Below are 72089 nucleotides of genomic sequence, written 5' to 3'. Positions count from 1 at the left end.
CAGAATTTTATCTTGATCACCCACAGGACAATCAAAATACAATTTATATGCCTTCTTAACCAAATCAAGGTTGGTTTTCTTTGGGCTTTTGGAGTCAATTTCCCACACACATAATAAAAGTTGTCGGTGTGGGTACCATTCTTCTTAGTGTAAGTTTTAAACACGAAAAGTTTGCACTATCTTTCACAGGGAACACTCACTGAGGATCTCTTTCACACTACTGGACTACCACACTAACCACATCATAGCTGCCATTACCGCTACCATCTGTAGGCGTATACTGCATCTCCGGCGCATTATCTCTCTCTTCCTCGGAAACTGAGCTTTCAATTTCGTAAGATTCTTCCACGTCACTGTTATTGCCTAGACACTCGGCAAGCCAAGTCTGAAGACGAACCACCCCTTAAAATGCTCGATGTAGCTGGTTTTTCTGCCACCATCTCTGTAATGAATAAACCTGGTGCTAAGTTTCCTTATTACACGGTATTTGAAGCTAAAGAGATAAAAATAGATTCAAATATATAGAAACCAAGTTACCTGAGAAAAGCTACGTAACTGCTATAACGCGGTCTCACAGACCTTTCCACACAACAATGCGAGAATTAACAAAGTTAGAAACACTAGCTCTACACTGCACGGCTCCACACCCCACCTGAAAGGTAGGTAGAAGGTAAAAGTTGTAGCTCGAATACTTCAACTAAGGGAAGCGATAAGAAAATGGTGCCGCCTATGTCTATAAACTGAGGATACGTTAGTGTAAGAACTGTGGCCATACAGAGATGGTGAATCATAATATCAGGGGAATCTGTAAAATGCAATTAGCCAGTTTATGGTACTGAGAAAACAAGAATCATTTTACGATAATTCTGTTATTTGAAGAGAGAGTTATTTTTGATAATTGTAGTTTTTTTTTTAAATTTGTTCATTTAATAAATTGTTCATGAGTGATTGGTCAAATGTAAAAGACACAGGGTTGCAGCTTTTAATATTAATATCTTGGCTATGATGTGTATCAGCCAGAGGACAGTACGTTCGCGGGTATTTTGCGGACTAAAGAATTGCTTTCTGCATTCCAAGGACAGTTCGGAGCTCAGCCATCATCATGTACGGGCGCTTGTATAAGGAGCTCTGAGTATATGTGAAAATTTTGCGGAATTGTAAGTTAAATTACACCGCGGAGTGCCGCAAAGTGAACCGGTACGAGTGAGAAAGACGAAATCCCGATGTTTATTCGTAACGTGTGACTTCTGAACAACCGAAATCCATGTGGTCTATTGCGCAAGTCGGGACCGAGAACTGAACGTTCAAAGCGATCTGTTTGGGTTATATTATTGCGAGCGTTCTGTCACAGACAATCCGTTTGTAGCCCTTTAGTAACTCGTTTAGTAACTTGGTTGTTTAAATACAAGCTGGGTATTATGAATGACTGTGGTTGTATGTGACTGTCGAAATTGTAACTTAAGATTAGCAGGGACTTGGCGGCATTGTTTTTCTTCCGAGCATGTCACAATATATTGAAGTTTCCACTCGCAGACTATCCGTCCTTTAATAGCACAGCTAACCTGATACTATAAAACAGTTGTTGCACCGGTTGGACTCGTATAAAGCAACTGGTTCTAGTACAGATTTTTCAATATAAAAACATTATAAGTTGTTAACGGGCAGGAATATTGACAGGACAGCAGATCACCGCAAGGTGAGTGGACATTTACTATCGACAGTGATAGCTCTCAATCTTCCACCATAACGGAGTCTATCGACATGAGGTAGCAAATATGAGGTAGCCAAGGAGGTGGATCGTGGCTTCTACTACGCCAAGACCTTAGTAGCTACAACAGGAAAACCCAATTAATTATCAGGAGTACGAAATAAGAAAGTATTTATTACTTAACTTTGTTGTAGTCCGTGATCTGTTGGTTGACAACTACGGAAGACGCGACTAGACTAAGCGTCTGTAGAATGACATAATTTACAAGTCACAAATTATGCAGTGACGAATTAATCTCTAGTAATCTTGAATGTCGAATCCAGTGAATTTGAAGACTAACTTGGCTGTCTACATGACAGAACGTAGAATTGTTTATAACTGCCAACTTAGCACTGTTGACTTTACTGTAGTACTATTACGGAATTTTACAACTGGGCTACAGAGACTTGATGGCAGCACTGACTGAGCTACAGACGATGACTGACTAACATGCGCGCTGGCTGACCACTGAGCGCGGCTACGAACTGTAGACTGGCACAACTGCACTACACTCGTGCTACACATGAAGTGGCCTAGCGGCAGACGCTGACGCTGCACAGGCGAGGCTGGTGCGCTTCGCCTTCCTCATGGCGGTGTGGCGAGTTGTGACGTGGAGGTATGGAACTGCATGCGGTGTGCATATGCTTTTTTTTTTATACCCAAAGACGACAGGAGACTGAGAGAGACACAGTAGAAGTGGAGGAAAACGAAAGGCCTCATGTGGCTGGGCCGGTGGTGGGTATTCTTTTATTTTTTTTATTTTTATTTTTTTTTTTATTTTTTTTTTTTGGAAAGAGAAAAGGATAGTAGAATGGACAGTAAGAGAAGCAGGAAAACGAAAGGCTCAATTGACAAGCCTGTCTTTGAATGAGATTGGAGAGAAGAAACAGACGAGAGAATGAGAGGAGATGAAATATCAGAAAAACGAAGGCCGACCTAGCCGGTCGCTGACACTGGCGGTGAGGCAGACACGAGCAGAATGAGGGGTGGGAGAACCGAATAAGGGGGAGGGGAGCGGTCCTGCGGGGGGGAGAGTCTATGGAGGGAGTGGAGGACTAGAACAAGGAGGGAAAGAAGGACGAGAGAACGTGGAAGAGGCGTGGAGCAGCCGTCAGGGAGGGGGGGAGAAAGAAGGGAAGGGAACATGGGGGGCGGGGAGGGGAGGGGAGAAGGGGCGAACAGGGATCAGTGGGCAAGGAGGTCAGACCATCGGGTGGTGGCCAGGCGATGGAGGCGGGTGCCAAGGGAAAGGATGAGAGGATTGGCAGATTGGCGGGAGTGGTGGTAAAAGGAAACGGCAGAGGAGCATACACGGTCGTGAAGGAGGGGGATACCAGCAAGCAAGTGAAGTTCGCGGGTGGGGAAACGGTAGGGGAGGCGGAGGGCAAGCCGGAGAGCACGGTTCTGCACCGTCTGGAGACGGTGGAGATGTGTAGGGGCGGCATTGCCCCACACAACCGAAGCATATTCGAGGATGGGGCGGATCAGGGACGTGTAGAGGAGGACGCCAAGATGCTGGGGAAGGGAGGAAGTCGGATTGATGAAAGGATAGAGCTGACCGAGGCGCCCCAAGGCCTTGCGCCGTATGTCCTCAATGTGAGGACCCAAGGTGACCGCCCTATCCAGGGTGACCCCCAGATATGGCCTAGCGGCGCCTCGCGGCGAGCCTAAGTACTGCGACTGGTTGTATACTCTTTGGGTGGCACCGCCGTTCTTCTGTTCCGTTTATCGATAGAATCGCATCCCGCGGATCGATCTCTCAGGCGGTGGTGTGGTCGTATGGCTGACGACATCACAGATAGTACAGGTTAACCATGCCGTTGCAGTGCATTTCAATGAAAATCTGTTCGTGTGAAAATATATCTTCTACTCAGACTCTGACAAATTTTGGCTCTCTGACGTAGCGGCCAGGCAGCACGCATGGGAAGGGCGGTCGGTCCGCTACATTATGCGGGTGTGGCCCGCGAGATTCAGGGTGGGCGTTCCACTGGCGTGTCAGGTTAGGCTGCGCCGTTCTCTGTGTTGGCCGGCAGCGCAGGGCGTGGCCCCGCGGGCCCGTGGCGTGCGCGGCAGTCGCCACGGCCGCAAATTACACGAGGCGAGCAGAGGCGGGACGCAGTGGGGGCGCATTTGCGCTCGCTAATGACAGCGAAGTAATGCAGAGCGAAAGCACCACACACATCCTCTTCTTCCACAAGACATCTGTCGGCTATGCTGTGTCTCCCACCCAGGGCCAGTTCAACGTCCAAGTGACGTTTGTGGCCGCAAGCTGAGAGTGGTGCAGAGGCGTCCAAGTGAAAAATCTGTTGACATCTACATGGATACTCTGCAAATCACATTAAAGTGCCTGGCAGAGGGTTCATCGAACCACCTTCACAATTTCTATTATTCCAATCTCGTATAACGCGTGGAAAGAATGAGCACCTATATCTTTCTGTACGATCTCTGATTTCCCTTATTTTATCGTGGTGATCGCTCCTCCCTATGTAAGTCGGTGTCAACAAAATATTTTCGCTTTCGGAGGATAAAGCTGGTGATTCGAATTTCGTGAGAAGATTTCGTCGCAACGAAAAACGCCTTTCTTTTAATGGTGTCCATCCCAATTCCTGTATCATTTCTGTGACACTCTCTTATATATTTCGCGAAAATACAAAACGTGCTGCCTTTCTTTGAACTTTTTCAATGTACTCCGTCAGTTGTATCCCGTAAGGATCCCACACCGCACAGCAGTATTCTAAAAGAGGACGGACAAGCGTAGTGTAGGTAGTCTCTTTAGTAGCTCTGTTACATTTTCTAAGTGTCCCGCCAATAAAACGCAGTCTATGGTTAGCCTTCCCCACAACATTTTCTATGTGTTCCTTCCAATTTAAGTTGTTTGTAATTGTAATACCTAGGTATTTAGCTGAATTTACGGCTTTTAGATTAGACTGATTTATCGTGTAACCGAAGTTTAACGAAATCCTTCTAGCACTCATGTGGATGACCTCACACTTTTCGTTATTTAGGGTCAATTGCCACTTTCCGCACTATTCAAATATTTTTTCTAAATCGTTTTGCAGTTTGTTTTGATCTTCTGATGACTTTATTAGTCGATAAAAGACAGCGTCATCTGAAAACAACCAAAGACGGCTCTTCAGATTGTCTCCAAAATCGTTTATATAGATAAGGAACAGCAAAGGGCCTATAATACTACATCAGGGAACGCCAGAAATCACTTCTGTTTTATTCGATGACTTTCTGTCAATTACTACGCACTGTGACCTCTTTGAAAGGAAATCACAAATCCAGTCACATAATTGAGGCGATATTCCATAAGCACGCAATTTCACTACGAGCCGCTTGTTTGGTACAGTGTCAAAAGCCTTCCGAAAATCAAGGAGTACGGAATCGATCTGAAATCCCTTTCCAATAGCACTCAACACTTCATGTGAATAAAGATCTAGTTGTGTTTCACAGGAACGATGCTTTCTAAATCCATGTTGACAGTGTGTCAATAGACCGTTTTCTTCGAGGTAATTCATAATGTTCGAACACAATATATGTTCTAAAATCCCGCTGCATATCGACGTTAACGATATGGGCCTGTAACTTAGTGGATTACTCCTACTGCCTTTCTTGAATATTGGTGTGACCTTGTGCAACATCCCAGTCTTTGGTTACGGTCTTTCGGCGAGCGAACGGTTGTATATGATTGTTAAATATGGGGCTACTGCATCAGCATACTCCGAAAGGAACCTAATTGGTATACAGTCTGGACCAGAAGACTTGCTTTTATTAAGTGATTTAAGTTGCTTCACTATTCCGAGGATATTTACTTCTACGTTGCTCATGTTGGCAGCTGTTCCCGATTCGAGTTCTGGATTATTAACTTCGTCTTCTTTTGTGAAGGCATTTCGGAAGGCTATGAAAGGGTGAAAAATAATTGCCTACGAAAACTGACACGATAATACTCCTTCAAGAAGAAACGTTAGAGTAAACGTGGGGCCGAAAACGAGATGTCGATGTAAGTGGCAAAGGAGTGGAAATGGAAAGGAAGTCCCATGCTGCTTGACAGAGCGTAAGGGAACGATGCGGGAGACCCGCACCGCCGTACTAGGCAAGGTACTAATGGAGGTGGTTTGCCGTTGCCTTCCTACGACCGTAATGGAGATGAATGATGATGATGATGATAGAAGACGACACAACAACACCCGGTCATCTCGGGGCAGGTGAAAATGCCTGTCCCCGCCGGGAATCGAACCCGGGACCACGTACTCGGGAAACGATAACGCTTCCTCGAGACCACGAGCGGCGGACTGCGAAGGAGTAGAAAAGCAAATGAAATCGCTCAACAGCCGAAAGGTCACTGGACTTGACGGAATACCAACTCGATTCTACACAGAGTATGCGAAAGAACTTGTCCCTCTTCTAGCAGCAGTGTACAGTAAGTTTGTTGAGGAGCGAAGAGTTCCTGCTAATTGGGAAAAAGCATAGGACATGCCCTTTTTCAAGAACGATCATGGAACGTACGCAGCTGGCCTCTGTGACCGAGCGGTTCTAGGCCCTTCAGTCCGGGACGGCGCTGCTGCTACGGTCGCAGGCTCGAATCCTGCCTCAGGCATGGAAGTGTGTGATGTCCTTAGGTTAGTTAGGTTTAAGTAGTTCTAAGTTCTAGGGGACTGATGACCTCAGATGTTAAGTCCCATAGTGCTTAGAGCCATTTGAACGTACGCACAGAACTATAAACCTGTTGTAGAATTCTGGAAGTTGTTTTATACTCGCGTATTACACTGAAATGGCAATAAGTGAAGGGATAGCGATGTGCACGTACACAGATGGTGGTGTTATCGCGTCCACAGGGTATGAAAGGGCTGTGCACTAACGGAGCTGTCATTTGTATTCAGGTGAGTCATGTAGAAAGGTTTCCGACGTGATTATGGCCGCACGACAGGAATTAACACAATATGAACGCGGAAAGGTAGTTGGAACTAGACTCATAGGACATTCCATTTCAAAAAGCCTTAGGGAATTCAGTACTGCGACATCCACAGTGTCAAAAGTGCGCCGAGAATTCCACATTTGAGGCTTTACCTCTCACCACGGACAAAGGAGTGACCGACGGCCTTCGCTTAACGACTGAGAGCAGCGGCTTCTGGGTAGAGTTGTTAGTGCTAATAGAAGAAACTGCTCAAATCAGTGTTCAGCGTACAACGAACGTATCCGTTAGGACAGTGCGGCGAAATTCAGCGTTAATAGGCTATGGCAGCAGACGACCGACGTGAGTTTCTTCACTAACAGCACAACATCTGCTGCAGCTCCTCTCCTGGGCTCGTGACCATACCGATTGGACCCTAGGCGACTGGAAAACCGTGGCTTGGTCAGATGAGTCCCACTTTCAGTTGGCTGGTGGTATGGTTCGAGTGTCGCAGACCCCACAAAGCCATGAACCTACGTTGTCAACAAGGCATTGTGAATGGTGGTAGTAGCTTCATAATGGTGAGGACTATGTTTACATTAAATGGGCTGGGTCCTCTGGTCATGTTCGTCAACATGAAGACTATCTGCAGTCATTCATAGACCTCGTGTTCCCAAACAACGATGTAATTTTTATGGATGATAATGCGCCATGTCACTGGGCCACAATTGTTCGTGACTGGTTTCAAGAACATTCAGGACAATTCGAGCTAATGATTTGACCATTCAGATCGCCGACCTAAATCGCGTCGAACATTTATGGGACATAATCGAGAGGCCTGTTCGCGCATAAAATCCTGCGTCTGTAACACTTTAGCAATTATAGGCGGCTATAGAGGCAGCGTGGCTTAGTATTTCTGCAGGAGACTTCCAACGACTTGTTGAGTCCATGCCACGTCGAGTTGCTGCGCTACGCTGGACAAAAGGATATCCGACACGATGTTAGGAGGTATCCCATGACTTTTGTCACCTCAGTGTATCACATTTCTAGAGACCGGAAATCTCCACTTTAGGAACCAACACGGTTACGAAAACAACAATCATGTGAAAGCCAGCTCGCTCTATTCGTGCAGGAGACCCAGAAAGCAGTACGTACAGGCGGCCAGGTAGAGGCCGTTTCCTTGACTTATGGAAGGCATTCGACACAGTTCCGTACTGCCCTCTAATAAACAAAATGCGGTCGTACGGAATATCAAACCAACTACGTGATAGTATTGAAGAGTTTTCAGTAAAGTGTGAAGAATATGACATTCTAAACAGAATCAAGTTGTCACACATAAAGTGACTTCGGATGTTCCCCAATGGATTGTTGTAGGACCATAATTTTTCACAAGATATACACCACTGCTCATTATAATTGTTACACCACGAAGATGACGTGCTACAGACGCGAAATTTAAGAAGATGCTGTGATATGCAAATGATTAGCTTTACAGAGCATTCACACAAGGTTGGCGCCTGTGGCGACACCTACAACGTGCTGAAATGAGGAAAATTTCCAACCGATTTCTCATACACAAACAACAGTTGACCGCCGTTGCCTGGTGAAACGTTGTTGTGATGCCTCGTGTAAGGAGGAGAAATGCGTACCATCACGTTTCCGACTTTGATAAAGGTCGGATTGTAACCTATCGCGATTGCGGTTTATCGTATCGTGACATTGCTGCTCGCGTCGGTCGAGATCCAATGACTGTTAGCAGAATATGGAATCAGTGGGTTCAGGAGGGTAATACGGAACGCCGTGCTGGATCCCAACGGCCTAGTATCACTAGTAGTCGAGATGTCAGGCATCTTATCCGCATGGCTGTAACGGATCGTGCAGCCACGTCTCGATCCCTGAGTCAACAGATGGGGACGTTTGCAAGACAACAACCATCTGCACGAACAGTTCGACAACGTTCGCAGAAGCATGGACTATCAGCTCGGAGACAATGGCTGCGGTTACCCTTGACGCTGCATCACAGACAGGAGCGCCTGCGATGGTGTACTCAACGACGAACCTGGGTGCACGAATGGCAAAACGTCATTTTTTCGGATGAATCAAGGTTCTGTTTACAGCATCATGATGGTTGCATCCGTGTTTGGCGACATCGCGGTGAACGCACATTGGAAGCGTGTATTCGTCATCGCCATACTGGCGTATCACCCGGCGTGATGGTATGGGGTGCCATTGGTTACACGTCTCGCTCACCTCTTGTTCACATTGACGGCACTTTGAACAGTGGACTTTACATTTCAGATGTGTTACGACCCGTGGCTCTACCCTTCATTCGATTCCTGCGAAACCCTACATTTCAGCAGGATATTGCACGACCGCATATTGCAAGTCCTGTACGGGCCTCTCTGGATACAGAAAATGTTTGACTGCTGCCCTGGCCACCACATTCTCCAGATCTCTCACCAATTGAAAACGTCTGGTCAATGTTGGCCGACCAACTGGCTCGTCACAATACGCCAGTCACTACTCTTGATGAACTGTGGTATCGTGTTGAAGCTGCATGGGCAGCTGTACCCGTACACGCCATCCAAGCTCTATTCGACTTAATTCACAGGCGTATCAAGTCCGTTATTACGGCCGGAGGTGGCTGTTCTGGGTACTGATTTCTCAGGATCTATGCACCCAAATTGCGTGAAAATGTAATCACATGGCAGTTCTAGTATAATATATTTGTCCAATGAATACCCGTTTATCTTCTGCATTTCTTCTTGGTGTAGCAATTTTAATGGTCAGTAGTTTATAAATGACCTGGTAGATATAGTCGGAAGTTCCATGAGGCTTTTCGCGGACTACGCCATTGTATACAGAGATGCTGCACTGCTAGAAAATTTTAGCGAAGTGCAGCAAGACCCGCAGAGGACCGATGCTTGGTGGATGGTCTGGCAATTGACCATCAAACAAATGTAACATACTGCTCATAAATAGGCAATATCATTACGCGATTGCAAAACAATCTGTAGTAACCAAACCCAACCGCGGGAACGCCTTGGGCTGCGGATCGGAGCCGCCAGGCGGGGAATCCGCCGTCGGTGGAGCACGCACCACCGGGTAAACACAAGGACGAGTCGGACGACAGACCAACGATAACTGACAACAACCGACAATGACCGGACAACAAGGAAGATATAAACAACGGAGGCTTGTAGAAACCACAACACCAAACACCAACAGTAAATACACTCGGAAGTAGAGCCAGGCAAACGTCAACAACTAGCTACGACCAGAACGCAGTATCGCCGAGATATAGACGCAATCCAGAGCAAGTACCAGACTGACTGGACTAGGGTTTTTTTTCTTTATTGTTATTTTGAACACCTTGTACAAAGGTGGGCTGTCAGCAGCATAATACGCTGCTCTTCAGCCACGAGTGATACAATATAAAACATAATGGAGGTACAGATGATACATTACAAATGGCGGGTAAAAAAATTGTAGACACGGAAAACAATATACACGAAGCCGTTCACACTGGACAAGAAAAAACACTAAAACCTGTTGACACGGCGCACAAAACACGGACGACTGCGACGGCATAGGTGACCGGTGGTGGCGTGACAGCGAAAGAACACTAAACACAAACACGAAGTCACACACACGAGACACTGATGGCGATGATCTCTGGCGCGCGAATGCCCACTGAGCGTGTACAAGTCCAGGGACCTGCCAAGAGAGGAGGAGGGGGGTGGAAGAGGGAGAGGGGAGAGCAGAGATGCCACGGGCATGGTAGATAGGGGGAAGGGAGGAAGGGGTAGGGGAAGCCCAGGAGAAGAGGGGTGGAGGAAGGGGGGATATGGGGAAAGGAGAGAGAAGGGAGGGAGGGTGCCCAAAGGAAAAAACACAGGAGTGGGAGGTGGGATCAAAGTTGGTAGGAGTGGTAGATGGAGGGTAGGAGGGCATTATCAGGGAGGGGGAGCTGGCAGAAGCCACCTTGGGAGAGGGTAAGGAGAGAGGAGAGATGGAGACCGGGTGGGATGTGGGAATACAGGTGCAGCAGTGGGCAGGGGTGGGAGAGGAGGATCGAGTTTACGGGAGGTGTAGAGGATCCATATCCATTTGAGGAAAAGGAGGAGGTGGGGGAACGGAATTAGGTCATACAGGATCCACGTGGGGGAGGGGAGACGGATGTGATATGCGAGGTGGAGAGCATGGCGTTCAAGGATCTGAAGGGGTTTATAAAAGGTGGGGGGTGGGGGGTGGAGATCCAGGCCGGATGGGCGTAACAGAGGATAGGGCGGATGAGGGATTTATAGGTGTGGAGTATGGTGGAGGGGTCCAGACCCCACGTACGGCTGGTAAGGAGCTTGAGGAGACAGAGTCGGGAGCGTGCCTTGGCTTGGATTGTCTGGAGATCGGGGATCCAGGAGAGGCGACGGTCGAGGGTGACGCCAAAGTACTTAAGGGTGGGGGTGAGAGTGATAGGACGGCCATAGATGGTTAGATAGAAATCGAGGAGGCGGAAGGAAGTGGTGGTTTCGCCTTACAATGATCGCCTGTGTTTTGGAGGGATTGACCTTGAGCAACCACTGGTTGCACCAAGCAGTGAACCAGTCAAGATGGGATTGGAGAAGGTGTTGGGAACGCTGCAGGGTGGGGGCAAGGGCAAGGAAGACGGTGTCATCGGCAAACTGGAGAAGGTGGATGGGGGGTTACGACGGCAGCATGTCCGCCGTATACAAAAGGTACAGAAGGGGGGAGAGGATGGAGCCTTGGGGCACACTGGCGGAGGGAAAAAAGGTGTAGGAATCCGTGTTATGGATGGTGACGTAGGAAGGACGGTGGAAGAGAAAGGAGCCGATGAGACGGACGTAGTTAATGGGAAGGGCGAAGGTTTGGAACTTGAAGAGGAGACCGGAATGCCATACGCGGTCACAGGCACGTTCGAGGTCCAGGGAGAGGAAGATTGCGGAGCGACGGGAATTAAGCTGTTCGGATAGAAGGTGAGTGAGGTGAAGGAGAAGGTCATCGGAAAAGAAGGACGGCCGAAAGTCACACTGGGTAACGGGAAGGAGGTGGTGCTGGCGGAGATGCTGGTGGATGCGTCGGGTGAGGATGGAACTGGACTTGGGCAGAGCGGGCCCCTATATACGAAACCGGAGGGAGCGGCTATTGGCCGCTGTCTGCACGTGGCGTAGCGGTGGCGCCCTCGCTGCGAGAGAGCCGCTGCGCGGAATAGCCGCCGCGGACGCGGAGACCTCTATGGGCTGACCACGTCCATTTGTTCTGGCACGTGTTCGACTTCTGCGGCGGGAGGTACTAGACAATCGCTGGAAACAGTTACTTTCATAAAATATCTGGGAGTATAACCACTTAAAATTAATCGTCTGCAAGGCAGATGCCAGACTGAAATTTATTGGAAGATTCGTCAGAGGTATAGTCCATCAGCAAAGGAAGTAGTTTACAAAACACTCGGTCGGCCCATAGATGAATATTGCTCGTCAGTCTGGGATCCGTACCAGATGGGATAGATGGAAGAGACACAGAAAATCCTAATAGGAGCAACGTGTTTCGTTACAGGTTCATCTAGTAAACTCGAAAGCGTCATGGAGATGCTCAGCCAACCTCAGTGACACACGCAGCAAGAGATGCGTTCTGGGTCACTGTGTGGTCTACTGTTAAAGCTCTGAGAGCGCGCATTCCTAGAAGAGTCAACCAACATATTTGCTTCACCCTACGCCCATCTCACGAAAAGTTCATGAAGGTAAAATTAGAGAGATTCGAATCCACACGGAGGCTCTCCCCGGGAATCATTTATTGCTGAAATTGGAAAGGGGGGGGGGTTAGTGACAGCCGTACACGCTGTAATATCCACGTCTGTATTATATTTAGCCAACGGCCTTGCCGCAGTGGTAACACCGGTTCCCGTCAAATCACAGAAGTAAAGCACTGTCGGGCTGGGCTGACACTAGTATGGGTGACCATCCGGTCTGCCGAGCGCTGTTGGCAAGCGGGGTGCACTCAGCCCTTGTGAGGCAAACTGAGGAGCTACTTGATTGAGAAGTAGCGGCTCCGGTCTCGGAAACTGACATACGGCTGGGAGAGCGGTGTGCTGACCACATGTCCATCCATATCCACATCCAGTGACGCCTATGGGCTGAGGATGACACGAGGGCCGGTCGGTACCGCTGGGCCTTCGTAGCTTGTTCAGGAGGAGTTTAGTATATTTAATTGAAAATAGTATACATGGCAGCATTGTATGTTGAATGTGAATGAACTTTGATCCCATTCTCGTAATACTAATAACAAGGACTTCACTGTTAATACAATAATTATTGTCAACGACACAATTTAAAGTTTTATAAAAAATTATATCTCAGACAATACCCATGTAAAAATATACTTAAAATCTCAATCTTCTATTATTTCTGATTTTGTAGAAAAATCCTTCTACTTGTTCGAACTGTCGTATTCATAGTACGTGATTGATGTCACGTAACACAGACGTCGGTAAAAAAACTGTATTATGTTGTTACCCGATATTTGAAAATAGCGTTTATGTGTAATTGAAAAGAACCTTCTTTCTTTGGAGTTTTATTTCACTGTAGTCCTCGTCCTACATAAATGTTAAGTTTTCTGCTCAGTCACCTAAGAGCGCAGCCATTAGCGCTATCGATCTATATGGCAGTTTATTGGTAAATGGTGATTGCTGGTGAATCTTGTAACATTGAGAAATATTTTCAAATGCTAATTCATACAGTAAAGGTGCAAAAAGAGTTAATATATATTATTTATTACGAATAAAACACAGCCCGAAGCAGAATCGATAAGTGATTGTCTTATGTTAGCCGCCATCTTAGTGAAATATTACAGCGGCAGTTTTAAATTGATTTTCTATACAGAGATAAATATTGTTGGTTATAATTGCTATAATAATTGTGTATAGGTGGCCGAGGGCCCACTCTGAGGTAGTAAATTCCAGTTAGACTGTGAATACATTGAACTTTTTTGAGTGCAAACAGAATCTTACATGTAAATTCTTCTCTGCTGGTATTTGAAGCCTGGTAATTTCGTAACAACTTTTATGAAATATTTTGACAGGGAAATACATTAGTGTTGTATACGTGTGGTGTTGTGTGAAAAAACTGTTCACTTTGCTTAAAGAGAAATGTTGCCACCACGAATAACAGTAGCGCTAAATTTGATAAACGATCTGCAACTAGCGAAGAGTCTTTTAAACGACAGCACTGAAATTAGTAAAAATCATTAGTCTAATCTTGTTTAGTGCAGATTACTTATCATACATTTAACTTGATTGCTGATTATAAATGATTACTTTTGTGAATTAGCTTAGCGATATTTACACTGGAAAAAAATGGAAATGGGCGTTTGGCGTCATTGGCCGGGAGGCCCCTTACGGGACATATCCGGCCGCCTTGGTGCAGGTCTTACTACATTCGACACCACATTGGGCGACCTGCGCGCCGGATGGGGATTACATTATGATGAAGACAGCACAACACTCAGTCCCTGAGCGGAGAAAATCCCCGACCCAGCCGGGAATCGAACCCGCGGCTGTAGGACGGCAATCCATCACGCTGACTCCTTTTTTTATCTCATTTTTCTCTATACTGGTCGATGAATTTGATCGTGGTGGTCGTCCAATGACAGCCGTTCAGGTTCTTTGTTGATCCGTTCATTCAGTTTTTTATTACAGAGGGTAGCTAACCCTCTGACCGAGCACGCTGAGCTACCGTGCCGGCGTACCACTCAGCTATCTGGGTGGCATTTACACTGCTTCACAGACAACATTGCTACACGTTCCTACATAGAGATTTCTTTTTGCAAAATAGTGTTCATTAGCTGGGCAAAGCAGTGATTAAATAAAACCTCATGTTACATTAATAATGAGTAACTAATTTTACTGTAATCTTGCTGAACTTGTACAACACAACGCACGCGCAATTACAAAAGCACGTCACAAACACTCTGTAAGCTGGTTTGCGTAGTACAAATGTTGATATACATGTAGAGTGGCTTGCAAAATGATTGCAAATATGTGTTAACGAGATGCCACTGACTTCAAAATCAAATATTGTCATAGTACATCTCCATTTGAAATCTAAACTTCTCAGTGAAGTCCTATCTGACTGAAAATACATTTCATCCGAAGCCTACTTCAACAAAAAATACTCTGTTACTCTAGTACGATACATCTTGAAAATTACTGTAGTTCCTACCAGTGAAAGCAGCTGTTCTAGGTGTCTTCACCGCCCCGTGCGAAAATTTCAAGCGTCACCCTACACCCTTTCCCGCCCCTAAAAGCATTTTCAGACGTAGTCAATCTCCTTCACAATGTCATTCAAACATGACGTCTTATTTTCGTATATCACTTTTACTCATACGTCTGTCTGGCGTGACTACGTTTAAGAACAGAGCCAGGTATGGGGCACCAGTCAGTGAAACAGATATGAAACAGTAACAGTGTTTGGTTCCCAAATATGTGAGTGGCTCGAAGACTTCTTAAGTAATAGAACCAGTACGTTGTCCCCGATGGTGAGTGTTCATCGAAGGTGAGAGTATCATCTTGAGTGCCCCAGGGAAGTGTGGTAGGTCCGCAGTTGTTTTGTATCTACATAAATGATCTTTTGGATAGGGTGGATAGCAATGTGCGGCTGTTTGCTGATGATGCTGTGGTGTACGGGAAGGTGTCGTCGTTGAGTGACTGTAGGAGGATACAAGATGACTTGGACAGGATTTGTGATTGGTGTAAAGAATGGCAGCTAACTCTAAGTATAGATAAATGTAAATTAATGCAGATGAATAGGAAAAATAATTCCGTAATGTTTGAATACTCCATTAGTAGTGCAGCGCTTGACACAGTCACGTCGATTAAATATTTGGGCGTAGCATTGCAGAGCGGTATGAAGTGGGACAAGCATGTAATGGCAGTTGTGGGGAAGGCGGATAGTCGTCTTCGGTTCATTGGTAGAATTTTGGGACGATGTGGTTCATCTGTAAAGGAGACTGCTTATAAAACTCTAATACGACCTATTGTTGAGTACTGCTCTAGCGTTTGGGATCCCTATCAGGTCGGATTGAGGGAGGAGATAGAAGCAATTCAGAGGCGGGCTGCTAGATTTGTTACTGGTAGGTTTGATCATCACGCGATTGTTACGGAAATGCATCAGGAACTCGGGTGGGAGGCTCTAGAGGAAAGGAGGCGTTCTTTTCGTGAATCGCTACTGAGGAAATTTAGAGAACCCGCATTTGAGGCTGACTGCAGTACAATTTTACTGCCGCCAACTTATATTTCGCGGAAAGACCACAAAGATATGATAAGAGAGATAGGGCTCGTACGGAGGCATATAGACAGTCATTTTTCCCTCTTTCTGTTTGGGAGTGGAATAGGGAGAGAAGATGCTAGTTGTGGTACGAGGTACCCTCCGCCACGCACCGTGTGGTGGATTGCGGAGTATGTATGTAGATGTAGATGTAATGCATTTTGAGTTATAACTCCAAAATTCATTATGTCGACCAAAATAAAGTTATGTCGCTCGCAGAGGACATATTTAAAATCTGTTCAGTTTTTTTCGTTCCCTGAACAGAGAGGAACGTGGGGTGCGGAGGGAGGAGCAGTGTGACCCGCGACAACCGTGGGGCAGTGTAACAAGTGGGGAGGAGGCCAGCAGAGTTCTCGCAGTACTTCCAACGCCCACGGTTTGTGCTGCGTACCGGTTCCTTGCTGGGGTCTAAAAGACGCGCTGGGGGACAGGCTTCGTAAAAGCGCAGACCATAGACGTCTATTTTCTCATTCGTACCACACCACAACGACAAAGAATCAAATGAAGACCGGTTCACTGCACATTGGACGATTGTTCGCTGCAGTGCCGAACAGTGTTACATCGCATACGTTGGCAGAAGTTACAAAATACATGAAACATCCCAAATTATGTCAGCGAGTTACTAACAGAACTATGGGTCTCAGCGAACAAGGCAATGTAATCATGCTGTAGAATCTGAAAAGCACCTCCAGCGCTGGGTCTGCACAGACTGGTGGCATTTGGCAACCTACTTCGCCGTTAGACAAAACAAATGTAGACCTGCCCTACAACAAATCTGTATTAAGTAAATGAATGAAACTGTAAGATATATAAATAAATAAATTAAAATTAAATTGATGATAAGCATATGTTTTCACACTTGCCTTGTTGTTGTTGTCTTCAATCCGAAGAATGGTTTGATGCAGCTCTACACGCTACTCTATCCTGTGCAAGCCTCTACATCTCCACATAACTATTGCAACTTACTGCCTTCTGAATCTGCTTAGTATATTCATCTCTTGGTCTCTCTCTACGATTTTTACCCCCCACGCTTGCCTTCAGTACTAAATTGGTGATCCCTTGATGCTTCAGTACGTGTCCTACCAACCGATTCATTCTTCTAGTCAAGTTGTGACGTAAATTCCTCTTCTCCCCAATTTACCCACCTAATCATCAGCTTACTTCTGTAGCACCACGTTCCAAAACCTTCTATTGGCTGAATCTGAATTAATTGCAAGTGCCCAAAGCTAATGCACAGCTACGAGCTCATTTCATGTTCGCTGCATAATAAATTCGATGGAAGGGCATATGATCGCTTGCTGTTATTTTGTTAGTCATTGTACATAGAAAATTAATTGAAAAGCATCAAGACTGAAGTGAAACCGACGTTATCAAGGTTTCAGAATTTATGAACGTGCACTTTATGATCTTCTTGCCTAAGCTGTTTATCGTCCATGTTTCACTTCCACACATGGCTACACTCCATACAAATACTGTCAGGAAAGATTTCGGAACACTTTAGTCTATATCTGATGTTCACAAATTTCTTTTCTTCAGAAACGCTTTTGTTGCCCTTGGAAGTCTAAATTTCGTATCCTTTCTGCTTTGGCCATCATCAGTTATTTTTATACCCAAATAACAAAATTCATCTATTACTTTTAGTGTCTCGTTTCCTAATTCCTTCAGTATCACTTGATTTAATTCGACTACATTCCATTATCCTTGTTTTGCTTTTTTTGATGTTCTTCTTATATTCTCCTTTCAAGACACAGTGCATTGCATTCAACTGGCCTTCCAAGTCCTGTGCTGTCTGTAACAGAATTAAAATGTCATCGTGAAGCCTCAAAGTTTTTATTTCTTCTCCCTGTGCTTTAATTCCTACTTCGAATTTTTCTTTTGTTTCCTTTACTGCCTGCTCAATGCACAGATTGAACAATATCAGCGATGGGCTACAGCCCTGTCTCACTTCCTTCTCAGCCACTGCTAAGTTTTCATGCCTCTCAAGTCTTATAACTGTCAGCTGATTTTTCCTGCTTTTTATGTCTTCGTAAAAATACAAACATTAAGCTAGCTCACGTTCAGTCGACACCGTTGCCAGCCCACACAACTTATTTTTCACTTCAGGTTCACTTTAATCAGTTCCAACTTGCTACTGTCATCGGTTGTGTTAGCAAAACTCATGAAGGTATCCTTACGTTGCGCGTAGAGGTGTCCTTACGTTGTATGACTTTCAAAGTTTTACTTAGCTTGCTAGCAGGATTTACCAATGTTGAGACCAACGTAAGTTCGTCTTTAAAATTGACAAGACTGATGTCCTTAACCTGTCCCTGACTGTTTGGCATTTAGAACGACTCGTGACACATCTTTAATTTTATTAATTTTTCCGGTGTAACATCAAGTGCCGGCACGTGCGCCCGAAACGTTGCAGCAGAGTAGGCTGTCAGACGACGGCAGCCAATAGAACGCTGTCTAAGACGACACCACGACAGTAGCTGCACCTATACGAAGAGAACGCAAATGCCGCTCCAGCTAGCCTCGGCCGTACAAGAAGAGCCGCACTAGAAGACGAGCCGAGATCCTAACACTATTTCCTGACTTGTGATCTATATTAATTGTTTGCATGGAAACTGTATATATCGAAGGACATTGATTTTTTTGCATTTCGCCATTTGCTTGCGACACTTCATTGTAAAAAGGAAAAGTTAAGAATTGTCGATTAAATTTACTGTAATAAAATTCATTAACAAGATTTGCTTGAATGTTGTCTAGCTATCCGAAGAAACAGCTTCCTAAGCACCCTATATTAGACGAGTGGGCAAGATCCCACACTAATGTCGCGCTAAAAATCAAAAAGGTCACTGTGACTTCTAAGCTACTGAAATCTCTCATTGACAGCGCATATAATAACACCCAGTACTTTAAAGCATAATTCTACCTGGTACTGCATTTGTAGAGTTTCAATTTTCGCATCTGCTTTCTCATACTGGAACTGTCTCTTCTTCCTTCTCTTTCACATCTGTGTTGTATTACCTCCTGTCGGATTTACTGTATCGAGATGCGTTGCCAGTTCCTTAGCTGAATTTATTATCCTCTCGGTAGTTTGTGAAATACTCTGTAGTCTTTCCGTGTAAGTCAATAGCTTTCGATACATCTGTGGTAACACGTTGTGCATTTTTACTGAGGACATTAATGTGGAGTAATATCGCATACCATATGACCACTAAACAATGGATAATGTGCGCAAGCATACAGTCTCGTGTGTAATCATACTGTCCATATTTTCGTCTTTGCTTATTTCTATCAGTGTGTTATATATTTCTCCTATGTTATACTTAAGAGCGGGGACTGCATCAGTCCTACCTTCCCATCTTATTGTACTCAATGCCTTCAACGTTAGGGCAGATACTTGACGATTCAATACTACACAGCGTCGCAAAGATGCAGAAAAGAAATCATAAACTCTTCTCATCAAACAAAAGAATGAAATTGTGTGTTCTGACGCCCCTGCAGCATCATTATACTGATTGTTTCTTCAAAACTGACAAAGAAAAGGAAAAGACAGAAAATTTAAAAGAAATTACCGACTGAAGTAGAGCAATGCAAATGGTATTAATGGCAGATACAAATGAGAGGGAATGGTGTCATGCACCTTTCCAAGTGTAAACGCCGCTTAATCACAAAGTGTGGATTAAAAATACTATGGTATATGATGCACATTGCGCAATCTAGTTATTCTTTACCTATTTATTACAAACCGTTTTTCTCAGCGATAGTCCTACAGGTGTTGAAGGTTGCTGTAGAGGAACTGTTCGGTCGTCATGTACAGATAATTAACTTTCTTTCTTTATTATAAAGTTTTTGGCTTCTGTGGGAGATTTAAAGCTAATGTAGGTACATTTCATGAAGGAGACCAGACAACGAGGTCATCGGTCTCACTGGATTATGGAAGGACGGGGAAGGAAGTCGGCCGTGCGCTTTTAAAGGAACCATCCCGGCATTTGCCTGGAGTGATTTAGGGAAATCACGGAAAACCTAAATTCCGAAATGACTCCAGACAGAAAAGTCCAGCAGTTTCAAATCAGGCGACCCTGTAGGCCAAGGGACAGGTCCTGCTCCAGTTACCGATCTCTGACCATATTAGCACGTTAGATGTTTTGCAGACATGTGCCGTTGTCCCATCTTCCATGCACCACATTCCCCAGAGTTGCTCAGTGGGAACATTCTCAAGCAATTCTCGGAGATTCTGTCGCAAAAACCGAAGATATCCTCGTCCATCACGTTTTCTTGGAAGAACGTGTGGTTCAATGGGACAATCGCCTACTACCCCTAACCACACACTAATTTGGTGGTCCGCGAACGTCATGATAGGGAGTTAACCCAAAAGACCAAACTTAAAATATGTTTGTGATAAGGAGGTCAATGTAAATACTAAAGTCCATGCTGGCTTATAACAACACATTCTTATTTCTGTTATCGTATACTTTCACAGTGTCAGTTTTCCATATCACTTGTGATCCGCTCTATATAGTGAATGTAACAGGTGTAAGTGTAGATATTTCTATTGGTGACTGAGGACCATGCACTAAACAACATTACATCAGTTTTTACGTCATTTGCAGATTAATAATTATAGCTGTTATAAGTCTATGTTTTAGGTTCGTTAGCGCCTCCAAGCATGTGTGGCAAGAGCAAGCCATTGAAGCTTATTTTTCCCATGGGCATTAGGTCAGATGCTAAAGTGGACATGGGCACGCAGAACGGTTAGTCTATAATGACAGGTGTAGCCCACGTAATGGTGCAGCTACGACAATGGAGAAAACATCATGTCATTAAGTTTGTGGTGTGTTTGAGAGAACTGTTCAATGCACAGAAAAAACAAGCAACACATTGATGCGGGGTACATATTAAGTACCACATATAAAATACCTGTACCTACAACCATTACACCCTGTATATAATAACAATTCTTTTCACGAAAATCTCTTAAAGATGTCAGGGATTACCTTAAATGGAAATATTTAGCGCTCAAATAAATTTCACAAATTTGTTTCTGCTATAGAGAACTGTCTATGTAGTACTAATTTTAGGAGGAAAAAATAAATATAGATTTATTTGTAAAAAGAGCGCAAGGAATGGTAACTCATATACGAACGAGCCGCGGGGGGATGAGGGAGGGGGACTGCCGAATAATAAGTCGCTTAAGGGGAAAAATGTTCTCGAACCGTCCGTGGTCCTCCCGCGCCCCCTCGCAGACATGTAAGAGACGACTGCAAATGTGTCTGTTGTATCACCCAACCACTTAAAAATGGTTCAAATGGCTCTGAGCACTATGGGACTTAAACATCTGAAGTCATCAGTCCCCTAGAACTTAGAACTAATTAAACCTAACTAACCTAAGGACATCACACACATCCATGCCCGAGGCAGGATTCGAACCTGCGACTGTAGCAGTCGCGCGGTTCCGGACTGAAGCGCCTAGAACCGCTCGGCCACCACGGCCAGCCCCAACCACTTAACCACACTATTATTGTGTAGTAGTGATATAAGAAATCTCCAAGACCATTTCGCCAGGTCGACAATGTTATTAACAGAACTCGGAAAATAATCACCTGGAATCGTATTCTTATGCTGCGAGGTTGACCTCACACTTACATGACGGAAATGCAATCTCAGAGCTCAAAGTTCATGAAGTATCTTGAACAGAAAGAACTCTTCAATGCCAATCAGTATGGCTTCCGAAAACATCGGTTACGTGGAACCTAATCTCACACTTTACTCACATGATATCCGAAAACAACGGATCAAGGCAGTCAGATAGCTGAAGTGTTTCTTGACTTCCGGAAAGCATTTGGCTTAGCACCAAACCAGCAGTTATTAATGAAACTGAGATCAAATGAGGTATTAGAAGAAATCTGTGACTGTTAGAGGATTTTTTGGTAGGGAAAACGCAACAAGTTTTCGTGGATGGCGAGTCAGCAAGAGATTTAAATTTAACCTCAGGCGTGCCCACGGAGTCGTGTTGGGATCTTTGCAGTTCATTTTGTATATTAATGATGTGACAGACAAAAGTAACCGCAGACTTTTCGCAGATGATGCAGTTTTCTGTAATAAAGTACTGTCTGCAAAAAGCTAAATGAATTTTCAGTCACATTTTGATAAGATTTCTAAGTGGCGCAAAGATTCGCAATTTTTTTTAAATGTTTAGAAGTGGAAGACTGGGCAGTTCACAGAACATGAAAATGTAGGATCCTATGAGCACAGTATGAATAACTTACTCAGCCAACGCATACAAATATTTGGGTGTAACAATGTGTAGGGATATGAAATGGAACCATCCTTAGTACTAGTGGCATTGTATATGTAAAGTATGATTTTCTCATATCTCTATTATATACTTCTCCACTCTGAAAGTCACGATAAGCAATTACGTCCCTACTATTAAATGCCTCAATGTCTCAAGCCCGAGAACTGTTTTTACCTTATCACCATTATACCGTACCACTGCAATAGTTAACCAACCATTACCACACTTAGCAGCATCAACTTTGGTAAAGGGAAAGCATGTAGTCATAGGTAAAGCATGCAGCGTCCTTCCATTCAGTGGTGGGATACCGGAAAAATACAATCAGTCTAGAGTAAAGAGCGCTTCCAAAATACACATGTGACCCATCCTAGAATATTACTCAGATGTCTGAGACTCATACCAAATAAGAGTATCAGGATATAAGGAACTATACAACGAAACAGAGCACTTACAACAGGTTTGTTTGATCCGTAAGAGAGTTTAACGTTGATGCTCAAAAGTCTGGAATGGCAGACGCTCGAATGCAAACGATTACTATCGAGCGAAAGCCGACAAAAACAGTTTCAAAACCCAGTACAATGGAGTAATATAGGAATATACTACAACTTTCTACTTTTCACTTCTCTAGAGGCCAGAAAGATAATCTATATTACTAAATGGCTAACTAAGTTCGTGGTTCAGGGTTAAGGGTGCACAACTTCAATTACAGTTTGCCTATCCAACGGCTTTCAAATGATGATGATGTTTGGTTTGTGGGGCGCTCAACTGCGCAGTCATCAGTGCCCAGTCGACTTATCTTTTTTCACAGCCCGTTCTAGCCATTGTCACGAATGATGAGGATTAGGATGAAATGATGAGGACAACACAGACACCCACTCTTCGGGCAGAGAAAAACCCCAATCCAGCCGGGAATCGAACCCGGGACCCCGTGATCCAGAGCAACTCTAGCCACTAGACCACAAGCTGCGGACACGGCTTTCAGAGGCAACACAAATTTGAATTTCAATATTTTATATAATTACTGACGGAATTTGAAACGCCCCCAGAAAAATTTATGAATTACTGTGCTGATAAACCTCTTACATTATTTGATTTTCAAACAGCTGAGCAGAACTGAACGTACTCAGACATTTCGCTCTTTACTTATTCTGATCAACACTAAACTGACACACAATATTTTTAGCGCAACGCAATCTGACTTTCAAAAATCCCTACAAAAGAATGGCCCTGACTATACCTTTCACAAATCACTTGCCTCACAAAAATCTTCGTTACTCGAAATACTGCAATACAGCGAGCACCACTACTGCCAGCTAAATAAAACATTCTAACTACTGAAGTCACTAACTACTGATAGGCATAGTTAGCAAATGAAAGATTTTGATAGAGAACAAACAATGATTTTATCTTAAAAGTGTTCAAAAGTCATAATATATATAGCAGTTCATGGCATCCAATCTTACAAATTTACTGTCTCTGATGGACACACGTCCAGATCATTCGCTCTCAAAACTCCGCCATTTCTCTCCCCACATCCACCACTGCTGGCGGCTCACCTCCAATTGCGCAACGCTATGCGCTGTTAACAGCCAACTACCCAACACTACAATGGCGACTATTCCAACAATGCAAACCAGCCACAGACGGCACACAGCACAGTCAGTGATTTTCATATAGAGCGCTACATGGCGTTACCAACATAAAAACCTAAACAACCTAGTTACAAATTTAAAATGCCGGTATAATACATTCATTAAAAAGTACAACCTACTTTAACGGTTTAACACAGGTAGTCAAGCATTACGGCTAGAAACTGTGTATATTTACGGCCGAGTCACATTAATGTGACCACCTGCCAAAAGCTCGAATAACCACCTTTCCAGTGCGGACCACTTCAAGACATGCAAGGAGAGAGACAATGATATTCTGCAACGTACCGAGACGGATGTGGAGCCAGGTTGACTCCAGTGCTGTGGCCAGCTTCACTATGTTTCTTGGCTGAGGATCCACGGTTCGTATAGCCCAGTCTAGGCGGTCCTACAGGTTCTCGATTGGATTTAAATGTGGGGAGTTTGGTGGCCAGATGAGTACGGTAAACTCACCCTGGTGCTCTTCGAACCACGCACATACAGCGCAAACTGTGTGACACGTTGTGTTGTCCTGCCGAGGAAAATATAAGGCTGGGCATTGTCCCCAAGAATAGATGCCTACTTGTGTTCATCCACTGTACCTTCCAGAATGACGAGATCGCCGAGAGAATGCCACGGAAGCATTCCCCAGACCATAATGTTGCGTCCGACCTGGGTCCATCCGACGACTGTTGCAGGGTGTTTGCTTCGAGACGTTTCACGCCATACGTGGCAACGAACATCTGTCTGAGGAGCATAAAACGTGATTAATCTGAGAATACAACCTGTCGCCACTCAGTGGAAGTCCAGTTGAGGTATTGGCGCGCAAATTCCAGCCTTCGTCGCTGATGGACCGCAGTCAGTCTTCCGAAGTGCAAGAGGCAAGATGCTCAATCTTGTGTGTGCGCTCCATTGAAAGAGAGGCCACCCGCCAGGCTCATGGCACGCTATGCGGTAGCCACAGAAGTGGTCACATACTTCCTCTCATATTGGAAATACCCGTGGCCTTCCTCCTTCCCAACCCCGGTGCAGGGATACCCTTTGTCGTTGAACACGAACTGCTTGAGGAGCTATTATATCTGGTGTTTAAGAAACGTGCGGAAAATTGTCGCACACATAACTTGAAGATGTCACAAGAACTAATGTACCATTGAAGAAAGAGAGACAGAGACAGAGACAGAAAAAGAGAGAGAGAGGGAGGGAGGGAGGGGGAGGGAGAGAGAGAGAGAGAGAGAGAGAGAGAGACAGACAGAGAGAGAGAGAGCTTCGTAGACGACGCAAGAATATTTAAAAAAATTGTATTGTAATCACACGTTTTATTCCAAGGAATTCCACCACCGCCACACTTGAACACAAACTCTAAGAAGATCGCTGCACACTTGTGAAACCTCTCTGAGACACTTCACATGCTTTTGTGGGAAAACAGACCCCGAAACTGATATCAGCTGCAATGTCTGATTTTACACACAAAAACAACGATGTTTTATAATTCGAAATAAATATATCTGTAACTCTAAAAACAACACTTTTCGAGTTTTAGCTGCTTGTTTGAAGGCACTGCCAGGGACAGAGGGCGAAAAAAAGTTTCTGGGCCCTGTAGGTGCTACGGGGTTCATCACTTTTCTGAAACGGTTAGTGGCCTTAGTTTATATTTTCTGCTGAAGTCATGGACGTTCTTTTCCTCACGTCTCAAAGCACGCACTGGTGTCCAAGCATAGACGGGAAAACCAGAACAAATACCATACAGACCTCGAAGCACTGCCCTAGAGACGAGAAAAAAGGCCGGAATTTTCGGTGAATTTTCGATGTCGTTCAGCTGCTGGTCTGGAGACGATCTAAAGCCGCAAAGGCGGGTGAGGGATAGCATCACGCCTGAGGGAATCAGAGGACGATAGTCTGCTTGGACCTGTCTCGGAACACTGTCCGCCGTTTTCTGAAGACATACAAATTACGAGACTTAGTGCCTAAACTATTTTGTACAGATCGAAGAAACCATTTAGCGGCAATATTGCACTGATAGTTAATCCTTGCAAAACTGGTCTACAAATCACAAAATACGGAAACTATCACCAAAGGCACTTCCTCAATTTCGCTGCTCTACTACTGTCGAGGGAAGCTTGAATTTTTCAGAGTGAAACCGATCTCCAATCGAGCTATATCACGACATACCATGTTGATGTAGTAAATACACAATTCGTATCCTGCACCACACAAATATCATCATCTTTGCATCCTGCATGTAGCTGTTGACCACCAGATACTCGTACATACCGTGAGGACAGACGGGACCCAAAAAAAGGAAGCACATGCGCCGTATATAGTCCTCGCAGCACTAGATATTTCCAGCCAGGTTGGTCGGTATCCACTATCGCCAGTGGTCACGAGTCAACTCCTACACATGCTGCCCTGACATGCGATCAGAACGGCCTCAGAGGACCATGGTCATTCTCCGAACTGGTGTACAAAGGGTGGGCTGGTTCCCCTGGTACAAAGGCGTTATTGTTTCCGGCCCCCACTTGCTTGTTTGCCGCCATGCTTTCTACAGCCATCTCTAGGCACTGGGATTACAATAAGATGTGTATTTTCACATGGCTTGTTGGGATATCATCCCATTTACGAGGTAGTGCTCGATATATAGCACATAGCGGTATACTGCTGACCGTGTGCCCCACACCCCAGGCAGAATCGTCCTAGGAAACCAGTCACATATATTTTATCACTGTACTTACAATTAAATATCACAACTGCAGCCTCAATCTGACAACATTTGACAATGAGCAAAGTATCAGAAACACCCTTCATGATGTTGGTGGCTCTGGAAATACCGAAATCTGTAGCATTCTTATAGCTGGGCGTAATTTTCGAATTGAAAAAATCTTTCATTTCCTTTACGGTTATTGCAGTTTTCCACATCAAATCCATATCTTCCTTACGATAGGACAAATCTATTTTCCTAGAATTTGTCAGAACACCGACCACAGTACACATATTTTATGAGCCCACTGATCACAGCGAATGTATCACGCTTCCCCTACTTCTAAGTATAATGCTTCGTCGATAACTGAATGCTGGCGATACCAAACAATACTGAGCCAAAATCTGCGATGGATGGATATGTCTTTTATGTTTTCCTTGCGAGGGGTGCCATACAAGCTTTATAAATCGAGATAAGGCATTGCTTCCGAATGAAGTGATTTTCCAAGCAAATACTGCGATTTTTATTAACTGTTCTAAGCTAAAGAGCATTGTATTATAAGCAGTGGGATCCCAATATACTACTACAGAATGGATCGCGTTTTTGACCCTGTGCAGGACTGATTAGGTGTTTTAAACACTAACAAACAGTATTTAAAATGTGTTTCTCTGTACTATCCACCAATCCCAAGCTTTCAGTGTCAGCTAACAAACAGTTTCTGTATGTCAACATTCTACTGCATGTCTATTAAGGTAAAAATGCCAACTGCCAACTGCAGGTGGTTACTTACGTCGGAATCAATGATGTGTGTTACTTTGGATCAGAAGAGATTCTTCTAGCAGAAGTGCTAAAGGCTGTCAGTCTTGCTTGCAAAATGAAAGCAGAGCTGACCATTTGCAGCATAGTCGACAGGACCGATTGTGGACCTCTGGTAGAGAGCTGAGTGGAGGGTCTGAATCAGAGGCTCAGACAGTTCTGCAACCGTGTAGGCTGCAGATTCCTCGAATTGCGTCAAAGGGTGGTTGGGTTTCGGGTTCCGCTGAATAGGTCAGGTGTCCACTATAAGCAGGAGGCGGCTACTCGGGTAGCAGGGGCTATGTGGCGTGGACTGGCCGGTTTTTTAGGTTAGAGGGTCTCGGGAAAACACAAGAAGGGCTTCAGTCACAAAGGGTGCAGGCCGTACACAGGAAGAACTTAGATACAGGAACCATCGGTATAACAGTTGTAAACTGTCGTAGCTGCTTTGGGAAAGTACCAGAGCTCCAAGCGCTAACAGAAAGCACTGATGCTCAAATCGTCATAGGCACTGAAAGCTGACTAAAGCCGGGGATAAGCTCAGCCGAAATTTTTGTGAAGATCCTAACGGTTTTCCGAAAACATAGGCTAAACACGGTTAGCGATGACGTGTTTCTTGCTGTCAGCAGTAGTTTATCTTGTCGCGAAATTGAAGTAGATAGTTCCGTGAGTTAGTATGGGCAGAGGTCACTGTTGACAAAATAAAATAATTGCAGCCTTTTACCGACCTCCCAATTCAGATGATATAGTTGCTGAAAGATTCAAAGAAAACTTGAATTTGATTTCAAACACGTAACCGACTCATACGATTGTAGTTGGAGGTGACTTTAATTTACCCTCGATATGTTGGCGAAAATACATGTTTAATTTCAGAGGTACGCATAAAACATCATCCGTAACGCATTCTCTGAAAATTGTTTCGAGCCGTTAGTTCATGAGCCCAACGCGAACAGTAAACGGTTGTGAAAACACACTTGACCTCTTAGAACAAATAATCCTGAGTTAATAACGAGCATCAAAACAGATACAGGGATTAGTGAGCACAGGGTTGTTGTAGCGAGAGTGAATATTGTAACCCCTAGATCCTCCAAAAATAAACGGAAAATATACCTACTCAAGGAAGCAGATAAAAATTCACTTGACGCCTTCCTGAGAGACAATTTCCAATCCTTCCAAATTAATAATATGAGTGTAGACCAGATGTGGCTTGAATTAAAAAAAATAGTATCAGCAGCAATTGGGAGATTTATACCAAATAAATTAACAAACGGCGGATCTGATCATCCTTGGCACACAAAACAGGTTAGAACACTGTTGCAGAAACAACAAAACAAACATGCCAAATTTACACAGACGCAAAATCTCCAAGACTGGCGATATTTTACAGAAGCTCGAAATTTAGCGCGGACTTCAATGCAAGATTCTTATAACAGTTTCCACAACGAAACTTTGTCTCGAAACCTGGCAGAAAATCCAAAGAGATTCTGACCGTATGAAAAGAATACTAGCGACAAGACACAATCAACGCCTTCTCTGCGCGATAGCAATGGAGATACTATCGAAGACAGTGCTTCCAAAGCAGAGTTACTAAACACAGCCTTCCGAAATGTCTTCACAAAAGAAGATGAAGTAAATATTACAGAATTCTAATCAAGAACAGCTGCCAACATGAGTAAAGTAGAAGTAAATATCCTCGGAGTAGTGAAGCAACTTAAATCACTTAATAAAAGCAAGTCCTCTGGACCAGTCTGCATACCAACTAGGTTCCTTCCAGAGTATGCTTATGCATTAGCTCCTCACTTAACAATCATATACAACCGCTCGTTCGACGAAAGAACCGTACCCAAAGACTGGAAAGTTGCCCATCTCACACCAGTATTCAAGAAAGGTAGTAGGAGAAATCCACTTAATTACAAGCCCATATCATTAACGTCGATATGCAGCAGGATTCTGGAGCATACACTATGTGATCAAAAGTATCCGGACACCCCGGAAAACATAAGTTTTTCATATTAGCTGCACTTTGCTGCCACCTAATTCCAGGTACTCCATATGAGCGACTTCAGTAGTCATTAGACATCGTGAGAGGGCAGAATGGGACGCTCCGCGGAAGTCACCGACCTCGAACGTGGACAGGTGATTGGGTGTCACTTGTGCCGTACGTCTGTACGCGAGATTTCCACACTTCTTAACATCCCTAGGTTCACTGTTCCCGATGTGATAGTGAAGTGGAATCGTGAAGGAACACGTACAGCAGAAAAGCGTACAGACCCACCTCGTCTGTTGACTGACAGAGACCGCCGACAGTTGTTGAGGGTTGTAACGTGTTATAGGCAGACATCTATCCAGACCGTCACACAGGAATTCCAAACTGCATCAGGATCCATTGCAAGTACCATGACAGCTAGACAGGAGATGAGGAAACTTGGATTTTACGGTCAAGCGGCTGCTCATAAGCCACACATCACGCCGGCAAATGCTAAACTACCTCTCGCTTGGTGTAGGTAGAGTAAACATTGGACGATTATACAGTGGAAAAACGTTGTGTGGAGTGACGAATCACGGTACACAATGTAGCGATCCGATGGCAGGGTGTGGGTATGGCGAATGCCCGGTGACCGTCATCTGCCAGCACGTGTAGTGCCAACAGTAAAATTCGGAGGCCGTGATGTTATGGTGTGGTGGTGGTTATCACGGAGAGCGTTAGCACCCCTTGTTGTTTTGCCTGGCACTATCACAGCACAGGCCTAAATTGATGTTTTAAGCACCTTCTTGCTTCCCACTGTTGAAGAGCAATTCGGGGATGGCGATTGCATCTTTCAACACGATCGAGCACCTGTTCATAATGCACGGCCTGTGGTTACACTACAATAACATTCCTGTAAAGGACTGGCTTGCACAAAGTCGTGACCGGAATCCTATAGAACACCTTTGGGATGTTTTGGAACGCCGACTTCGTTCCAGGCCTCAACGACCGACATCGATACCTCTTCTCAGTGCAGCACTCCGTGAAGAATGGGCTTCTATTCTCCAAGAAACCTTCCAGCACTTGATTGAACATATGCCTGCGACAGTGGAAGCTATCATCATGGTTAAGGGTGAGTCAACACCATATTGAATTCCAGTATTACCGATGGACGGCGCCACGAACTTGTAAGTCATTTTCAGGCAGATGTCCGGATACTTTTCATCACATAGTGTATATTGTGTTTGAACATTGTGAATTACCTCGATGAAAACAGTCTATTGACGCACGCTCAACATGGGTTTAGAAAACATCGTTCTTGTGAAACACAACTAGCTCTTTATTTGCATGAAGTGTTGAGTGCTATTTACAAGGGATTTCAGATCGATTCCCTATTTTTGGATTTCCGAAAGGCTTTTGACACTGTTCCACACAAGCGGCTTGTTGTGAAATTGCGTGCTTATGGAATATTGTCTCAGTTATGTGACTTCCTGTCAGAGAGGTCATAGTACGTAGTAATTGACGGAAAGTCATCGAATAAAGCAGAAGTGATTTCTGGCGTTCCCCAACATAGTGTTACAGACCCTTTGCTGTTACTTATCAATATAAACGATTTGAGAGACGATCTGAGCAGCCGTCTTAGGTTGTTTGTTGATGACGCTGTCGTTTATCGACTAATAAAGTCATCAGAAGATCAAAACAAATTGGAAAACGATTTAGAAAAGATATCTGAATGGTGCGAAAATTGGCAGTTGACCCTAAATAACGAAAAGTGTGAGGTCATCCACACGAGTGCTAAAAGGAATTTGTTAAACTTCGGCTACACGATAAATCAGTCCAATCTAAAGACCATAAATTCAACTAAATACCTAGTAATTACAATTACGAACAACTTAAATTGGAAGGAACACACAGAAAATGTTGTGGGGAAGACTAACCAAAGACTGCGTTTTATTGGCAGGACACTTAGAAAATGTAACAGATCTACTAAGGAGACTGCGTACACCATGCCTGTCCGTCCTCTTTTAGAATACTGCTGAGCGGTGTGGGATCCTTACCAGATAGGACTGACGGAGTACATCGAAAAAGTTCAAAGAAAGGCAGCACGTTTTGTATTATCGCGAAATATGGGAGAGAGTGACACTGAAATGATGCAGGATTTGGGATGGACATCATTAAAAGAAAGGCGATTTTCGCTGCGACGGAATCTTCTCACGAAATTCAAATCACCAACTTTCTCCTCCGAATGGGAAAATATTTTGTTGACAGCGACCTACATAGGGGGAAACTATCACTACGATAAAATAACGGAAATCAGAGTTCTTACGGAAGGCTATAGGTGTTCGTTCTTTCCGCATGCTATGCGAAATTGGAATAATAGAAAATTGTGAAGCGATTCGATGAACCCTTTGCCAGACACTTAAATGTGATTTGCAGAGTATCCATGTAGATGAAGATGTAGATGCGAGTTGACCGCTGTCTTTGAGGATTTAATGGAAATAAGAGAATCATCTACCTCTAAATTGACTTGTATCTGAGTTAAACGATGATAGAAAGTAAATGGAGTGATCAGTCGAGATGGAGTTGTAACGAGGTATGATTTGTGGGAGATGTTGCTGTAGGTCATTTAACCATTTTTTTATGTTGCTCTGTTGGGGTGCATATGTTATGTGATATAACCTGCGTTCGATGCCTGTTCTGAGTGTGACAGAGCGCTACCTACCTGCGATCGTTAACAGCAAACCTCTCAGTCATCAAAGGACCTCCAACTCACGTGTGATGATGAAGAAACATGTCCATCTTGTTTCGGCAGTTTCCTCTAGACGAACAAAGATTCATGCAACGTATTCCATTCCCCTACTGCATCTTGTTCATAAAATCGAGTCCTCAGTTTCATAACTACGGCGATTCTAAGTAATCGCTAGGTGTCTGTGACGTCCTGCAAACCTCATGTATACATCTGCTTGACAGATGTCCTGTATATGGAGTTAGTAGAAGCATGACATTTAATCGCACATATCAAACACCGCTGCCACGCGTTTGTCTCTTTCCTTGTAAGAGGCATTCTCCGTTACTAACGACCATTTTATAGGACTGATGCGAGCATAGTACAATTTATGAACAGTGATTGGACGTGAGCAGTGGGCGCTATACACCTCTGGAAAGCGTGTCTCACAAAGAATCGATGTTTTAAGGAAGCAGTTTTTTTCATTTTACAGTTTGTCACTATAGTTAATCGTAGAGAAGCTTGCAAGGACGATGTATGTCATGCACTGGAAATATAAATCTTACATTGGAATATTAACAGCTTTGAATTCCTTACCGCTAATGTTTTTGAAACTGCACTCCTCTTACATTATATCGTGTTTTAAGTGCAAAACCATGTAGCTGTAGGAAAGCATATGTTTATGTTCTCTGTTACCAATACCTTCCTGGTACTGACTCCAGACATTAGAATAATTCTTTAGAATTGATAGTGCAGTTGATTTACGCAAAATGCTTCAAACTCCATCTGTCTCGAGCTCCATCACGCATGAAAACCAAACGTTTCTTCTTAATCTGTTACATAATCACAACACTTTCGTATCTACTATACACTGATAAGGGGTGCTAACTTTCTCGGCATGCACGAATCTGGAGAGATTTTGTGTACTTTGATGGGTGCTGTGAGTAAGACTGGTGCAGAACAGCCACTAGGATTGGCTCGCCCTGTTCCTTCACGAGACATGGAATGTAGCAGTCTACTCCTAGTCAGCTGCAGATTAAATCGACGACAATGTTGCAGGGAGGGTTCGTCAAAGAGAATGCGAGGAGATCTTTCAATCTCTAGCATTATCCTAAGAATGCGAAAATGCTCTGTGATTCCCATCCACTTAGAGAAAGATGGACAATCGCAATCGGAAATTACCCACTATGATCGAAGTGCTAGAAACACGTAGATCACTGTCTGGTATACTTTCGTATATATGTTCGAGAATTAACAATGAATAGTGTAAGTAGGCTGTTTAGGTTTTTTTATTGGTAACGCCACCTCTGTATGAAAATCACTGGCTGTGCTGTGTGCAGTCTGTGGCTGCTTTGCATTGTTGTAATACTCGCCATTGTAGTGTTGGGCAGCTGGATGTGAACAGCACGTAGCGTTGCGCAGTTGGAGGTGAGCCGCCAGCAGTGGTGGATGTGGGGAGAGAGATGGCGGAGTTTTGTAATTTGTCATGAACTGCTATATATATTATGACTATCAAGGTAAATACATTGTTTGTTCTCTATTAATATCTTTCATTTGCTAACTATCCCTATCAGTAGTTAGTGCCTTCCGTAGTTTGAATCTTTTATTTAGCTGGCAGTAGTGGCGCTCGCTGTACTGCAGTAGTTCGAGTAATGAAGATTTTTGTGAGGTAAGTGATTTCTGGAAGGTATAGTTTAATGTTACTCAGGGCCATTCTTTTGCAGGGATTTTTGAAAGTCAGATTGCGTTGCGCTAAAAATATTGTATGTCAGTTTAAGCACAGTCTTGTATAAATTGTTCAAAGGGGACGTTTCATATGTCGACCCTTAGCCTAGGATACCTCATTGGAATCTTCTGATTTTTATCTTGTAGTTTGTGTAATTAGTGTAGATTTTGTTTATTGCTAGTGCGTAATTGTAGAGAGAATCTCCTTTGTAGTTGCAGTCTTTCATTGTTGTACAGTAAAACAGTTGTGGCATGCATGTAGATTTGCACCAAGTATTTCGCAGCTGCGCTGGCAATTAAGTAGACATTATTTCCATTGCTATGTTATTTTATTTTGCTCTTCAAATTGTGCTTTTCTGTGTTATCGTGTGAAATATTGTGACAATTATGGCGTGTGAAAAACGTAATACTAGGCTCCAAAGTAAACTGAGAAATGACAGTGAAGACGAAAGCAGTGTGTTAGCGCCGCAGAGTAATGAATTAACTAATGTTCAAAGTAGTAATTTGGTAATTCCGCATATGGAAATGGAGCGGGTTGCAAATAATGGTGTACACAGTGAAACAGTTAGTGAACAGGGAAGCATTATCGATCGATCGGTCGGCAACAGCTAGCCTCAGGAATCCGAAATGACAGGAAACAATCTCGGAAATACTGTAGATTCAGGTTTTGGGTCATCACCGTTTTCTCAAATAAGTCAAGACACATTTTCTGCTTGTCAAAATGTGAATGTTGCCGGTGCAACTTCACTGCCGAAAAGCACTGAGGAACATGTTTCAGACACCAGTGCATTGTTATTACAATTAATGCAACAAATGGGACAACAGCTCAAAAAGTTAGACACAGTGGAACAAAATCTCAAAAAGTTAGACACAGTGGCACAAAATCTTAAAAAGTTAGACACAATGGAACAAAATCTTCAAAAGTTATACCCATTGGAACAAACTCTTGAACAAACACGTGAAGATTTGACTACTGAGTTACATAACATTGAATCGAAGTGTCAAAAAGTCTGTAATGACGTAAAAACACAAATTTGTGAGCATTTTCAACCTATTTTTTTGCGGCATGAAAATGCATTACAGAATCAAGAAGCAGCCATAAAAGAACTGCAAACTATTGTTCATGAAAATCATGAGACCTTGCAAGCTAAATTTGACTCAGTTGCATCTACTGATTCGGTTACGCAACTTGCAAAAACTCAGGAAAACTTAAAGGACACAGTAGATACTCTGAAACTTGGTTCAGAAAAACACACTGAGGAAATAAGTACACTATCGGAGAAAGTAGCCGAACTTTCGGATCAATTCACTAATTTATCTACGAAGGTAGATGATAATCTGAATGACACAAAACCGGCAGTCTTTAATGACACAGAAGAGAGCGAATATATTAGGAAACTGAAACAAAATCTGAATCAAATTAATACGCAACACCAAAGAGAAATCCGGGAAGTACAAGATCAGCTGACACAGGTAATACAAGAATTACGTATTTCAGAGGACACTCGCGCTCCAACACGGGAAGAGGGACTTAGAAATACGGAAAAGCCGCAAAATAATAACACAGGGCATTTCGGAAGTTATGAAAGAAATTGGCAATGTGCACCGAATTTTGAGATGGAACGGCCGACACGACCTAACAATGACCGATATGCGACTCGCCGACATGATGATTTTGACTATAAGCTGTTCATTACTACACGTAAATTCAAAACATTTAAGAATTCTGGCAACAACATTCATTCACAAGCATGGCTCCATCAATTCTCTCATTGTTTTCCTCCCAACTGGTCGTTAGAACACAGATTAGAATTTATGTGTGGCTACTTAGAAAATGAACCAGCTGTAAGAATGCGATCGATCATTCACGATTGCCACAGTGAAGGAGAATTTTACCACGCCTTCCTCTCAGCATACTGGTCTCAAGCTACACAAGACCGAGTAAAACATAGCATCATGATGATGAAACACTTTGAACAATCTGAATTTTCCAGTCTTGTCAAATATTTTGAAGACATGTTGCACAAGAATCAGTACCTGTCAAACCCATACAGCCCCTCAGAACTCATCCGCATTTGCTTAATCAAATTACCTGAACATTTACGACATATTATTTTAGCAGGACGTTGCAAAGAAGACATTGAGGCTTTTCAGGGACTGTTACAAGAACTGGAAATTGACAATGACAATCGGGGAACGCGGAAACAGGAGCACAACAATTACAGGTCACATCTGTCACAATTCCGCGATGAAAGAAATAATAACTGGACACGACAAGGCTATTCTCACAACACATATCGTGACCAAAACAGACACCACCCGTATGACAACCATTGGCAGAGTAGTAATAATTACAGGGAAAGATCACCTCTCCGCGGTAGTGACTACCACAGAGACAATCAGAGAAACAGACAATATGGGAACCAAAATAATTATTATTACGGGAGACAGAATAACTTTAGACGCAACGGCCCAGCGCGCAGTTACGATTCAGGGAGAAATTCTCCACCACTTAACCGACAAGAAAGAAACTACAGGAACTACCGACATTACGACAGACGATGTGATCGTAACGACAGACCTGAATTGCATCAGAACTGGCGGGATTCAAACAGAGCAGGGCCCTCTCGTCACGGTGAATTTGTAGAAGTTAGGTCTCCAAACCCCAATAACGACGCGCGCCAACAAAGAGACAATAGGCAATGACTCATACCACTGGCAGCCACGAAACGTACGTATGACACTAACGACGCAGCTGCCGTAGCTGGTAATTACGTAAAAATGGAAGACATTAGGAACATCTTACTCCAAGAACACGACGTAAAACATAACAACATTGCATATTCTGTGATTCACATTACTGTAAATGACGTAAAATTTACGGCAGTACTTCACTCTGGCAGTACCATTTCAGTAATTAGTGAAACAGCTTATAGCAAATGCAACAAATCGAACGATTGCCCCACACTTCCGTTACGTAGGATTAAATTACAAGGTGCAATCTTTGGAAAAAGTGTAGATGTACGCCAACAAACCAATTTAGAATTCTTTTGCCAAAGCCACAGCTTCTCTATGAACTTTCTTATTGTTCCATTATTGTCGACGGAAATTATATTGGGAGTAGACTTTTTGAATGAATACAAAGCAATCTTAAACTTTCACGATGCTGAAATAAGTTTAGAGAAAGAAGGTAAGTCAATAGCTTTGAAATTTGAAGATTGGCTCTCAAACCATGACGAAGAAATTAATCGGCTTTACCTCCTGTTAGACAACAGTTCGGAATTTTCGACGGAACTTGACACTAACAATCACTCTGCAAGTACTGACAGGGATGATATCGACAGCATATTTGAAATTAATGAGTTAATTCAGAATAAAATTCAAACAATTGAGAATTGTAATGACACTGATAGGCAGGACCTTTTTGAGATTTTACAAGCACATTCCACAGTTTTTACTCACAAAACAGGAACAATCAAGGGATTTCAATACCAAGTTCGTGTTCGTGAGCATACTAAATTTTGTGTTAGACCATACGTAATTCCAGCACATTATAGGGACCGTGTTAGAACAGAAATACAATCTATGCTTAATGAGGGCATTATTGAGCCTGCAGTAAGCTCATACAACAATCCATTACATGTTGTTGAGAAGAAAAATGGATCGATCAGGCTTGTCTTAGATTCGAGACAAATCAATACTATCATCATTCCTGAAACGGACAGGCCGCAGACGATGGAAGAACTTCTTCAAAATTTTAATGGTGTAAAAGTGTTGTCTTCTATTGATCTCAGATCCAGCTTTTATCAGATCGAACTTCATCCAGAATGTAGAAAATACACAGCTTTCCTTTGTTTCGGCGTTTGTTATCAGTTTCGGAAACTTCCTTTTGGTTTGAACATTTCTTCAGCAGCATTCATTCGCCGGCTAAATTCCATATTACCTGAGTGCTTAAAACGTCACATTACCTTATATGTAGACGATATTCTGATAGCAGAAGCCTCATGGGAACAACACAATCGCATTCTCAACAGCGTGTTACATATTTTTGCAGAATCTGGAATTACAGTTAACTTGGAAAAGTCTGAATTCGGTAGGACAAAAGTGAAGTTTTTGGGACATATTATTTCTTCTGAAGGCATTCAGCCGGATCCTGAAAAGTTAGAAGCAATCAGAGCCATTCCAGTTCCATCCACAAAAAGACAAGTCCGCAGTTTTCTAGGTCTCGTAAATTTTTACTGTCGTTTTCTGAATATGCAAATTCTTGTTACACCAAAACTTTGTTCTCTCACTGGAAAAAATACTATTTGGAACTGGGACGAACAAGCACAGTTGGAATTCAATTCTTTGAAAGAATCGCTACTTAACGCGCCAATACTAGCTCATCCAGATCTGTCACAAGATTTCTGCCTTAGCACGGATTCTTCTAAAGTCGGTCTTGGTGCCCATTTATTTCAAGAAGCCATAGAAAATGACACTACCATACAGAAAACCATTGCTTTTGGTAGCCGAGTGCTAACAAAATCTGAAAAAAATTATTCCGTTACTGAATTAGAAGCTTTAGCTATCGTTTGGGCATTTAACAAATTCCGTTTCTTTCTTTCTGGTAAGCACGTAAAGGTATACAGTGATCATCGTGCATTACAATTTCTTATGTCTTCAAAATTAAATCATGACAGGTTAAAACGTTGGGCGTTGTTTCTGCAAGAATTCCACTTCACAATAGTCTACATTCCCGGCAAGGAGAACATTGTTGCGGACGCACTGTCACGCGCACCGGCTGGGCTGGAGAAAAGTAACACAGAAGGCAACCTCGAAAAAAACTTCAGTATTCTTTACATTCAGAAAGTCGCCTTTGAAAACTTCATCACCACATCTTTAAAGGACATTGCTCATGAACAAGATAAAGATCCGATTTGGAAAGACATCAAGAGCAAATGGTATGAAAAGACACACACACAGATTCGGCATTATTATCTGGTTAGAAACAACATACGGTTCAAACGCTGCACTATTGATGACAAGCTATGGGTACTTTGCATTCCTGACGATTTTGTTAATAAGCTCATTTGGTACATTCATTTCAGCTACGCACATTTTGGTCCACGAAAATGTAACCATATTCTTCGAACGACTTGTTATTTTAACAATATGGAAAAAAGAATTCGAAGAGTCTTGTCTATTTGTAAACTTTGTCAAAAGGCGAAACCATCTACAGTCTCATATCGTGCTCCGTTGTTTCCTATTATTCCTTCTAAATTAAAAGAATTTGCTGCTGTTGATCTGTTGGGACCGCTTGTCAGAACATCTAATGGATTTTCGTACGTTCTAGTCGCTGTTGAACTTACTTCAAAATTTGTTTCTTTCACTCCGTTACGTAAAGCCACTGGACGATCTGTATCCAACGCCTTTGTTAAAAATTTCTTACGTGAAGTTGGACACGTTAGCAAAGTCATTTCAGATAACGGACCTCAATTCAGATCTGCTGTTTGGTCACGCATGCTTCGGAATCATAAAATCAAACCTGTTTTTATTTCATTGTACTCACCACATTGTAACCCGTCTGAACGGATTATGAAAGAAATCAATAAGCTTTGCAGACTTTATTGTCACAGAAAGCATCAGCATTGGGACAGATATTTACACTTATTTCAAAATGTGCTGAATGAAATGCCTCATGATTCCACTGCTTTACCACCTACTCTTGTACTAAAGAATGAAGAACCACCGAACAGAATCAGAGAGCTTGTACCTTTCCCAAATACACGTAAACTTCGACTCAAAGACATAACTGATTTGGCTCTTAAAAATATAAAATCTGCAGCAGACAAAAGGAGAAAACTACACGGTAAAGCAAATGCAAAGAAATTGTATATTGGTCAGAAAGTTCTCATTAAAGCTCATTCATTGTCACATAAGAAGAAACACTTGAGTCACAAATTCTTTCTAGTTTACAATGGACCTTACAGAATCCGACGTATACCACATGATAATTGCGTTGAAGTTGAAACTCTGCATACTAGGAAGAGTAAAGGCTTACACCACATTTCACATGTAAAACCGTTTATTGAAAGATAATCTGCTATTAACTTTGTCTTTGCCATATAACTTTTCACTTTACATTGCTAGTATGCTTTGTCAGACTTAGAATCTGTTAACATACAACAATGTTTGAAGTTAAATATCCACTCAAGAACCAAGAGAACTTATTTAAACAGAAATTACGAATGCATTGTTATTGTGAACAGACGACACAGTGTTATTGTGTGTGTACATTCTTGCTTGTTAGTTGCACGTTTACGTAACGACTATAAGGCTCACATACTTAGAACATTTACCAGTACTGCTAATGAGATTTTAATGCAACATTTTGGTTTACTTGCAAATACATTATGGATTCAAGGTGCTTTCTGAGAGATACCAGGTGACACAGTGGTTAGTTTATTTGACAGCTACACGACTATATCACGACACTACTAATGAGTGACAATTTACAATGTTGCTTTTGCGGTGTATCTGTTTTATATCTGCACAGTTTTTCTGTTTTATTCTGGAAAGCAAAACATGTTTTAGTAGTAACTTTTGTGGTATAGCTACAATGAGACTGTCTTTTCCGTAGCACAACAATACGTTACAGCACAGTAATTTCTTCATCACGGCAATAAGCGTAATAACTAAGATATCTATACGCAAAGCATTTCACTTTTGTTTATCATGAGGTAAGTACATTGACTTCTGCAGAACTTAGCTTTCGAAGGACAATGATACAAAGGTTTTCCGTAATACATTTCATTCCATTGTTGTAATCTGTAACACCTGAGGGTATAATTACATTAATCCTCAGGGGGGTACACGCTTACTTTGTGTATCATGTGTTTGGCAAGCACAAGGAGCCCTAGCTAATATGGTATTTGCTTATACGACTTTACACATCGGTACCATATTTCTCTAACACACAAATTACACAGCTATCTGATCATTTAACTGAGAGAGACAAATATTTATTTTACTACATCAGTGACAGATGTTTACGTAATTACACAGTTGGATAACTTCACACTTACGAAATTGTATTTTTGTCTGTACTTCGTGAATTGTTCATATTTTTTTGGAACCATTGTGATACTATGAGAGCTTTGAATGATGTATTTGGTATGGGATCATGATTTTTAAAGTATGTTTGAGGCAGATGACACATCTTACATGAACAGAGAATTTTTTTTAGGCTTAGAAATTATTGGAGGAAGTTACGACGATTTTGAGAGTTGACTGAGGTGTTATGATGTTATTATTACGATGACTATGGGTATTATGCTGTTGCGGTATGGTTATGATCAATAAGCTGATGCTATATGAGTTATTTGAATATGCTACGCATCTGATATGATGAAATATTGAAGAAGTGTCGATGAATAACATAAGGAATAATGAGTAGTGGTTAGGGACGCTGATTTGTGAAAAAGGATGTTGGAAACCAAGCATCGTACTTAAAGAGTTATGGAATGTGTGTAAATGCGTGAATGTATCACAATGCCGGCGAAAATTTTTTGCACAATGTTATATTTACAGGATTTTGTTTCTACATTTGTAACGCAAATTCACAACCTATGAAATTTTTATATGAGACTGTCACTGTAGCGGAAACTGCTGTCGTAAATATTTCGTTAAGAAAGGTAAGTGACCTTGGCATAATGCGTTTTTGGCGCCCAGCTGAAAGGTAGGTCTCTGTAAGCACCCAGCTGCATGACAGATGCCTGGAAAAAAAAAAAAAAAGCCATTAGTGTGTGCCAGAGGCGCAGGTGGAGAAGAAAAAAAAAAGGGAGGCCATTATCCTCGCTATCGACATTCCTTTGTAGAAAGCATCGTAAATACGACACCCTCAAACTTGAAAACATGATTACACTGTGGAGCTCTTAATTTATGATATTTACTAAAATGCCTAATGAAACGATGAGAAACATTTCACGGCTATTGTCTTGCTTGTTGAGAAAAATGCCATATGGCTTGCTTTATGTATTTATTTACTCATTTTGTTTAATATCTAGTTTCTAGCGGCACTGCAGCATTGGTTAAAATAAAATTTTATAGATGTACTAATATAAATATTTTCTGTCTACAGATCGAGTAAATAATAATTTTTTTCAAAAAAAAGATGAGGGAGCACAGAAAGACATTTACCTTCACAGGAACTGCATACATAATTTACTTTTCAAGTACTAGGTAACTTTTTTGGTAGAATAACTTCTTGTGGTGCACCACTTTAATTACTTAGACATTAAGATGTGATTATACATTTCCCTTATCTGCATTGTTATCTTTAGTGTACTATTTTTTCTGCTTGAGCTATGTCATGTTTAGGTATTTCATTTTCTGCTGCTGCTTGCCAGGCATAGTGCTACTGAATTTTAATTTGTGTTACTCTGCTAAGCCAGTTTACTACTGATTTATTTTTCTTGTTTGCTGCTCATTGCCTTATATTAGTTGTAATTTATGCTGCTTGCTTTGCCTATTTAAATTTTTTGTCATTGCTGTTTGTGTTAATTGTTTTGTGCTGCTGCATTGCCTCGTCCCTTAGTTTAGCATCTGAGCTCAGTAGATTTAAGTTAGCTTAAGAGGGGGTAGAGTATATAAGAAACTGACTATGGACAATAGGAAAAAAATGCATTGAGAAGTTATACGAAAAAAAAGTACAGAAATCAGGTATAGATAGGACTTTTGGGAATAATGATGAACCAAGGGAGATCTCCATGCAAAATACTGCAGTAAAACAAACCCTGTCCGTTCCTTTTGTATTATTCCGCTATATGTTTGTGTACCCTTGGTTATTTATGTTTTTCCTGTATTTATATGTTTATCTGATAAGACTTATGTTGTAGAATTTTTCTAATACTAGGCTACATTCACTATGATGAGGAATACTGTTATCCTCAAATATAATTGCCATTAATAATATGTTATTTACTTTGTAAATATGCTTAGACATTATTTATTCTGTTTAGTTTTAATGCTCATGTGTAAAGTTGATGTTCCAAAAGTTATTCTGATCTTTTATGTATCTACTTATCTCATAATTCCTGTAACATTGATGTATATGTTTATTTCTATTCTTTTGTAAAGCCCCTATTATCTACAAATGTTATCTGTATTATTATGTTTTAATGATGTTTTCTGTATCTTTTTAATTGTATTCTCATGTTATAAAATTGTACTTGACACCAGTTCATCAAATTAAGTAACTTGTGAGTTAAATTTCACTGCACACGTTTCTGTTGGCCATAGTATATGGACAATATGTGAGAAGTAGGGACTGATAGTGTTTGCACGTGTGTTAAAAATTCAGCAAGGGACTGGATAACAGCATTGCTGGTTCTAAGGACATTTCAAAAAAAATTTTTTTTGTGAGTGCGCGAGTGGTGGTTTATTGACTTGCTATCTTCTCTGCAAGACTCTTCGATGGTGATTGTACACCTGCACAGTCGCAATAGATGGCTGCTGGCCGTCTATGCAAGGACTATAATGGGTCTGCATCTTTGATGGCCCACCAATACCACAATCTCTACCAGGACTACAGTGGGTCTGCTCTGTGATGACCTACCTACCAATATTCTTCAAAACTTCGAATGACTCTGTTGTGGGTTAGCTCTGTTGTGACCCATTACCTGTCTGCATGTCAAGAGTCAGCACTGTCTTTCCGTTGGAAGGACAACACTACTTCTTCAAGACTGCATGGAAATCCACTACTTCTGTGTGCAATTTCTTTTACGAATGAGACTTTGTGAAAAAAAAACTGTAATTACTATTATGATGAATGATCAGGACTATCTTTATGGACTGTGAGAAAATTTTAGCTTTTGACCAACATTGTATCAATAAGTGTGTGCATTTGATTTCTTTGTTATTGTAATTCTGAAAAATTTTTTTCAAATCTGTATTGGCCACTGCCCAAACCAATTTGTAAAATTTTTTGTGGGGAGCATGGGGGCTATGTAAGTAGGCTGTTTAGGTTTTTTTATTGGTAACGCCACCTCTGTATGAAAATCACTGGCTGTGCTGTGTGCAGTCTGTGGCTGCTTTGCATTGTTGTAATACTCGCCATTGTAGTGTTGGGCAGCTGGATGTGAACAGCACGTAGCGTTGCGCAGTTGGAGGTGAGCCGCCAGCAGTGGTGGATGTGGGGAGAGAGATGGCGGAGTTTTGTAATTTGTCATGAACTGCTATATATATTATGACTATCAAGGTAAATACATTGTTTGTTCTCTATTAATATCTTTCATTTGCTAACTATCCCTATCAGTAGTTAGTGCCTTCCGTAGTTTGAATCTTTTATTTAGCTGGCAGTAGTGGCGCTCGCTGTACTGCAGTAGTTCGAGTAATGAAGATTTTTGTGAGGTAAGAGATTTCTGGAAGGTATAGTTTAATGTTACTCAGGGCCATTCTTTTGCAGGGATTTTTGAAAGTCAGATTGCGTTGCGCTAAAAATATTGTATGTCAGTTTAAGCACAGTCTTGTATAAATTGTTCAAAGGGGACGTTTCATAATAGTACTCGCAAAATAAAGGAGGGGCGGTTTTAGCTATCATGCAGAACTTGGGAAGCATGTTGCCGCCTCATTGGTCGGCTTTGAAATTACGGAAAAACTGTTAAAATTGCTAAAATTGATCACACTAAGAACTTTGATGATTGTTACAGTACACCAACAGTGTCTTTTACTGTCTCATCCGTCCACTGGTACACTGTTAATTATCACATAACAATTGTCTGACATCACTTGTTGAGATGGGGAAAGAATCTTGGTGGAGGGGCAACATCGTCCGGGGATGGCTAGCACCAAAACAGTGATCGCATACATGACTACAATGTGAGGAATCAGTTGAAGATGAGTTTCAATGCAGAGGTCATCAATCACCTTTGGACAGTTGTTTGTAAATGCTCCGCAATACCACAAAACTCTTCCAGTTTCCTTATTTTGTGACTTGTATTTCCATCATCCAGTGTGTGTGTTGTGAGAGCAGCAGCAACATGATTTACACAGTGTGTTGTCCAGTTTTCTGTGAGAGCCAATCGATCGAAACATGTTAATGTCAGTTTAGAACGTGACACAGACCTCGAAGTCATAGTGGAAAAAACAAAATGTATGACAGTGTAAAAAGCTGTTGTCATGCCCTGCTTGGATGTGTTATAGCAGAAAAAACAATCTATCAAACAACAACACAGGGACTTAGGGACCTTCTCTTGTGAATGATGGTCTGTGGGATATGGTTCTCCTACAGTACAGGTGATGAAACTTTACACTGGTCTGTGTAGGTGACTTTGAGCACTGGCCACCTGCTCCAGTGGATCAATACCTGTATATTTAATAGGATCGGAACATAAGCTCGATGCCATTTTGTTCCATATATATATTGTGTTCTCTGTTGGACGAAGGTAGTTGAGTTTTTATAATTTGTAGTTTCTTTTTTCTTTGTTGGATGGTACAACATAACAAATGATAGAGAGAATGTTTGCGTGAAAGACGTGAACGCACCCTGAGGGACACAGATCTCCTTTGGACTGCGTTACCTGTATGTAGTTTCGAGGCACACCAATATGAAATATTAAAATCCTCGTTCTTCTTCCAGTTCCCATAACTGAATGTCCTGTCTTTTATAAAACCTCTTGTTGCAGGCCTTACTCACTTTAGGTGGTTGGCAGTGCTATGACAACATCTTCCCATTTCCCACTGTGTGGTCAAAACATGGTCCTGTTGCATTAACTCAGTTCACCCGGTTTCTCCATGGGTTGCAGAAGATCTTATGACCCCAATCTAGTGTTGCATATTTTTTAATGTGATTTGTCGCACAGTACACCATCTACTGTAAGTGATCATTCTCAATCAACCATCATCCTCCCTCTCCTACTTCTGCTGGGTTCCAACTTAAATTGAAATTATCACATGCAAAAAGCTGCAGAGTCGGAGGAATAGTTACAAGATGCAGAGGTGCTGTCTAAAAAACCACATTGGAGTCCTACTGTAGATGATACGTTCGAAAATGGAGACTTGTTTCAAGATATGAGAGTGCCACAAATATGATTAACCAGTGGCTGTAATCATTAAAATATATTTCCCTAGAATACGACAGAGGTAAGTGGTTGAGTGGAAAGACGTGATTCCAAATCACAGACAGCATTTCTACTGGAAAGTGTAACACTTTAAATTGAAAAGCCAGTGTATTTTGTACGTTTCTTATGACCCCAATCTAGTGTTGCATATTTTTTAATGTGATTTGTCGCACAGTACACCATCTACTGTAAGTGATCATTCTCAATCAACCATCATCCTCCCTCGCCTATAAGCCAGTGGAAATATCACAGAACCTCTGACATTGAGACAAAATGCCTTACAAATACTGGAGAAATATCTAGCAGCGGCGTGAGAGAACTGCAAATACCGGTTTCATACCACGTTCCTTACCTGATCTCTTTTCTAAATTCGGTGATTTTTATCATGAACTTACACTGCCAGCAACATGTACCCGCACTTTCGATCTGTTAATACGCAAGCCAGCGGTCACCATCTATATCAACTGTCGCGGTATTTGTGTGGAAAGTCACTTCATTCGGAAGCAATGCCATATCTCGATGTACACTGAAGAGCCAAGAAACTGGTACACCTGCCTAATATCATGTAGGGCCCCCCAGAGCACGCAGAAGTGCCGCTACAATACGTGGCATGGACTCGACTAATGTCTGAAGTCGTGCTGGAGAAAACAGACACCATGGATCCTGCAGGGCTGTCCACATATCCGTAAGAGTACAATGGGGTGGAGATCTCTTCTGAACAGCACGTTGCAAGGCATCCCAGATATGCTGAATAATCTTCATGTCTGGGGAGTTTGATGGCCAGCAAAAGTGTTTAAACTCAGAAGAGTATCCTGGAGCCACTCTGTAGCAATTCTGGACGTGTGAGGTGTCGCTGGAATTACCCAAGTCCACCGGAATGCACAAAGGACATGAATGGATGCAGGTGATCAGACAGGATGCTTGCATATGTGTCACCTGTCAGAATCGTATCTAGATGTGTCAGGGGTCCCATATCACTCCAACTGCACATGTCCCACACCATTATGGAGCCTCCACCAACTTGAACAGTTCCCTGCTGACATGGAGGATCCATAAATCCATGAGGTTGACTACATATACGTATTCATCCATCCTCCTGATACAATTTGAAATGAGACTTGTCCGACCAGGCAATATGTTTCCAGTCATCAACAGTCAAATATCAGTGTTGAAGGGCCTAGGTGAGGCATAAAGCTTTGTGTTGTGCGGTCACCAAGCGTAAACGAGTGGGCCTTCAGCTCCAGAAGCCCTTATCGAAGATGTTTCGTTGAATGGGTCGCACTCTGACACTTGTTGATAGCCCAGCAATGAAATCTACAGCAATTTGTGAAAGGGTTGCACTTCTGTCACGCTGTCATTGTTGGTCACCTTCTGCGGGATCTTTATCCGGCCGCGGCGATGTCGCAGACCTGATGTTATACCGGATTACTAATATTCATTGTACACTCGTGAAATGGTCGCATGGGAAAATCCCCACTTCATCGCTACCTCGGTGAAGCTGTGTCGCATCGCTCGTGAGCCTACAATAACACTACGTTCAAACTCACTTAGATCCGAAAACCTGCCATTGCAGCAGCAATAAGCAATGTAAGAACTACGCCAGACACTTGTTGTCTTATGTAGGCGTTGCCGACCGCAGGGCCAAATTCTGCCTAATTACATATCTGTATATTTGAATATGCTTGCCTATACCAGTTTCTTTGGCGCTTCAGTGTATAGAGTTTGTATAGTTTTTATCATGGATATTGTTAGTGATACTTGTGTGCGCATTCGTGATCGCGTGTGGTGCCAGTATTCTGCATGGAAATTTGAGTAGTGTTGGCAATGGAAAGTTATTCCCTCCCATGTAACTTGTCCGATTGACTGCATCTGCACATTTCCCATCTTTATTTGGTTGAGAGAACATCGATTGTGGTGTGTGTTGGGCGCATCTAGACGATGGAAGATACGTGGAAGAGACGTTTTCTGGTTCGCTAGGCATGAGAAACATCTTAGTTGACTTTGTAAAATAGAAGAATGATTTGGTATCTGTTACAGTGGCGTCTACGTATGGGGGGCGAGGTACTTTGTGCCCTCCCCCCCAATAGTAAAAAGTAGGGGCTCGCCCTCCCCCCCCCCCCCCCCCCAATGTTCAAACATGCATTTCTCACCGCTCTCTCCCCCTTACTCATCCTTTCATCCTTTACTGGGAAATTAGTTAAAACTTGCACATACATTTTTGCATAATAGTATGTAATGATTTTGTAGGAAAAAAATTCCGAGCTATTGCGTATTCCTTTCTTTGTAGATTCGCGCGGGGCGGCAAAATCCCTGGAGCCAGAGCTGATTTGTGTGGTGTTGTGCCTAGTGATTGTCAATAGAATCTACAAAAATGAATGAAAAGTCTTTAACGTTACCTAGTCCTTCTAGCGATCGCCATCAAATTCGGTGTCACTATTGCTTATTAGTTTCTTTTATAAGCTGCCAGCAGGCTGCTGTGGGAGGAAGTGGAACTCGTCCTAGCAGCCAAAGCGCTGCGAGCTCATGGTGAACTTTCGTTCCCAGCATACCTCCGTACAGTAAAAGTGTGCGAATAGTACAGATGCAGGGGACAAACCCTGTCACGACAGTTCGTCATATGCAGAGGTTTTCTTTCATTTGTGCCAGTTTTTCTTTGGAAATCTGGATAAATACATTGACATTCGATTTTAAGGATTCGAATTTCAGTACAGCTTCTCTGTGGCAGCCCGATGCTTCATGCACTTTCAACTTTTCTACCCCTTTCTTCCAGTTCGAAAAACCAGTTTTTGTAGATTCTATTGACAATCACTAGGCACAACACCACACAAATCAGCTCTGGCTCCAGGGATTTTGCCACCCCGCGCGAACATGTCAAGCAAGCGCCCTCCTCCCCCCCCCCCCCCCCCCCCCGTTTTTCGACATAGCCAACTTTTCCCACAATATATTTCATACATGACGCCTTATTTTCACATATCACACTCATTCGTCTCTTTGTTGTGAATATGTCTTTAAGATCAAAGCAGCACTCAGTGATACGTTTACAGAGCAATACATTTTAAGCCATTTTTGTTGGAGGAAACGTTTCTTTCGTAAATCGGAGCTCACTGTTTCTGTACCATAGATAATTTTCAATAAGACACTTGATTCTATGAATAATTTATATTTCCAATTTATTCTCGCATTCCTTCATTTACGCAAGATGGATTTGCCGCCCCCAAAAATCTGCCGCTCTGGGCGATGGCACGTTTCGCCCATCCCCCTCTCCCCCGCCCCCTCCCTAGAGCCAGTCCTGACAATAATCAACACTATTGTTACATGGCTACTTCTTGTTAGGCGCACAGTACTGTTGTGCAGGCCGCAACTAATGTTGGCAGCGAACGTAAATATTCCGGAGCTGGGCATCGCCAGTGGTTCAAATGGTTCAAATGGCTCTGAGCACTATGGGACTTAACAGCTGTGGTCATCAGTCCCCTGGAACTTAGAACTACTTAAACCTAACTAACCTAAGGACATCACACACATCCATGCCCGAGGCAGGATTCGAACCTGCGACCGTAGCAGTCGCGCGGTTCCGGACTGCGCGCCTAGAACCTATAGACCACCGCAGCCGGCCATCGCCAGTGGTCAGTTGGTTTTAATGTGACTCGGTTCAGTTGTTAATCTTTCGTCCCCTACTGTCCAATTTAAAATGGACAAGTTTATAATTAGGAAGAAATGTGACAATGTGGCAAGTGTTAGCGATGGTGAAGCTAGACCCAGTGTTAGTGGTGCTGCGTGTGGCAACAGATAGTGAGGGAACTTTGGCGGCGACAAAAAACACTGTTCCCGGAAAAAACAACGCTGTTATCAGCCCTCTTGGAAACAGCATTTTGCATGGATCGATTACAATAATGAAAAAGATGTTATTTTTTGCAAAATTTCCAGACAAATGTTTGAAGAAAATCATTTTCAGTTTTCTCACAAAATGGAAAAAACTTTCATGGGAACTGGTTTTTCGAACTGGAAGAAAGGGGTAGAAAAGTTGAAAGTGCATGAAGCATCGGGCTGCCACAGAGAAGCTGTACTGAAATTCGAATCCTTAAAATCGAATGTCAATGTATTTAGCCAGATTTCCAAAGAAAAACTGGCACAAATGAAAGAAAACCGAGCTTGTTTACTAAAAATCATATCTTCTCTTCGTTATTTAGCAGTGTAAGGGCTTGCAATACGTGGGCATACTGATGAAACAAGTAACTTTGACAATTTATTACGCCTTCGATGTGAAGATAACCAGCTACTTTTAATATGGCTACAACGCGAAACTTACAAATGGACACCCCATGATGTGCAAAACGAAATTTGGCCATTTTAAGTCAAACAGTTCTTAGAAAATTATTGGAGGATATCAAGAGTGCAGAGTATTTTGCAATAACAGCAGACGAAACAACAGACATAGCCACCAAAGAGCAATTTAGTATCTGTATAAGATTTGTTGATGCTTTGCTAGAGATAGAAGAATATTTTTTAGGGCTTTACTCAATACAAAGTACCACAACTAAGGCTCTGTTTGATATTATTATCGACATTTTAAGACGACTTGATTTGCCTACATCTAATTGTAGGGGCCAATGCTTTGACAATTCAGCTAATATGGCCGGATTATATAATGGTGTCCAGGCAAAGTTTGTGGAAATGGAGAAGAGAGCTATGTTTGTGCACTGCCTTGCACACTTTTTAAATCTAACACTACAAGACACTGTGAAAGCAGTTCCAGAGCGTCGAAATGCATTGAATGTTTTATGAAGGACTTATACATTTTGTAAGAGATTCACCTAAAAGACTAGATCATTTTGCTCACCTGAAGGCAGATGCCTCTACAAATTAGAACCCACTCTGTCCTACACGGTTGGCTGTAAGATACTTGGCAATGTCTTCAGTTTTGTCCAACTATACAGAACTTCAGGAATTTTTTCTATATGTTACAAGAAATGCCAATTCAGACACTGGGGCCAAAGCAAACGGCTTTTTGATTAATATGCAGACATATGATTTCTTTTTCGTGTTATCACTTTTGGTAAAACTGTTTGGTCACATTGATACCGTAAACATAGCGCTACAGAGAAATCCTTACACTTAGAGGAGGCCAATAAGATGATTTTCAATCTTGTAACTTCTATTAAATTTATGAGAAAAAATTTTGAATCATTCTAGGGTGAAGTAACTTCAAAATGTCAAGATATGGATGTTGATTCCCCAAAATTACCCCATAAAAGAAAAGTCCCTAACAAATACGATGATTCCATCAATTCATCTGTAGAAATATTCACTGAAGTATGTGACAAATATATAAGATTGTATTGTATGGATACATCCATCAGCTTCTTGGAATTACGGTTCAAAATTCAATCATTCATGTTTGTAAATCAAATTGATCAATTTCTTCTTGGTGATAACAAACATTCATTCAATATTTTATCTTTCTACGAATCAGATATAGACAAAGAACGATTGCTTCGCCACCGAAGCACGTTTCATAAGATTATCCAAAGGAGTGATTCTGCGAATAATAGTTCGTTGTATGACATAGTAAAATACCTAAAACACTTGTTTGACCTACTGCCTGAAATAGTGAAATTCATACGTGTAGTGCTGAAGATTCCGGTAACGTCCTGCACCGCTGAGCGATCGTTTTCTTGTCTGCAGAGGGTGAAAATGTATCTTCGTTCTATACTGAGGCACGATCGTCTTAATGCCATCGTCCATAGAGATGAATCGATGAAACTCGACCTTGATGCCATATGTGACGAGTTCATATGCAGGAATGATCTGAGGAGTACATTTGTCATCAAAAATTAAGGTATGTTTCTTCAACTTTATTTATGTATTTGCTTTGTACCACTACTGACCTATACACCGACTGAAATGACATTGTGATTGACGTTTCAACGAGTCGAGAGGTAGGGACTAGTCGCCAGCCAATCGTAATTTGCATGATTTTCAGCTGTTTGCATTTTTCATTATCCTCACAATCTTCTTTTGTTTCTTGAAAGTTGTTGTGCTGTGAGGGGAATTTCCCCAGAATATGATGTTATAACTCAAAAGGGAAAGTATGCGTGCATAATACACCTCTCTCCTTCAGCACTTGTGTTGTTCCATATAATTCTCATTGCATAGGTCATTTTAGATAGCTTAGAATTTAAGAATGTGATGTGGGAATTCCATTTCAGATTGTCTTGTAAGTAAACAAAGCAATTTTGTTTTAGTGACACTTAATTTTTTGGTTTTCCAAAGAAATATTTGTTTTTAAAGGATTTTTAATTTTTCTGTGTGTGGAATTGTATAGTGGCGGTTTTTTTTCCTTTTTTTTTAAGGGTTAATCACTAGTTATTCCTCACAAACAACTCTGAAATCTTTTCATTTGTGACTTCAGCATACAGCCTTTCTATTTCCACCTTCAATCAATACACTGGTGTCATCTGCAACTAGGACTGGTTTCGAGTGTCAAACATGCAGGTGGAAACTCAAAGTTATCTGTCGAATGTAGTACCTAATAAAATGTTTCTTGCACCCCCCCCCCCCCCCCAAAGAAAAAATATTTTCAAGTCGGCGCCTCTGATCTGTTACATCATTGACATCGGTTTTCATTAAAAAATACGAGTGGAACGGTTTTTTCTTTTTTTTTCGAGTTTTCAGTTAAAGATCTTCGCAAACGAGATAAGCTTCTAGTTACGCTGTGGTGTGCAGCATGTTCCACCTCGTTGCACCTCGCTAAAATTTCAGGTTTCTAGAGACATAGTTTCCACTCTTTACCTTCAGAATTATACTGCACAAGTGACTCGTACATATTGCTATGTGCTTGATATCGAACACTACCACGTAAATGGTATGATATTCTGGCAAGCCATGTCAGAAAACGTATGTCCTGGTAATCCTACAGCCTAGAGATGGCTGAAGAAATCATGGCAGCAAGCAAGCAGGTGGGGGCCGGCAACAGTAATGCCTTTATGTCGAAGGGACCAAGCCCAGCCTTTGTCATCAGTTCGGAGAATGACCGCGGTCATGACCATGGCCCGCTGAGGCCGCTCTGATAACATGCAGGGCAGTGTGTATAGGAGCAGTTGAATCTTTACCGTTGCCGGCAGTGGATAACCGACCAACCTGGCTGGAAATACCTAGTGCTGCAAGAACTATATATGGAGCATGTGCTTTTTTTTTTTTTTTTTTAGTGCAGGATGCAAAAGTGATGATATTTGTGTGTTGCAGGATATGAATTGTGTGTTTACTACGTCGGTATGGTATGTCGTGATATAGCTCGATTGGAGATCGGTTTCACGCTGAAAAATTCAAGCTTTCCACGACAGTAGCAGAGCAGCGTAATTGAGGAAGTGCCTTTGGTGATAGTTTCCGTATTTTATGATCTGTAGACCAGTTTTGCAAGGATTAACTGTCAGTGCAATATTGTTGCTATATGTGTTCTTCGATCTGTACAAAATAGCTTAGCGATTAAAAGTCTCGTAATTTGTATGTCTTCAGAAAACGGCGGACAGTGTTCCGAGACACGTCCAAGCAGACCATCCTCCTCTGATTCCCTCAGGCATGATGCTATCCCTCACCCGCCTTTGCGGCTTTAGATCGTCTCCAGAACAGCAGCCGAACGACATCGAAAATTCACCGAAAATTTCGGTCTTTTCTCTCGTCTCTTGGGCAATGCTTCGAGGTCTGTATGGTATTTGTTCTGGTTTTCCCGTCTATGCTTGGACACCAGTGCGTGCTTTGAGATGTGAGGAAAAGAACGTCCATGACTCCAGCAGAAAATATAAACTAAAGCCACTAACCGTTTCAGAAAAGTGATGAACCCCGTAGCACCTACAGGGCTCAGAAACTTTTTTCTCCCTCTGTCCCTGGCAGTGCCTTCAAACAAGCAGCTAAAACTCGAAAAGTGTTGAGTGTGCTGTTTTTAGAGTTACATATATATTTATTTCCACCTCTAAACATCGTTGTTTTTGTGTGTAAAATCAGATATTGCAGCTGATACCAGTTTCGGGGTTTTTTTTCCCACATAAGCATGTGAAGTGTCTCAGAGAGGTTTCACGAGTATGCAGCGATCTTTTTAGAGTCTGTGTTCAAGTGTGGCGATGGTGGTATTCCTTGGAATAAAACGTGTGATTACAATTCCAATTGTTTAAATATTCTTGCTCTCTCTATCTCTCTCTCTCTCTCTCTCTCTTTCTGCAGTGGTACATTTAATTCTTGTCACATCTTTGAGTTATGTATGTGACAATTTTCCGCACATTTCTCAAACACCAGTTGTAATAACTCCTCAAGCAGTTCATGTTCATCGACAAAGGATATCCCTGCACTGGGACTGGGAAGGAGGAAGGCCACAGGTATTTCCTACATGACAGGAAGTATGCGACAACCTCCGTGTCTGCCGTATGGTGGGCCATAAGCCCAGCACATGTATCTGTTCGCCTTTTGCTTCAGCTATAGCTGTTTACTCCGTTTCAGTACGGCAGATTTCGCGTAAGACCACAAAATTTTTGCACATGGACAGAAGCCACGTTTCCATTCCGCATTTTTCTATTCTGCGCTCGAAGATAGCGGTCAGATGCTCAACGAAACTAAAGTGTCTAGATGATTGTAGGCTTTAGCTGCAGTCCCAACAAGAATACCATCAGGTAATATTGTGGAAAACTCTACATAGTGACATAATCACACATAGTAATGAACAGTTTTGTTAAAGAAGTACCTGTAACCTGCATTGGAAATGAAAGCCATTCATCTGCTTTAATTTAATTTAAATTTTTGGCCTCAGGACGTAATTTTTTCAGTAATTCTCAGCATCTGTTAAAGTCTGTTGAACAAGAAGTTGGCAAGTAGATGTTGGATGTCCACGCCTCATCACAGAATGCGAAGGTTGGTCGGTGGACCTCTGAGAACCGGTGGCGATTGGCCATCTGTGCATACATAGTACAATGCTGGTGCAGCCACAAACGTCACTGAACACGCAGTTCAGTACACATTGTTGAATACGAAGCTCACCCAAGATTTGTCAGAGCTGACAGATTCCAACTGTGACTCGTTAATGTTGTAGTCACAGGATACCACTTTTTTTCATTTTGTGGACAGTTTTACATTTCTGAACATTTAAAGTGAGTTGCCAATATATGCACCACTTTGAAATCTTACCAAGATTTGACAGAATATCTGTGTAGCTAATTCTAACAAGTTCAGAAAAGCTATAGAATTCTGGCTGAAAGAAAAAGCTTTCTACACTGTTAATGAATTTGTTAATAGTGATGTAAGTGATCTGTTAATTTAACTATGAACTAACACTACTATTCTTATTATCTAGTATTTTAATTATAAAATGGCTCTGAGCACTATGGGACTTAACTTATGAGGTCATCAGTCCCTTAGACCTTACAAATACTCCGTTTGCGATTTGTGCTTTTACCAGTGGGGGGGGGGGGGGATGTCTCAGGGGGTTAGTATAATTATATATGTTACTAGCTTGGACCGTGGCGTTACCCATGGTTAAACACTTATTTATAAATAGATGTTAATGCCGAAACTCACTATTCACGCGTATGCACTATCAGAAAAGCCATATCCTTAAAAGTATATTATAGGTAAAGCTTATTTATAAAATCATCTACATACAGGTAGGTATACGAGAGGAATTCAAAAAGGAAAGGCACATTTGTGAAAAGCTATACTTATTCTGATGATAGAAAACTGAAACATGCGTTATTTTTCTACGTAACCTCCCTGGACTTCAATGCAGTTTTCCCGACGTTTTACGAGTTTTTTTTATTTCATCAGAAAATACGTTTTTCGGTTGCATCTGTAACCAATAGTGCACCGCAGCAATGACGTCTTCATCACTTCCAAATCTTCTTCCCTGTAGTGCTTCCGTTAAGGGTCCAAACATGTGAAAATCGCTTGGAGCCAGGTCCGGACTGTAAGGTGGATGTTCCAGCACCTCGAATCTCAACTCCTTTATTGCGTCGGCTGTCTGTTTGGCAGAATGTGGACGAGCGTTATCTTGCTGGAGGGTGACACCTCTTCACAGTTTTCCACGACGATTGGATCTGACTGCAGGTTTTAGTTTCGCACGCAACACATCACGTCCACCATACAATACAGACCTGGCTTAGCCTCGTTTACGCTGGGGCGACGTCTTACAACATTGTGGCATGCTACGGAAATGTGGCGTGCGTCGTCACGTAGCATGCCACAACAGGCAACATCTTGCGGCGTATGTTGCATGCGGCAGGTTAATTTATACCAAAGCAACAGAATTTGTGCCACACGTGTGTCGGTCTTGCAGTATAATGGATGATAAAGTGATCGTAGCGGCGGCCTACTTGGTACTTGCACATGCAACTAACAACGGAAATGAAAACCAAAGGAAAAGAAAACGATGGTGGAAGATAAGAGTATATAGAGAACGTCCACGAAATAGTATCCTAGGAACTAGAAGCAGACGATGGTGCCTTATTTAGTAATTTTACGAGAATGTCGACTGAATACTTTAATTACTTATTGGAGTTAACTACACCTCTTATTGTAAAGAAAGATAACTACCAAGACAGTATTTCACCAAGAATTCGATGGTCCATCACATTACGATTTTTAGCCACTGGCGATTCATGCAAGTCACTAATGTACTTATTTAAAGTATCATATTCTGCTATGTCCCTTATAATGCCAGAAGTATGTGAAGCTATTTCATTGGTGTTGAAGAATTACATAAAGGTAAGCACGCAACGTTCAATACTGATTTCATTTAAGTAATGTTTTATTGGCATTTTTAAGCATATTAAAATGGATATTAAAGATCTGTTAAAAAATACTTATTTCTAAAATCGAATTCAGGGGCTCCGGAACGCCCTATACTTGCAATGTTAAAATAACGCTTATAAATTACATCTTTCCTCACAAAGTATTTGAGGTAGGAAGTTGAACTTTTTACAGATTATTTATTGGAATATGGGCTACAACTTAACACAGGGATTTTACAAAATTTTAGTTCAGTCATTAAGATGATTTTTTTTCAATTGTAATGAAAATTCACAAAATTTTTTTGCAATTTTTCATTTATATATTCAAAAATATACAGTTTTTTGGAAAAAGGCTGTGTTAAATTGTGCAGAAGGTACTGTGTAACATTTACTGAAAGTTTGAAACAAATATGTTTGGAAGATCCTTAGCAAACATGTAATTGGTATGAGAAAATAAAAGTTTTGGGAATCGAGCGACAAAGATTGGATTAACTTTTTAGTGCATTCCAGGTCCATAGGATGGATTATCTTCATCCTCTGCAAACTCCTCCTCCAGATTCCTCTTGTTCCTCCACCTGTTTACTCTTGCTTGTATTTTTAGACTCTTTACAGCCCTGTCTGCAGCCCAAAGGCGTTCCTTGTCTAAAGCAAGCATCGCTCGTACCATGTTAGAACCTATCTTCATTCCCATATTTCTAAATACCTTGCACCTTACAATGTTGCCATCATTGAAAGTCGCAACAGCATCATACACACCGAAGTGAAGTGTTTCTATTTCAACATATACTGTCTTGGGGATTCTCGACCATATAACACTGTTTACACTTTCATTGGGGTTTTGAGTTTTTCCGTGAATACACTTTTTCAACAGTTCAGGTGCTGCTAAGTCTCTGAAAATAGGTTTTATCACCTCCATTATTGCATGAGGCAGACTATGCTTATGAGTGTACACTTCACCAGTTAGCAATCCTTCGTTATATTTACACCAACTGTCTTCTTCTTTGGGACACAAGCTATGTTGGGGATTTTCATCGGTTGAAGAAGTATGAAAAAAAAAGAGCCCAAACAGCCTTCTTCATTTCGTCGACACTTTGTGTATTTTGCCTAATAGCCATTCCATAATAGTTCTGTATTTTGTTAATTACACTGTCAGTTAACCTTCCCTTCCCATCCAACCCTTTACCATCACTGAGTTTTTGTTTTTTGTACGAAGCTTTCAGTCGCCGAAGTCTTGTTCCCATTCGCTTCTGTACGTGTCCAATACACTCAAATTTCTGCACTACAACATCATCACCATAGGGCTTCAGTCCTTGAACATGTTTGAAACTTTTAGAATCACCGTCACCAAGATAATTAACATATCGCACTTTATCAAACGCCTCAGAACGCTGGAATATACTGGCAACACCAGCCACTTTCATTCGTCCACTACTGACACTATAGTTAGCTTTGCAATTATTTTCATGTGTACCTTTATATTTTTGTGGACATCTACAATACTTTGATATTACTGCTACATCTAAAACTTTCCCTGTATACATACTGGTGGCAGATACCACACCATGAAGAGATGTGTGTCCCCGTTTATGCCAGGTACCATCGAACACTGCAGTCAAATCTCTGTTACCATTATTTACTGCCTCTTCCACAGCGTTCTTCATAGATTCTATACAGACATCTTCTACTTTAGACCCTATTAATTTATCATAGGTCGTAAACTTGGTTGGGGGATTTGGAAGATTCATGATGCCACAGAAAATTGCACCTGCAGTAGCACCCTCACCAACTGAATGCAAGGAATAAACAAATCTAATGTTGTGTTCGTAGATTTTGCTACCATTTTCTTCAGTTGCAGTTACTGCAACACTGTTCCAAAAGGTGGTCGTGTATGAACACTTATCGCATTTCAGTTGTATTTCACTAGCAAGTCCTACGTGCTTTATTATGGAGAGTTCCAGACCAACTTCACTACAATGAATACATCTTACACAGTTTGAAAAAGTTCCTTTGAGAACCGACATATCAAATATTTCATTCACATCCGATTCGCCCATAAAACATTCATAGTTTTCACTCATTGAACCAAGCTTCTTCTGTGAAGTATTTTCTTTCCCACTTTGACTGCTATGGGCAGGTGTACTTGAGAGGTTAGGTTCACTCACTTGGTTATCGTCTTTATTGTTTACAGTAATAACACATACCTTTGGCTTTCCAACATTTCTCCTTTTCTTAAAAGCCTTCAGAGGATTTCTAATAACTTTAATTTTACTCATTAGTATCCTTCAACAAAACAGAGACTCAAGAAACAGAATTAATTACGAATATTTTCGAGATAACGACAGAGTAAATAAACATGAAACAATCGACAATCACACCAGCGATATATATTGAACCATCACAGGTTAGCCACAACACATACTTTATCTCACATCACTAAAATGTACCTGATGAACACGGACGTTAATAATAACAGCATTTGACAGCAGTTTAACAGCGCCACAGTGGGTCACGCCCATGTAGAACACATTTCAAAAAAAATTTAAAAATAGTTGTTGTCTTCGGAATTGAATAAATTATATATCTATTAAAAGGTAATAGTCTGCAGATTCAGAAAACGCAAAAAAGTAAAAATTGAACTTTTCATGATTTTGAGCCTTTCCGGAGCCCCTTAATTCGAGCTCTTCTGTTTCTGTTTGAACAAATTCGTCACAATTATTATTGTCCACATATACAATTTCACAGCTAGGTTTTGCAACCAATGTTTCGATGCTCGGAGTTTGCTGTTCATACTCCCCTAAGGCCGCTTTAAAAAGAACATTTGAAAATATGTGCTTGACATATGTGGGAGGTACATGTTCTTCAAAAGCTACATCGCCGTCATCTTTTGATACTGTGTCCTTTGTGTCATCAGTCTGAAAAAATAGGGAAAGTAATGAGTATGTTTTACTTTTCAGATTCCAAAGGATACTGAAGAATGGCAAAAGGTAGCAAGAAATTTCGAAGTGAAGTGCAATTTCCCTCACTGCATAGGAGCCATATACGGCAAACATGTGCAAATTATGTGTCCTCCGAATACTGGAAGTGAATACATCAACTACAAAGAAACATTTGGCATTGTCCATATGGCAATTGTAGACGCAAATTACTACTTTCAATATGTAAATGTTGGATGTCACAGGGACAGAAAGAGAGGGGAGGAGGAGATTGACTTAGAGGGGGAGAGAAATTGACCTTAGTGAAGGGGAGAGTGACATAGGGGGTAGGAGGTGATAGAGGAGAGAAGCAGATGGACAGAGAGAAGGGCAGGAGAAGATTGGCAGTGGGAAAACAAGGAGATGGACATAAGGGGAAGGTAGAGACATCCGGGCAATGCCGAGTTTATTTACCTCATTTATAAAATTAATAAATCTTCATATGTTGATAATTAACAACTTTGTAAATGATTCATGTAATATACGATACTGAAGCTGTACTAAAATATGAGATGAATAAAACGTAAAATTAAAATTTTTGTGTTGTTTTGTGCTTAATTTTAACACTCTGAAATTATAAGTGAATGTTAATTTGTTAAATCATCGTATTATGACAAAGCCACAGCAAAGTGTGGCCGGTTCAGCTAGTACTACAGTATATAATTGTCATTTTAACTTACAGAGTTTAGTTGAAGAGACGAGATGAATGAGACTGCTCCTGCAGATTCGAGGGTTTGCCTGTTGGTTTGTCAAGTGCTCTATGGTGCTGAGACTTGATCCACCTTGCTGCAATTTTTTCTGCATCGAAGCAATGCAGTGGAGGTCCATTTATTGAAATGAAATGTAGATTTGAAAGTGTCGGAATTTGTAAGTGATTTCTCTGATCAGTCAGTGTTAAATTCATGGCACTAAATCCGCGTTCACATTCAGCCGTAGATATAGGTATAACTTCAACTGCTTTCACAAGTTCCTTCACAGAATTGGGCATGTGTTGAGGATTTTCTTTATAGATTCGAAAATCTTTAACTAGTAACGCACACGTGCTTTCACGTAATTTAAAATCCACTTGACATGTCACCATAAAACACACTTTCATAATCATTTGAAGGCCATGTATCTGAATTTAATACTGCTACATCCGAAAAGAAATCCAGGCCCTCAAAGCGATTTTTTATATTGTCTACCAAAGACTTAAAAAATTTCTTCCGAAATGTCTGAAACCTGTTATATTCATCACAAGATGGTTCTTTAATTAATACCCATTTGAATGTGCGCTTTTCCTCCAACTCTTGTGCTATCATCCTAATTCGTGGCGAGTCATTTGTTTTCAGTGTTTCTAGAGTTCTTATAGCCACGTCAATTTCCTGTTTTGCTTTAAGGACTGAAAAATTTCTGTTCTGCTCAAAGAATTATAATACTTGCAGAACTTCTAGGGCCTCATGAAGCATAACTAGTTCCATTACAAGCAACCACTTTGTGAGATGTTTTATTAAACCTTCAAATTTAGGTCTCTCCTGAGTAGACCGGGAACCATCATGTCTCAGTTTTTCAAAAAGATGGACAAGAGAACTGTGACTTACAAGAAGAGCTCGAACAGCATTAAATGAGGAAGCAACCCAACGTACGCGAAAAATACTGCCTAGTTTTAATAGCTGCGAGGATAATTCTTGTGAAACACTTTGTAGTAGTCTCTGATTTTTGGGACTTCGAGAAAACACAGAATATAAGGAATCTAAAAAAAAAAACCTGTATATGGTATACATCTGCTACATCATTCATAACATTGTGGACAGCTAATTCCATTTTGTGGTTCATACAATGAACGACAGTTAAATCCTTATGTAAATGACTACGCAGTAGAGCGGCTACCCTTTAATGTCAAAAAAATAATTGCAAGCAACTCCCTCAAAGGGCACACGTAAATATATTATTAAACAAGTTTTATTGGAAACCGTTGTACTTTCGTCCATCATGATACTAAAGTTTGTACCCGATTCTATAAGGAAGTGAGCAAGATTCTTTTTCATTTCTTCTCCTACAAACATAAAGATATTTCGGCATTCATGGTCAGAATGAAGGATATTACCGACTGATAAACCATTAAGCTTTTGTAGTTCGATTACTGCAGGATACGATTTGAATGATAATTTCTGTTTAGCTATTATACAGGGTGAGGCACCTAATGTTACCGCTGGATATATTTCGTAAACCACATCAAATACTGACGAACTGATTCCACAGACCGAACGTGAGGAGAGGGGCTAGTGTAATTGTTTAATACAAACCATACAAAAATGCACGGAAGTATGTTTTTTAACACAAACCTACGTTTTTTTAAATGGAACCACGTTAGTTTTGTTAGCACATCTGAACATATAAACAAATACGTAATCAGTGCCGTTTGTTGCATTGTAAAATGTTAATTACATCCGGAGATATTGTAACCTAAAGTTGACGCTTGAGTACCACTCCTCCGCTGTTCGATCTTTTGGCAACGGTATGGCGCGGACTAAAGCGCCTGGGACGAAAGCACAAAGTAGTGCGAACTGCGAAGTGAGCAACGGTACCTACCAGACGGGATCGGCCAGTCTCACTCCAAATTAATTGGTGCCGTTCGTTCGTTGCCTCGAGTCCGCCAAACACACAGTGATCTTCACACGTTCCCGCTTCAGTAGCTTCATTAGTGAGTTGAGTGCGTTCGGGCCTGCAAGAACTACGGAATTTCAGGATGTCATTCAAACAAAGCAAAATTTCTGATTTCCTTAAGAACAGTGCATTGCCTGATCCGTTTACAAACTCGGACAGTCAGGATACCAACAGTGGTGCTAAAAGAGTTAAAATAGACAGTGAATGTAAAAAAGAAAAATGTAATGATGGTGCTAATACGGGGGAAGAGACTGAATCTTCGGTGACTGAAAACTGTGACACGTCTCAAGGTAGGAATGGGGGTAACAGTATTCTTGAGATTATTGTAGGAAACTGTGTTGCCTTATCACGTTTTCAAAACTGGCAAAAGACTAAGCCGCTGCTGTCCACAAATGACAAAAACTTAGTAATATGCACAGTGTGTCCACAAGTTCGTGAACTTAAGGTGGAAAGCAGTGAACATGTGCGTATCGATAACGCGTTTTTAGCTGATGTTTCTGCTAATAACGCCAAAAAACTAAATGATAAAATCGGGGATCATGCAAAGTGCCAGTCACACATGAAGTGCTTAGAAATCATGAGTATAAAAGAAAAGAAAAGTTTAGAAAAATGCGTGAGTGAAAGTGAAAAGTTGTGGGGAAAGCAGCATCAAGAAAAAGCAATCGCAACTTCGCAGTTCGCACTACTTCGTGCTTTCGTCCCAGGCGTGTTAGTCCGCGCCATACCGTTGCCAAAAGATGGCCTAACGGTAAATGTTCGCACAGGTACCGGGGCCGGTCACCACCCTGTGTCAGGGCCCGGGGTGAGAACATGAAAATAATGATTTAGTTCTAAATGATTTAAAATGCTTAACTACCACATAACACTTTTTCAAAATTAATAATCAAACATATTAATAGTAAGAATGTATTAAAAACTTTCAGTGTTCGGCTCCACAAATTTAAATTATATGTAAAGTTTTACTTCAGTGCATGGGAAATAAACATCCCAGGTTGGGATGCACAAACTAAAACCAGAGGAGGGGATGGCCTGCAAATCGCACACTGGAACTACTTAAACCTAACGAACCTAAGGACATCACACACATCCATGCCCGAGGCAGGATTCGAACCTGCGTCCGTAGTGGTCGCGCGGTTCCAGACTGTAGCGCCTAGAACCGCTCGGCCACCGGCGCCTGCTCTAATTATAAACAAACAGCTTCTTCTATTATTATTATTCAGAATATGTATGTAACGTATTTGTATAGTATATATAACTAAACAAAGCCTAGCTGAAAGAAAAAGTTTTTTATACTGTTAATGAATTAATAAAAAGTGATGTAAGTGGTGTAGATTAGATTAGATTAGATTAGATTAATACTAGTTCCATGGATCATGAATACGATATTTCGTAATGATGTGCAACGAGTCGAATTTTCCAATACATGACATAATTAGGTTAATTTAACAACATACTTAAGTTAATATAACAACTTTATTTTTTTGTGTTTTTTATTTTTATTTTTTTATTTTTTTTTATTTTTTTAATATTTTGTTTCTTAATTTATATCTAAAAATTCCTCTATGGAGTAGAAGGAGTTGTCATTCAGAAATTCTTTTAATTTCTTCTTAAATACTTGTTGGTTATCTGTCAGACTTTTGATGCTATTTGGTAAGTGACCAAAGACTTTAGTGCCGGTATAATTCACCCCTTTCTGTGCCAAAGTTAGATTTAATCTTGAATAGTGAAGATCGTCCTTTCTCCTAGTATTGTAGTTATGCACACTGCTATTACTTTTGAATTGGGTTTGGTTGTTAATAAAAAATTTCATAAGAGAGTATATATACTGAGAAGCTACTGTGAATATCCCTAGAACCTTAAATAAATGTCTGCAGGATGATCTTGGGTGGACTCCAGCTATTATTCTGATTACACGCTTCTGTGCAATAAATACTTTATTCCTCAGTGATGAATTACCCCAAAATATGATGCCATATGAAAGCAATGAGTGAAAATAGGCGTAGTAAGCTAATTTACTAAGATGTTTATCACCAAAATTTGCAATGACCCTTATTGCATAAGTAGCTGAACTCAAACGTTTCAGCAGATCATCAATGTGTTTCTTCCAATTCAATCTCTCATCAATGGACATACCTAAAAATTTGGAATATTCTACCTTAGCTATATGCTTCTGATTAAGGTCTATATTTATTAATGGCGTCATACCATTCACTGTACGGAACTGTATGTACTGTGTCTTATCAAAATTCAGTGAGAGTCCGTTTACAAGGAACCACTTAGTAATTTTCTGAAAGACAGTATTGACAATTTCATCAGTTAATTCTTGTTTCTCAGGTGTGATTACTATACTTGTATCATCAGCAAAGAGAACTAACTTTGCCTCTTCATGAATATAGAATGGCAAGTCATTAATACATTATAAGAACAACAAAGGACCCAAGACTGACCCTTGTGGAACCCCATTCTTGATAGTTCCCCAGTTTGAGGAATGTGCTGATCTTTGCATGTTACGAGAACTACTTATTTCAACTTTCTGCACTCTTCCAGTTAGGTACGAATTAAACCATTTGTGCACTGTCCCACTCATGCCACAATACTTGAGCTTGTCTAGCAGAATTTCATGATTTACACAATCAAAAGCCTTTGAGAGATCACAAAAAATCCCAATGGGAGGTGTTCGGTTATTCAGATCATTCAAAATTTGACTGGTGAAAGCATATATGGCATTTTCTGTTGAAAAACCTTTCTGGAAACCAAACTGACATTTTGTTAGTACTTCATTTTTACAGATATGTGAAGCTACTCTTGAATACATTACTTTCTCAAAAATTTTGGATAAAGCTGTTAGAAGGGAGATTGGACGGTAATTTTTGACATCAGATCTATCCCCCTTTTTATGCAAAGGTATAACAATAGCATATTTCAGTCTATCAGGGAAAATGCCCTGTTCCAGAGAGCTATTACACAGGTGGCTGAGAATCTTACTTATCTGTTGAGAACAAGCTTTTAGTATTTTGCTGGAAATGCCATCAATTCCATGTGAGTTTTTGCTTTTAAGCAAGTTTATTATTTTCCTAATTTCAGAGGGAGAAGTGGGTGAGATTTCAATTGTATCAAATTTCATAGGTATGGCCTCTTCCATTAACAGCATAGCATCTTCTAATGAACACCTGGATCCTACTATATCCACAACATTTAGAAAATGATTATTAAAAATATTTTCAACTTCTGACTTTTTGTTTGTAAAGTTTTCATTCAATTTGATGGTAATACTGTCTTCCTCTGCTCTTGGTTGACCTGTTTCTCTTTTAATAATATTCCAAATTGTTTTAATTTTATTATCAGAGTTGCTGATTTCAGACATGATACACATACTCCTGGATTTTTTAATAACTTTTCTTAATATAACACAGTAGTTTTTATAATTTTTGATAGTTTCTGGGTCACTACTCTTTCTTGCTGTCAGATACATTTCCCTTTTCCGGTTACAAGATATTTTTATACCCTTAGTAAGCCATGGTTTGTTACAAGGTTTCTTACGAGTATATTTAACTATTTTCTTGGGGAAGCAGTTTTCAAATGCATTTACAAAAATGTCATGAAATAAATTATATTTTAAATTGGCATCAGGTTCACGGTACACCTCATCCCAGTCTAACTGCTGTAGGCTTTCCCTGAAATTTGCAATTGTTAAATTGTTGACTGAACGTACTACTTTGGAGGACTGTTTAGTATTGCTGAATGGAGCTATGTCATATATTGTAACTAGCTGTGCACCATGATCAGAAAGACCATTCTCAACAGGCTGAGCATTTATCTGGTTAAACTTATCTTGGTCTATAAAGAAGTTATCTATCAGTGAGCTGCTATCCTTTACCACCCGAGTAGGAAAATCAATAACGGGTGTCAAATTGAAAGAACCGAGTAATACTTCAAGGTCATTTTTCCTATTACCCTCTTTCAGAGAATCTACATTGAAGTCCCCACAAATAATAATTTGCTTCCCCCTGTCTGACAGATAGCACAACAAGGAGTCCAAATTTTTCAGAAATTGATGAAAATTTCCTGATGGGGACCTATATACAGTTACAATTATAAATGTGTCTTTATTTAATTTAAGCTCACAGGCACATGCTTCTATATGTTTCTCTACACAAAACTTTTTTGTTTCTATACTTTTTGCACAATGATAACTTTTGACATATATGGCAACTCCTCCTTTCTCCATATTTTCTCTCATTACATGTGCAGAGAGCTTATAACCACTTACATTTACCTTATCCATATCAGTAACAATGTGATGCTCAGACAGGCATAGTATATCTATTTCATTCTCAGCTTCTAAATCTTCTAAACAAACCAGAAGCTCATCTACTTTATTCTTTAAACTCCCAATATTTTGATGAAATATACTTACATTATCAGTGTAATTATAAACTAATACTACTATCCTTATTATCTATTAGTATAATTACAAACAAATAGCTCCTATAGCATCTACTTGTACTATTCCTAACAGTCTGTACGTAACAATTTTGTATAGTATAACCGAACATAGCCTTTACTGATGCAAAATTGTACAATTACTTCTGAGCTTACACCCTGTATTTCAACAAGTGTAACTTATATGTTTGTAATTGTGGATGGTTCCTGATGCTACTTGAAAGCTGCCTCATGGATCGTTAAATAAATAAACAAAGTCATAGAATAAACTAATAAATTTGTTGTATTTGGGGCAGTTTACATGGATTGAATGTACAGTAATAGAAAAAAAAAAAAAAACAGGAAAGTAAAAATGGCCTAAACGCATTTGATGAACTAAATGAGGTTTTCAAAACGAAGCTTCTGATATGTCTGGAAAGGAAAGCTTTACAATCAGCAAATAATTTCAATTTTGACTTACAGTGGTGAGACGTGGACATTTAATTAGAAAAGTCTTTAAAAACTGAGCACTGCTGTGCAAGAATTTGAGTGATATACACTTGTAAATGAAAACATGACGAGATCACCAGATTAGCAGCGTGATGGTCCATCTGTGAAAAGCAATACCACAGCGATTCTCTGTGGTGTGGATTTGACAAATCCTTGATAGTGCGACGCTCCCCTTACCTCTGTTACCCTTGGTTCCTTGTTTCTTGAAGTCTCGTATCTTGTTTGCTCAAATATGCTGAAAACTGGCTTAAAAAACCAGATCGTACAAAATTATGTACAACACAATATTTGCCGTTCAGTGGCTTTTCCCACTTTTAGCAGCACTACAATATTTGTAAAGGCTAGTTCCAGTATGAAAGTACACAGTTTACACATGTAGAAGAACGCATCTCATCCTTAGTCAACATATCCAGAACAGAATAATCCAATTATAAATGAGTGGCACACTGTTTGGTGAGCCTCATAGTGGCAAAATGTGCAATGGTAGAAATATGAAATTAACAATTCACGGGGTATAGTTTTCAGCAAAGTCACCACAGTGATAAAATCAGCTGCTAAACATAACAGTGTTCATATCGAGAAGTTGAACTGCAGTTACTTAAACACATATTTGCTCTGATATGTGGGCTTGTTACACACAGATGTTTTCATATCGACAGAAATACTTACTATGGCACGAATTTCGGTCGCAGACTTTGTTATCGCAAACTTTCCACATAGTATTGCATGGATGCTAGTCGTGTACTCTTACTGGAACTGACATAGAGATGTCAACACGACAACTGGACACCACAGACTTTGTTATCATGAACTGACCACGTAGCGCGTACTTGGATACTACACTGTGAAACACAATTACAGGGTCAATTTTTGGAAAGCTCATAAATGTCTCCTATTCAGACACAGAAGTCTGAAATTTGGCTCAAAGGTCTCTACAACCTTCCTCTACAATGATGAAAATATGTGGTGGTATGCGAAGTCACTTCCGGACTCAGTGACGCTTCAGGTGTCGACACATCCAAAGAAATTGGTAGAGCTCAGGAGTTCATGTAAGGTGTAAGTTGGGTTAATGATGTCACATTGGCACCACAGTTCACAGAATTCTGCCCAAAATGTAGCACAATGGAAAGGTCGTCGCACCCTCTTACCCACATTCGACCCCTTCATTGAAGCCTCTGCAATGGAACACAGAACGGCGAATCCCAGCGTTGAAATCACGTGATTTTCTTATGAGTGGCCGAGGAAAACATTTCAGACACACCACCAACCAGTATCTACACGAAAAGACCCCAGGGGTGGCATAAATGGCGCCAGTGAAACCAATGTTTCCCTTGGGGCATTGATTCCCACATATTTGGCGGTCCAAAACGACAATTCGCAGTGCAGTGTGCGACAAAGATTTTCACATTTTGACACTGCTGACAAACCCACACGATTCAAGCCCTCTCCAAGAATATTGTCGGCCCACAGCTGCGTTGAATGCCATCGCACGCCTTTGGTGTAGCGCGACAGCAATTTTGGCTCCGGTATGTAGGGTGGAACTGCTGGGGACCATTCAAAATCATTCGACGAAATGTGAACGTGATCGAAAGCAGCAAAGGGTGTTATCCTTTTTCAGCCGTCTTGTGGCGTGATCACAGGCAGCATGCTACATTGACACATGCTTGAACATAATAGCGAAGGATCTCTCTGAGACCCCCGAATTCGGCGACCCCCTCGGTGCCACCCGTGTGCCCCCATTGAGCACTTAAAAACATGTACCTGTTACTAAATAGCCAATCACTGATTACTAGGCACCGGTGTGGCAGGGCACCTTCAAGGTGAGTGGCACTATGTCGCTGAGCTAAGCGCCTGCTGGCCGCATGCAAAGTCTAAGGATTGCCGAAAGGGATCCCCGTCATGCTGGTACCTAGTAATCTGTGACTGGCTGTCTCTGTACATATACATCTTTGAGTTGCGGGTGGCCCTGAGAGTGTTGCCAAAGAATCCATGAAAACCACGCCTGGTGAAATTGGGGTCCAACCAGTAATCTGTGAAATCTGCACCCAGTACCTGCTCCCTTTTTGTCACTACTTATGTGGGCCCGGACCGCCGTAATTACTCTACCTAGTCCTCAGGCACTGCCGAACTGCACCCCAATAGACCTCCTCTACCGCAGTAGCAAAACTGTGAACAAGCAGCCTTAGTACCGCTCTAGCTGCATTAAAGTTGACATCGTGCTTACTTGCATATTTCTATCACAATAGTCCCAATAGGGAAGTTTCAACGACCATTTGTGGTAAGCCAAGTTGCCACTATGAAGGTTATTCTTACATAGTGAAGAGAACGAAAGGAAACAGGACTGTGATGTGATGCTGTCCAGGACAGAAAGCAAACCACTGCCGAGGAACAATGAAAACCAAGGATTCTACGATCCTTGTTTCACTCGAGCACCAATGTGGAACTCCAGATGGCGCTCGGTTGCAAGTAAGGAAGACATTGGACCAGAGAAAGAAAAGGGTTCGAGAGGAAGAGAGTTCTATTTCCAAAATATATTCAGAAGAGCTGGGTTGTCTACATAATCAAGGGTATGATTTTTTCACTGAACTGCCAGAGCAGCAGGCAACTTTACACTACCAGCAGACAAAGTCACAGGCAGATGAGAGAGATCCACGGACAAGAGAGGAAACTGACCTCAAAGCAGAGTTACTAGTTTATTTATTTATTTATTTTCTGTCCATATAACAAAAAGTTTTTGGACATTGTCAGGAAAATTTAGATTACATTACACAATACAGTAAAATATTTACATTATTTCATAACAACATATGGATCAGACACATGTCTGTGCACATTATTTTTCAAAAGGGCACTGCAAGTAGATTCCTCTATAGTGTAGCACAATTTAGCTTATATTTATAATAGTACAGTACACATAATACAGTGCATAATTACATTCTTTCATACCACTGATAGATTGGAGACATTGTCTATATACACTGTTTTCCAAGATGGCACTACAACTTAAAGTCCTCTATAGAGTAACAACACTTCTCTATTAATAATTGCTTCAGTCTACTCCTTAGCATATTTAAATTTATTTCTTGAGTTCACAGGGTAGTGCATTGTAGAAAATTGCTCCCATTCTGTGTGGACTGTGGTCCGTTGCCTTTTTATTGGTGACAATTCTATGAAAATTTTCCCTTCCCCGCGTATCATAGTTGTGTACATTACTGTTTCTCATATTAAATTCAGGATTTTGTTTCACGAACATGACTGTCTGCAGTATATATATGAAGGACACTAAGAATTTTATATTTTCTAAAGATGTCTCTACAAGGCTCTCTCTTCTTTACCTTGGCTACCATTCTTACTGCCTTTTTTTGTAATCTAAAAAGTCTATCTATATGAACTGCTGATGCCCCACCCCATATCTCAATACCATACTGAAAGTGCGGATGAATTAACCCAAAATATATTTGCCTTAAAGTATCATGGTCCAAGAAGGCTGAGACCCATTTCAGTAGATACACATTTCTATTAATTTTCTTGCAAATATTATCTACGTGGTATTTCAATGATAAGTGTTCATCAACAACAATGCCCAAAAATTTATGTGAACTTGCATATGCAAGACCCAGGTTGGATGCAAATACAGTATCAGTAACGGCAGCATTGTAACTGTGGATGAACTTCGTTATTACAGTTTTGTCTTTATTTACAAGAAGCTTGTTTGCTGTAAGGTATGCGGACAGAGTATTGAAACTGATCTCGGTACTGTTAGCTGCAGACTGCATATCACTGCCACAGCTGATGAAGGATATGTCATCGGCATAGCTTACAACCGTGCAATTTTGGGGTTCAAATAAGTTATTTACATATACAAGGAACAGAAAAGGCCCTAGTATGCTTCCTTGAGGCACGCCACATTGAAGTGTCCTGAAGTTTGATTTTGTTGTTAGGAGCTGTTCATTATTTTAATAAGTTATCTTTACACACTGTTTCCTGTCTTTCAAATTGGAGGTAAGTAGTTTCAAGGCTAGTCCTCTCAACCCGTACTCTTCTAGCTTACACAGAAGAATGGTATGATTCACAGTATCAAAGGCTTTACTCATATCTAGGAAAGTGCCTATTACCTTGTCACTTTTGTCCAGCTTATTTAATATTTCATGTATAAAAGATGCTACTGCTGTTGTAGTAGATCTCCCTATTCTAAATCCATGTTGTAGGTTGTGTCACAGAATGTGTTTGATGAAATATGATTCAACTTGATTTAGTATTACTCTCTCTAACAATTTGCCTAGTTCTGAGGTTAATGATATTGGCCTGTGGTTTGTAGTGTCAGTTATGAATGATGGCAGCAGTTCTCTATCAAGTGATGACAAATTAGGAGAAAGGGTAATAGTTTTTAGCGGAAGAGCAGGGAGAGGGGCTCCAAGAAGTAAACAAGCCTTTTTCATATATGGTACGTTCATGTGCTCTAGCAAACAGTTTTCACAAATAAACACCATTCATGCCGACTTTGGAAGTGCAAATAATGAGATAAACATCTGTGCAATCACCTTTCCAATATTGCAAAAAAAAAAAAAAAAAAAAAAAAAAATCCATCTTGTCCGAAATTTGGTGGAAAATATTCCAGAATGGAAACCTGCAAATGTGACCATACATTTCAAATCAGCAGCCACTTCTGCAATTGAGGTTGCACTACCGACAGCAGAGATGCATGGATCCTATTTCCACATGAAAAAGTTCTCTGAAGAATAGTACAAGATCTAAGACCTATTCATGAATACAAAGAAAATTAAGAAATGAGACAGCAAATTCGCACATGTGCTGCACTGGCGTTTCTACAGCCTGAAGATGTGTGTAATGCCTGCCTCGAGATACATTCACAGGCTTGGAT

The sequence above is a fragment of the Schistocerca americana genome, chromosome 5 (genome assembly GCF_021461395.2).
Source record: "Schistocerca americana isolate TAMUIC-IGC-003095 chromosome 5, iqSchAmer2.1, whole genome shotgun sequence".
NCBI lineage: Eukaryota > Metazoa > Arthropoda > Insecta > Orthoptera > Acrididae > Schistocerca > Schistocerca americana.
Note: the sequence above shows the minus strand (reverse complement) of the source record.